Source organism: Petaurus breviceps, unplaced genomic scaffold, assembly GCF_028583685.1.
Source record: "Petaurus breviceps papuanus isolate PSGF00001 unplaced genomic scaffold, PetGlider_PUasm1.0 140, whole genome shotgun sequence".
Taxonomy (NCBI): Eukaryota; Metazoa; Chordata; class Mammalia; order Diprotodontia; family Petauridae; genus Petaurus; species Petaurus breviceps.
In genome coordinates, this window is record NW_027185698.1 from 48,900,023 (window position 1) to 48,971,137 (window position 71,115).

A 71,115-nucleotide genomic window follows, 5' to 3' on the forward strand; every position below is an offset into this window, starting at 1 on the left:
AACTTCCTCTCATAAAATCTGTGTCTTCATCTTGTCTATAAGGGTAGTATGGGAGATGTTGTCAAATGATTTGTTGAAATCCACATATATTAAGGTTATGACATTTCCTTCATCTACTCTTAAAAACTGACAGTTAGCTATGGGGCAGTTAGGTGGTGCTGTAAATAGAGCATGGGCCCTGGAGTCAGGAGGACCTGAGTTAAAATCCAACCCCAGACACTTGATATATTTACTAGCTGTGTGACCTTGGGCAAGTCACTTAACCCCAATTGCCTTGCCTTCCCCCTTTCAAAAAACAAATTTTAAAACTGACAACTAGAGGGACTGATTTCCTAATTGATGGATGACCTGGCTGACTCATTTCCTGGAGAACAGAGTCTCTTCTCTCTATAAAAGCTATGATCCAACCCAAGAGTTACCCCCTACTCCCAAACATGTATATATATAAACACATGGTTCATTCACCTACCTTGGTCTCTGCCTGTGTTTTTTGTCATGGAAAAGATTATACGTGAAAAATATGAGAGATTTAGGGGTAGAATATAACTTGGAGGTCATTGGGTTCAACCATTTAGTTTTACAGGCGAGGAAACTGAGACCCAGAGAGATCGTCCATCAGTAAATAAGCATTTATAACAATACTTTTGATGTCAGTGAACCATACTGACTCCATCTTGTGACTTAATTCTGGAACTAGCTCATATCCCTTTCTATTCAATTATGGATATAGTCCAATTTCTGTCTTGTGAGAAAACTTTATTCAATATAGGAATTGTGAGAAAACATTCTTGCATTGTTTGAACCTAGCCCTGTGTGTCTGGGAAACTGGACTGAATCTACCTGCTGCTTAGAGACTCCTAACTAAAGACCTAGGTTATGCTGACCTAATCATATTTGAAGATTGATGCAAGGAGTTTTCTCACAATTATACATTTCAAGCATCCTTATAGTCTTCTCTGAAAACTGGTCCTATACTGGTCAATCAGTTACTGTTTTCTTGCTCTGTTTGATTGAATACAAACATGGGGGGCGGGGTGGAGAGAGAGAGAGAGAGAGAGAAAGGATTGTTGTTGTTGAGTCATTTCAATCCTGTCTGACTCTTCTTGACCTCATTTTGATGGGGTATAGGCTCTGGGTACGGCCTTGAATCTTCCCACTAGATCTGGGGTTCCCCAGAGGCCCAAAGTCCTCCGCTGTCTGTTATCTCCAGGTAGCCTTCAGCTATCACTCACACTTGATCCTATCAAAATATGTATGACCAAATCAATTACCCTTAAAGTAGCCCAGCCCTCCAGTGCCTAATACCTCAGATTGCCTCTGGCTGTTTCCCACCCTTGATCCCAACAAAATCCCTTTCTCTTGGTTCACAGAGTCAGACCTCAATGCTATCAAGATCCTCCTTAGCCTTCTCCTCAAGACCCTCCCTAGACCCCTCCTCCCAGACTACTTAGACCACTGTCTAGATCCTTCCCACAGTCTTTCTGTATGTAACAGCCATCTTGCCTCCATAAAGGTACTCAGATTCTATCTAGCTGAGATTCAATCTGTTCCACTTCAAGCATCACAAATGCCTAGGCTCCTCAATAGTCTACCCATTATGGTGAATCTTTCATAAACTTGTTTTACTTTGGCTGAGAGAAGGCTTGAGTTAAATCATTCAGGCAGGACCCAGTCTATCTGTATTTTGGGGTCTCAAGCTCCCCTAAATCTAAACCTCAACAATTTGATATTTTCTTGGAAAAGATACTAGAGTGGTTTGCCATTTCCTTCTCTAGTTCATTTTACAGATGTGGAAACTGAGGAAACAGGATTAAATTATTGAGGTTTAGGAGTTTTGGGACTGGGAAAGTGACACATGGGGTCCTCCAGATTGAATTCTACTCAAGCCTTCTTTTAGCCAAAGGAAAACATAGTTTATTAAAGATTTGCCATATTGGGTAGAGTCTTAAGGAATCTGAGCATTTGTGATGCTTGTATTGACAAGGGGACCAGATTGAATCTGATCACCTTCTTGGAGACAAGATGGGTATTATATACAGAAAGATTGGGAGGGATCTAGGGTTGACCAAGTAGTTTTGATGAGGTATGGGCTCTGGGAGTCCCCTCGAGCTCTCCTTGAGTCCTTGAGGTTCAGGCTCTGGCAACCTCCCTTGGATTCTGATTAAATCTTCTCATTTGATGAGGCATTTGCATGAGGCAATAAGCCTTACATCTTGGCTGGGCCCAGACCTCTAGCCTAGTTACTAACTACTAACTCTAGCCTAGTTACTAGCCTAGCCCTTCATTGTTCATCTGCTTCCCTCACAAACTGGCCTAGTCTACCATTGTTTGTGGTCTCCAGGTGGCCTCCAGCGACTTCCCACCCTTAATCACTCATTGACCTCATTAACTCCTCCTGAAGACCCTCCCCAAACTCCTCCCCTAGACCACCCCTAGATTCCTCCCACAACCTTCTGTTTATAAGACCCCATCCTGTCTTCATGTTGGTGAGAACGCAATAGAATGGAGAGTCATAGAATAGTGAGAATGCCATAGAATGGCCTGGCATAGACTTACTCTGTGTCTAATACAAGCGAACTTTTAATAAACTTTTTTTTTGGCTGAAAGAAGACTTGAGTCGAATTCATTTGGCAGGACCTGGTATGTTGGTATTTTGGGGTCCCCAGAGCAACCCTAACCCTCTTAGTGGGTAACCTGTTCAGTCTGGGGTGATTAGAAGAGGGGTCTAGGGATAACCTTGATGGGAATAGCCAGTAGTCTGAGGTAACTAGAGGTCAGAGGCCTGGAACCAGGATAGCATTAAGGCTGGGAAGTAGCCTAAGGAGATCTGGAGAAAACTGACTGTGGAGGACTAGGTTAGGTTAAGGGTAACCAAGAATTGGCCATAGTGATAATGAAAGGCTTATAACCTCAAGTAAACACCAGATATAGTGGGAAGATTCAAAGAGAGTTCAAGGGGGTTCTCAGAGCCATCAAAGCGACTTGCCCAGGGTCACACAAATTTGGTCTGAGGCCAAATTTTAACTCAGGAAGATCAGTCTTCCTGTCTCCAGGCCCAACATTCTATCTACTATGCAGCCTAGTTGTCTCAGGGGAAAGTGGGACACCTCTTTTTCTGATTTCAGGGGACTGTACTGTTCACTCTCTCACTTCCAACTTGAAAAGCCCTTAGTCTTTCCTCCAATTAGAAATCAAATGACCTAATAGCGAATCCTGAATTATATCCTGTTAATTTTTTTGTGTGTATAAAAATCTTTTTCCCCCTGTATTTGGGATCCAGTGCAGATTTCACCCTTTACAGTTTTTGGTGAACCAAGCCTGGTCAAATCAGTACAGTAAAACTGCTAGACAACAGCCTTTCAGAAAAACCCCCTAGATCACTCCGGACTTTTTCTGTGAGACTTATTTATGGAAGACTGGCTCCTGGGATTGGGCTCTCCCCCGATTTCAAATTCTTCTGAGCTAAGGTAAAGTTTATCCCCACCCTGCAGGGATATCCCCACCCTTTAACTGAAGGATGGGTTAAGAGATAACTCCATTTAAGAGAATGATGAGTTCCCTTAATAGTAAAATACCTAAGGATTTCTCCTTAGATAAAATTTCTTTTAGCATGAGACCAGGGGAAGAGTGTGCTGTTAAATTGACAGACCCTTGGGGAAATTTCTGTTTGACCTAGTACTCCCCAAATAGGAATTGGAAGCAAAAATAGAGTTCTCAAAATATGCTAAAATATATAAAAACCAAATGGGTCCCAAATCTGGTGACAAATTGAAGGCTTTGAGATCAGACTTTCAGTAGGAGATAAGGAGGCTAGCAAGTATGTTTTTCTTATCATTTTGTCTGTTTTGGGTTTTTTTTTTTGTAAAATGCTCAGAAAAATCTTTGTCTTGTTTTGCATTTAGTATTGATGATTCTGCTACCTTGAAATATTTCTAAGGCAAATACAGCCAGCTACAAAGACTATTGAAAAGCTACAGTCAAGGATTTTAATATGCTGGGGAAAATTAATGAAGTTTCATACTTGAAGCAGTTCTAACTTTCTGTAATCTGATGCTAAACTCTGTCCCCACAAGCAGGACTAACTCTCATGTTATGCTTTCAGTGGGGGATTAGGTAGAAAAAAAACAAACAAGGAAAGATAGTTCCTCTGAGTCATTTTAGCCCTAGCCTTATTTGGATTACAGAGATAAAGTCAGATAATCAAAGGAAGGAAAACGATGGGCCCTATGATTTGGGGTGCTGACAGGTAATAATCCTTGGGGGAGACTGAGATTTTGAATGATATTATTCATGATTATAAATTCAGATTTGATTGGAACTTGTCCTAAAATTAAGTTATAATGTGATCTCATTTAAAGTGAGTAGTAATCTCTCATTTGGATAATTGTGATATCTGATCCTATAGGGATAAATACACTTCATATTGGGCATTAAGGCAATACGCTTAGAAATTTCATAAATAAAAATTCAAAGGGTAAGTATACTGACTTTTGTGGGGGTTTTTCTTTTTGGAGGGCATTTGGGGTTTAGTGACTTGCCCAAAGTCACACAGCTAGTAAGTGTTAAGTGTCTGAGGCTGGATTTGAGCTCAGCTCCTCCTGACAACAAGGCCGATGCTCTATTTACTGTGCCACCTAGCCACCCCAAGTATACTGACTTTTGAATGCAATTAAAATAGAATACTAAATTGATAGATAGATGAAGTGATAATTTTTGTAAGATAATTCGGAAATGCATTCAAATGAATTGATGTTATTTGACTGTCAAGAAGTTCTATGTTTTTGAAATTCCATAATATTGTCTTTGTTATTTCTTTTGTATTTCTGTTATTTCTCATATGTTGTGATTATGGGGAAATCTTTGTATAAGAAATGCTGTGAATTTGAAAACTGTTATATGGAGAGTGACTTAATTTTATCCTTAGAAAATTAACTTCTCTCTGGGGTGGAGTCAAGATGGCAGAGTAGAAACAGGACCTCCTCGAGGCTCCAGCTTCCACCTTCCCCAATCCATGTAAAAGGGGACTCTGAACAAACTTTGGAGCTGCAGAACCCACAAAATGACACGGACAAGCTAACCTACCGCTGAGGACAGCCCGGCAGGCCAGAGCTCCACTCGAGGTTTTAGCCCCAGGGTGGGCCTGACCAGCCCCCAGCTGGAGGGACTCCAGATCACCAGAAGCTGTGGCCATCTCCAGAATTATCAACACATTGATGCTAAGGACAAAGTGAGAGGTCAGTGCAGCGTGGACTTTGGGACCCAGTAGTTGGGAGAGCATTGGCTTTTGCCCTCAGGGTGAGAAGCTGCTGAGATGACTCTTTGAATCCAGGCCACTTTGCAGCTTCAGCTCCTGGCCTGCAGAGTGTAGGGGAACCAAGCGACTAGTCTGAGAGGTAATAGCTCTTGCTTTAACTTGCTTGGATCTGGATTGTGGTGTAGGGTGGAGGTCCTGGGGTGTGTGACCAGCTTGCCAGAGCATGTGGAGGTTTCAGAGAGGATACCCAACTAATGCCTCTGGCAGCTGAGAAAACCCCAGCCTTTGGGAAGGAAGCTCCCCTGTCTGGTAGCAGAGTCCTACAGTGGCAAAAAGCCCAAAAGTCAAGTAATTGAGTGGCAACATGACCAGGCAAAGGAAGTAAAACAAACAGAAGAATCCAACATTAGACTCCTATTTTGGGGAGAAAAGGAGCAAAGCATAGAACAGGAGGAAGACAGTGAAGTCGGAACTTCTGCACCAAAAGCTTCAAAGGAAAATACAAGCTGGTTACAGGCCATAGAAGACCTTAAGAAGCAGATAAGAGAAGTGGAGGAAAAATTGGGAAGAGAAATGAGTCAACAGCCTGACTGAGGGAAATCACACCTTCAAAAACAGACTAATTCAAACGGCAAAAGAGGCTCAAAAAGGCAATGAGGAGAGGAATGCCTTAAAAAGCCAAATTTGCCAGATGGAAAAAGAATCTCAAAAGCCCACTGAGGAGAATCATTCCTTCAGATTTAGAATGGAGCAAAGGGAAGCTAGTGACTTTATGAGAACTCAAGATGCTGTTAAACATATCCAAACAAATGAAAGAATTGAAAGCAATGTGAAATATCTCATGGGAAAAACCACTGACCTGGAAAATAGATCCAGGAGAGATAATTTAAAAACTATTGGACTACCTGAAAGCCATGATCAAAGAAAGAACCTAGAAATTATCCTCCAAGAAATTCTCAAAGAAAACTGCCCTGATGTTTTAGAACCAGAAGGCAAAATAGAAGTTGAAAGAATCCACCGATCACCCCATGAAAGAGATCCCAAAAAAGAAAACTCCTAGGAATATTATAGCCAGGTTCTGGAATTACCAGAACAAGGAGAAAATATTACAAGTAGCCAGGAAGAAACAATTTGAATATTGTGGAAACACAATCAGAATAACTCAGGATCTGGTAGCTTCTATACTGAGGAATCGAAGGGCCTGGAATATGATATTCTGGAGGTCAAAGGAGCTGGGATTAAAACCAAGAATCACCTACCCAGCAAAACTGAGTATCATGTTTCAGGGGAAAATATAGTCATTCATTGTAATAGAGGACTTTCAAGTATTCTTGATGAAAAAACAAGAGTTGAATAGAAAATTTGACATTCATATACAAGAAGCATGAGAAGGTAAATAGGGAAAAGTAATCATAAGGAACTTATCAAAATTGAACTATTTATATTCATACATGGAAAAAACTATAATTTTAACTGATGAAACATTTCTCAGTATGAAAATAGTTGAAGGGAATATAAATATAAATATATATATGTATATATATAGTCTTTATCGGAGGGTATATAGCCATATAAATACATATGTGAATGTATATATATGTTTACAGGTGTACATAGATAGAGGGCACAGGACCAATTTAATAGGAAGGGATGATACTTAAAAGGTAAAATTAAGAGGTGAGAGGAATATAATGAGAGGAGATGGGGAGAGACAGAATGGGGCAAATTATTTCATATAGAAGAGGCAAGGGAAAATGGGTACAATGGAGGGGAAGAATAGGAAGGCATAAGGGAATGGGTCAACCTTATACTCATTAAATTTGCCTCAGGGAGGGAATGACATACACACTAAATAGGGTATCTCACCCTCCAGGAGAGTAGGGGGGAAGGGGGTGAGAGGGGGGATGATGGAAGGGAGGGCAGACTGGGGGGAGGGAAGTTGAAAGCACACACTTTTGAAAAGGGACAGGACCAAAGTAGAGAATAGATCAAGCGGCAGATGGGATAAGAGGGAAGGAAATATAATCAGTCTTCTATAATATATCTACTATGGTAATATTTTGCATTAGCTACACATGTACAAACTATATTGAATTACTTATCTTCCCAGTAAGGGTGGGTGACAAGGGAGGAAGGGAATGAATCTGGAATTCAAAGTTTTTAAAACCAAATATTTAAATATATATATATATATATATATATATAGTATTATTAATACTATTTTACATGTAATTGGGAAATAAGAGAAGGGGATATCCTGGGGGACCTCTATTTTGGGGAGGTGGGTAGGGGAAAAAGGGAAAGAAAATTTGTAACCTAAAATCTGGCAGAAATGAATGAGGTAAACCAGAAGTTAATAAAGCATTTGGAAAAAAAAAAATAAACATTCAACTAAAAAAAAAAAGAAAATTCTCTTTCAATCCTGGTACTGTTAAATTATGAATTGAACTGTTAGAGAATGGAGTCACAATGTTTTAAAATGGTTAAGTATTGGATTGAGTGAATTTTGCCTTAATATATATGTTATTAAATATATAATAATATCTTATTGATTGGAAAAAGTGATGAGGTACAGGCTCTGGGAACCCCCTTGAATTCTCCTGGAATCTTCCCATTTGATGAGGCATTTGCCTGAGGCCATAAGCCTTGCTATGTAGCTAGGCCCAAATCTCAGTTACTAGCCTAGTGATCCTTTGTGGAGCTAGTCCCCACCCTTGATCCTCCCAAAATATCTATATACCTTTAAACTAGCCTAGCCCTCCTTTGTCTGTCCTCTCCAGCTATTTCCTACCCTTAATCTCTAATTAATGGAGTCTTACCTCATTTTACTCCTCCTGAAGACCTTCCCCAAACTTCTCCTCTAGACCATCCCTAAAATCCTCCTACAATCTTTCTGTATATAAAACCCATCTTGCCTCCATGAAAAAGCCAGAGAGTTATCTAACACAGACTCACTCTGTGTCAGATGATTCTGGCCCACTTGTCTATTGCAAGCTTCACAGATAACTGAGGCTTCTTAAGAGTCTACTCATTATGGCGAACCTTTAATAAATTTTGTTTTTCTTTGGCTGAGAAAAGACTTGAGTTGAATTCATTTGGCAGGACCCAGTGCATTGGTATTTTGGGATCTCAAGCACCCCTAAACCTTAAACCTCAACATTTTATGGCTCCCTGACCTCTATATTTTATGGTTCCCTGACCTCAACAAAAGGACTTTGGATTTTTTTTTTTACTCTTATTTGTAAAGTTCTTTGGGGATTTACCAGGTTCTTTGGGACTTTCTATTTGGAATGGATCATAAGATCTTATCAGCCTTGTTTTGCTGGCAGCATGTTGTAAAATCCTAACATTAAATGAAGTGGTTTAGCAAGAAACTAGGACCTCTCACAAATGAAGTAAAGGGGTTTACAAGTTTGATTTATAAGCAAGGATTTTTATTTGATAGATTATTTGGTCATTGTTTCATTGTGAGTAGAATCGGGTCTTCACAGTCACCTCTTCTCTAGATGATATGAAGATAGATAAATGATTAGATATAGTATGGAGATACATATATTTTTTTTTCAAAGGGAGAACAGTTTTAAATAGGTACAGTAATAAAGACAAAGGTTTTGCTTCAAATTTTATGTAAAAGTTTTAAATTTTAATGGAGTAATAAGCTTCATTTTGAGACAAGATTAGAATGCTTTCTCTAAGAACTAGAGAATATATACATAATCATACGTGTATACATATATACATGTATATGATTTGCTTCTAAGTACTATTTTTTTTAATTTTTTTATTTTTAAAGCAATCGGGGTTAAGTAACTAGCTCAAGGTTACACGGCCAGGTGTTTCTGGGTGGGTGCTAAGTGTCTGAGCCTTGGATTGGATCCCCAGGTCATCCCTACACTGGAGCCGTGCTCTTACTCACTGTGCTACCTGGACGCCCCCCCAAGTACTATTTCCTAATATTTCCATATTTCTATTAAAAGCAACAACAAAAGCACAATTAAATGTGATATTCCTGGAACATATATACATACATATATACACACACATTTATATTTCTTTTGATCCTGATCCTGGAGGGCAATTAAGAATAAGATTGAAAAAGTAGAACAAAGTACTAAACATCCTTCCAAGTTCAATAGAATATACATAGATGCCTTTTCTCTCTTTTTTTTTTTTCTGCAATATAAGCTTTGGTTCTATTTTATTAAGTTCCCAAAATTAGATGAAAAATTTTACATATAAAACTGCCTTAATTATAAAGAAATTTTAAAATAATCTTTCTTTTCTTGTTTTAAAGAGGGCCATCTCCATGCATCCTGATTTATATCTTGCCACTGGACCCAGATGTCTTCAGAGGAGAAAGTGAGGCTGGTGACCTTGCACAGCCCTCTCTCACTTAAATCCAATTCACTTGCAGGTCTTGGCATCACTTCCCTGACATCAAGGTCCTCTTTGAGAATGAAGGACAAAACAGCAACAACAAAATCTCTTTCTGATAATATTAGGAAACAGAAGGGTTCATTTTCCAAGTCAGGTCTCCATGGATCCTTTTTAAGATTCTAACTTTAGCCTGTAGTCGAAAAGGAGTGTAGCGTACATTGTAAAGTGAGTAAGGTATAAAAAATGAAATTCTCTGAACTTTCAGGTGAATTTTGGGTTCCTAATTTGATTTTCTTATAGCTCTTGTTTTTTGCTTTTTGGATTGGGGGAAGTTAGGACAATTGGAGTTAAGTAACTTGCCCAAGGTCACATAGCTAGGTTTTGTGTGTGTGTGTGTGTGTGTTAAGTGTCTGAGGCTGGATTTGAACTCAGGTCCTACTGACTCTAGGGCCAGCACTCTATTCACTGCACCACTGAGCCACTGTTCTTATAGCTCTTGTTAACCTGAAATAAAGAAAACTGCTAAAACAGCAAAAACTAGGGTCTTTTAAACGAAGGGTCACCACACAGCACCAGGGTGCAAGAGTGTCCAAAAGGGGCTGGGATGGGGGGCAACAATGAGGGCATCTCTTAGGAGGCACAGCCTCCAGAAACTGTTATATAAGTTGTTTTGCATAACACCTGAAAGTCTGGAGGGAAGGCTAGGTTGGCTCTGGGAGTGGTAACCACTAGCCAGGCTTCTTTTTTTCTCTTTTTTAAACTGGTTTCCATAGTTCTCTTTTAGCTGGTTTTGATTGTCCTCAGGCAATATCAACTCAAAGTGAGCTGCATTCAACTCTGTTGTTAATAAGATTCTGTAATATTTGAACTGTTGTTTTTTTTAACCACATGAGGACTTTCTGCAAATGACTTAAAACCAGGCAATTAGTTTATTAGGAGGAACACCTCTCCAGAACCATCTTGGGGATGAGATCTGTTCCAGAATTTCCAAGGGAAAATGTTTCCAACGAACAAACTGCTACATGGGACAGCTAAGGCCCAAGATGAAATAAACTGATTATGTGGACATTTGAAATGGGTTACCAGGAACAAGCAAGCTGGATCAAGGAGACTTTGTTTTATTCAATATTGATGATCATAGTTATATTACTCTTGGCTTATTATTATATCCATTGTTGTCTGATGTTCATGTTTGCCCGTATGAATGTATGCATAAGTCTGTTACTGGACAGTTGAAAATATGCCCAGGGCAGAATTTATGAGGGATCCAAGAGACATATTAGAGACCTATCTGTGATCAAAACTGAAAATGTTTTATTTCCTTTTATTATTCAGAACTCAGGGTCATACCTCCTACAAATTTTGATTAAGTAAAAGTCTCTTAATGTTAACCTTACTTGACCAAAATCTATTCCATGAGACATGAAATTTTACTTAGAGACTTTAACATTCCTTAGATAAGAAGCTAGAAGAAGAATCTTAACTATCCCTGACTCCTTGGAGACATGTAAATCCTCCTCCCCAATTAACCTATTTGTGAACCCTCTAAATATAGTTTAATCTGTTACTTGACTTAGTTTACCAATAGAGTTTGAAATTTGCTTCCTTCCAGGATGTAGGAGATTATGACTCTGTTTTGTTTTTTTTTAAAGCAATTGGGTTTAAGTAACTTGCTCAAGGTTACACGGCCAGGTGTTTCTGGGTGGGTGCTAAGTGTCTGAGCCCAGATTCGATCCCCAGGTCATCCTGACACTGTGGCTGGTGCTCTTACTCGATGTGCTACCTGGCTGCCCCTGATTATGACTCTGTTTAACCAAATTTACTCAATTTTTATGACATTGAAGGAAGTACAGAGTTATGAATCTATCTTCTCTTTATTATGGCCCAAGAGAAATGTACAAGATTGTAATATGTAAAAGAATTTATTTGTTATGCTAATGTACTTTTGCCTATAAGAAACCTTGACAGAATCCTTATTATTGTTCAGGTTTTCTGAGGCCTAAACCTATGCTTGAGCATAATAATAATAATAACATCTAGGCTTTTGCCTCTATGCTTTCAGCATTGTGATACACACACACATCTGGAAGCAGTTGTCTACCACATGAACTTAGAGAGGAGATATTTCTCCCACAATAGCTTTAAATGCCAAATAAAGGAGTAAATCAATAACTGTATAGCTAGCCTTTTTGGTATTGAGGAGTTTTCATTTCAAAGAGGTCAATCATTTAGTATTAATATTGAGTGCTTTCTATGTGCTTTGATGCTGGGGATAGAGACAAAAATGACAGTTTCTGCTCTCAAGCATGCATTCTATCCAGAAAATGACATACATTTAGAAATGTATATAATAAATTGGAAAAATATACAGTCCATGTGGTGCTGGAGGGGGAGAAATACTGTTCATGTAGTTTTCTAATCAGGTAGTGTCTCTAAACTTTGCTGATGGTTTTTCCTTCTTTCTCATTTCTTTTTTTTTTTCCTTTGGGGGGCGGGGGAAGGCAGGGCAATTGGGGTTAAATGACTTGCCCAAAGTCACACCGCTAGTAGGTGTTGTGTCTGAGGCCAGATTTGAACTCAGGTCCTCCTGACTCCAGGGCTGGTGCTCTATTCACTGTGCCACCTAGCCGCCCCCTCTCTCTCATTTCTGCTTAGTTAAGAATCGCTGCATATCCCTTTGAAACGATGGCTCCTGTCTATCTGCCTTCTCTGTGGTGGCACAGTAAGTTTCCCAACCACAGGGATGTCTGATCAGTCATCATAGACTATTGAACACCAACTTAACAACGAAACCAGGTCAGTATGGTCCTGAATTCTGTAGTTCTCTTTATGTCAGCGACAACGCTACATTGCAGTTCACCCATAGTTTGACTTAGTTTGGCCATCTACCGTGTTTCCCCAATAATAAGACACTGTCTTATTATTTTTTTTTGGACAGAAAAACACCAGACGGCTTATTTTCAGGGGAGGGCTTATTTTAATGAACATTGACAGCAATTTTAATAAACAGGTAAATGTGAACAAAAAATGTACCTTTATTCAATAAGCAAATCACTGGGGAAGAACAGGATGACGTGCTCACTGCTGCAGCTCTGATTGGATGCAGCTCAGATCGAGGTGTGCGTTTCCGGGGGAGGGGGGGTGAACGGACGGTGCATACAGAGGGTACCGTAATGTAGCGTGTAGCGCAGGGGATCACCTTCACTACAGTAGCAATCTCAATAGGGCTTATTTTCGGGGGAGGGCTTATTTTAGAGGAATCTTACACAGTAAGGGGAGGGCTTATTTTCGGGATAGGTCTTATTATCGGGGAAACACAGTAGAAGAACTTTACTGAGTCCAAGGAGTAAACTCTAGGTGATCATTCTAGGTAGTGGGAAGGGAAAAGATTCTCTAGGCCTCTAGGTGAGGGAGAGGAATAATGGAGTTCAGGGTGGATTTCCCCATTTGACAAATTAGACATTCAGTGGTTGTGGGCAGGGCAGCGATAAAATGTACAAGCCTTGTGGTCATTGATTACTTATAAGTGCCTAATAAAGGTGGGGGAGCCAGAATTCTAACTAACTTCTAATATCCAAGTGTTTTCACTATGACTTTCAAAGATGACAACAAGAATAATTTGGAGGAGGGCTAGCTCTTGGGGTAGAAGATGATGAGCTCATTTTGGGACATGCTGAATTTGAGGTGCTCACTGTGGTTCTCTTGGTACTTTGGAGTCTTTGACATTCTGCCTTGAGGACTGTCTCCTCTGGGGCTCCAAGGGGAGGGCAGGAACCAGTAGTGTGCCCACAGCTGATTCATTTATGACTGTATGCTAAAATCTTCCCTTTGAGATTACCTCCGATTTACCCAATATATATCTAGTATATAATATCAATGTGGAAATGAAGGGCTTCAACTCTCACTCACAGCAAACCAGGAAAACATTTGTTGATAGTCAAGAGGATATAAGAGAGATGGAGACCCAGACATGGCACATAGTTCACACCTTCGTACTCTGGGAGTTAGTACTTAAGAATTCCAATACTACTCCAGGTGAGGTCTCGAGCCAGGGCATTTTACACCCACTGAAATAGTGGTGTGAGTCTTATCATAGCTTGGCAGCTTAGGGTTCACTCCTTTTCGTATCACTCAAACTAACACAGTGCACATTTTAGGATTGGCTAATCTGCATACCAGCTGGGAGGTACAACATCAGTTGCTGGAAAGTACAGGGTGTCACCATGGACTGGTTTAATCAACTTCTCCATCCAATGGAGTCTGGAAACCTAATGTTAGTTACTTTGAATAGAGGGGTCATGTTTTGTTCTGTAATACACTGATCACAACCACATTCAAGGTTATGGCATTCTAAACATTCACAATAGTTATTTGCTTGTTGTCATGCCCCTCTCCCCCTTTAGATTGTTAGTTCCTTGAGGGCAGGGACGATTTTTACTGTTTTGGACCTCCCTCCCACCCTTAGCTCAGTGCTTGGCACATAGTAGGTAGACTAAATGGTAGATTGACCCCAATGCTTGGGGATGTTGCTTCAATCATGGTAGCTAACGCAGAAAGTTAGAGATCATTTCATCAACTTTCATCCTTTTGTCCCTTAAAAGGTGTGTCAGTAGACTGCCCAGAGGTTCCATTCTTAGTTCCGGAGACTTCCCAGGTCAAAATGTGGACCTTCAGGCTACAATTCCCCAACTGAGTAGTAAACTCCTGGAGGGCAGGAATCATCCCTTTTTTTGTCCCCAGTGTTTAGCACTTAAGTACTTAGTAAATGCTTTTTCATTTATCTCTTTTGTGGAGGTCCCCAGAAAAGAGATCCGCCCCTAGTCACTCAGGTACTGGGTAGCAGAGCTGACTTTAGAACCCAAGTCCCACAGTAGCTATTGTCTGAAATACAATGATGCAAGACACTTCCCAAGGACTTTGGATGAGAAATGCTATCCATCTCCAGAGAAAGAACTGGTGGAGTTTGAATGCAGACCCAAGCATACTTTTTCTTTATTTTCATTGGTTTTGGGGAGAGGGGGAGGGGAAGTCTGTTTTCAAATTTCATAACGTGACTAACAGAAGTGTTTTGTATGACTGCACATGTATAATCTATATCAAATTCCTTGCCTTCTCAATATGGAGGAAGGGGAGGGGAAGAGAGAATTTGGAATTCAAAAAAATTTTTTTAAAGAATGTTAAATTGTTTTTACATGTAATTGGGGGGAAAATAAAATATTAAATCATTCTGGAGCAGAAAAAAGAAACCAAGTCCTCCAACTCCATATCCATTGGACTTAGCTACCAGTTGAAAACACTGAGTAATGGAGGGAAAAGGACTCAGCCCAGACCAAACATTCCCAAAAATGGCCCCATAGAATTCCTGACCCAAGAGGAAGGGAACCAGTGGAGGATCCCTCTGTTACTTTACCATGCTATAACTCTGGGTAGGCATATTAGAGGGATCCTGTAGGCCCAAAAATGTCCGATCTGCAAGAAAAAATTCTGAGGCAGAGCTCTGAGCCAATAACCATTTATTAAAGGGACTTGGCCCTCTTTAATGAATAGGCCTTCAGTCTTCCTCATGATTGGAATGAAATGCCCCCTTTCTCCAAGGTCTTGGTTTGATAAGGTGTTTGATAAGATGTTACAGAAACATTCTAAATGATGCAAAGTAAAATACAGGATTTCATTGGTTGACAAACCTTTACATTGACTCTCCAGATATATACCTTAACTTTTCAAGAGAACACTTCAAGGCTGATAACAGCCTTGGACAAAAAATGGTCATGGGATTGGCAAGGCTGATGGCCATAAGGACAAATTTATATGAGCAAAAAAATGAACAGGGCAAGAATCACCTGTGGGCCAAGCATTTGCAGCCATTTCCCCACAATGGACAATAGAGAGGGATAATGAAGGATAGAAGGACAACAAAAATAGGGGATTTTCCATATTATTAGCTTGTCTCCTTTACTGTGGGCTTGGTCATTTATCAGGCTAAAAGGGTGGAGATCTTCTAGCTAGCTTCCTGTGGTTAAGCAGGTGAACTCAGTTTAAAGTTCTGAGGCCTAGAGGCCTAATATAAGAAAGAATCTATCTAACCTTATCTAATTAGCTGTAAATAGAAGACATATAAAATATGTATTGTTATTAGTTGATTAAACTCACTAAATGTGTATTAATTAGACAAGTGTAACAGAAATAATCATATCTCTATGGAATCACACTAAACTGAATAATGCAGATTGGAATAAAATAGGAGTTAAGTTAATCATTTGACACAATCCCCAGCTTGGGCAGGTCTTTTGGTTGTTCCTCTCAGGAAACTCAAAGGTCTGCTCCTCCCAAAATTGCTCAGGGAGCAGATGATTAGATGGAAAAGGATTGTGGAGTGGGGGGAGGGAGAAGGAAGGCCTTACCCAATGGGTCAGAGGAGATTGAATCACAGATTATTAGAGCTACAAGGGTTCTTGGTGACTGTCTCATTCAGGGGTCAGCAAACTATGGTCCTTGGGGTTCCGTTTTTTATGACCAGTAAGAAAGGTTTTTACATTTTAAAAGTTTTGCTGTATTTAAAACTGTAAAAACCATTCTTAGCTCATGGGTCCCCAAACTATTACTTGATGTTCCTTGGGCTGGACTTGGCCAGCCACTTTGTTTTCATTGTTCAGTCCTGTTGAAATCACCCTCTGTGTGTGTGTGTGTGTGTGTGTATATCAGGTATATAGTTATTTGCATGTTGTCAGTCCCCTTCCCCCCTCCCCCATTCATACTGTGGCCGTCTATGGAGTTTTCTGGACAAAATGATTTGCCATTTCAGTGGATTAAGGTAAAAAGAGGCTATATTTGAACTGAAGTCTTCCTGACTGCAGGTCCAGCACTCTATCCAGTCGTCTAGCTGCTCTGTCAGTTCACTTTACCAATAGAGAAACTGAGGCCCTAAAAGGGAGTCTCACAGTTATACCATGTGTATGGCATATTTGGAAATTGCATAGAAAGGTCCCCCCAACTCTTTCCATACCATCTGCATAACCCTGGTCAAGAATGAGAATCTATTTAATGTTGTGGGAGGGGGTCAGGCCTCCTCCAGCAGGCATAGACTATTTGACAATAGTCAAAACTCAAAGAATCCAAAGGCCAGCCAACCCAGTGGCTAGGGCCATCAGGAAGAGCTGAAGTACAAGGGCCAGGTTGGCCTGGGTACCAAGCAAAGTGGGGGCTATCTTCTCAAGTTCCTGCTAAACCATTCATTAGGGGGTAGTCTTAGTCACCAAATCTTAAATCACTTATCCCATTATCAGGGGCCTCCAACTCAACTAATTCATCTTTGTTTTTTTCAGTCATTTCTGACCCTGCATGGACCTGTTTGGGGTTTTCTTGGCAAAGATAACTGCAATGATTTGTCACTTCCTTCTCTAGCTCATTTTTTGGATAAGGAACTGAGGCAAACAGTGTTAAGTGATTTGGCCAGGGTCACACAGCTATTAAGTATCTGAGGTTACATTTGAACTCAGGTCTTGACCCCTGAACCAGCACTCTATCCACCTTGCTACTTAGCTGCCCCATACCAATTCATCTATTACTCCTCAAATAAGATCTGCTGAGAAGATTAAGAGATCTAATCAGAAATTGCAAGCAGAGACCTGGAAAAGACCTTAACTTAGAAAGGCCAAGGTCACCCACTGCATCCTGGTCTATCACCATTGGTCTTGACCTTTGTCTTGCCACTGGACTTGGCTGATGACATTGGGCAGCTCTACCCCACTCATATCCAATTCACTCAAAAGTCTTCACCCTTGTAACATCATTGGTCCTCTTCAAAAACGAAGGATAAACAACAATCAGAAGTTGCCTTTGATTTGACTAGGCACTATTAGGCACATCTGCACCCTCAATGCTGGGCTTTCAAAAATCAGATGGCAAAGAGAAGGTTCAACACCCCATAAATGAAATTGATTGGGGAATTCCCCTTATACAATTATTATAGGATTCGTGCATTAGAGAGGTTCAAAGAGCTCTCCTCTTGGGTGGGGGGAGAAGACTGTTGATATTCCCTGTTCTAATCTCCCCCCAGCTCCAACATTTTATGAATGTGCTCCTCAAAATCATAATAAAGGCTCTTAAACAGGATAGGGACTTAATTAACATTTGTTGCAATTGAATATTTCAGAGATCTGTGATTTTGTTCATGCATGTACTCCTTCTGTGAACAGATTATTACTCCTCTACAATTTGTTATAAACACTTCTCCAGAATATTTGTCTATCCAGCTGTGCCAATTACCATTGCTATCAGTCTTTCCAGTTATGTCCATGAAAGGATATATGCTATGTTCGAAGCAAGGGTCAGTCTGTGTCTTAGACCCATTCCACTTCCCTGGACCAGAGAAGGTGAAAGGAAAGAGGAAGATGGAAAGAAATAAGCATTTATATAGTACCTACTATGTGTCACACACTGTGCTGAGTGTTTTACAAGTATCTCATTTGATTCTTGCAATAACACTTTGAGGTAAGTCTAAAAACACATTTTATAGTTGAGGAAACCAAAGCAAACAGAGGTTAAGTGACTTGTCCAGTATTGCACAGCTAGTATGCCTTTGAGGCTGAATCAGAACTTCTGGATTCCTGGCCCTGCCTCTATCCACTGTGGCATCTAGCTGCTTCTAGCTGTAAAAGTTATTTGGCACAGTATACTAGAAACACTGGACAATGGAGGCCACAGTAGTGGGAAATGAGGGCCACATGCCAGAAATAGATTCTTCTGCCCCAGCAGGAGGGCGTATCTTTATTGGTAAAAAACAAATACACTTGTGAAAATCAATCCTTCTGGTTATGTCCATAGGAAGGGCAATCTGCCTATGGCTATGAAGTCAGTATGTCCAGCCACATCCTTGGGCAAGAAGGAGGTTGTTCATTGTGTTTGGCCAGGTCTGGACCACTGTCTACTGAGGCCTCCCTCCCTTGAGTGGCCATAGGGGCCATTAGGCACATGGCGATGGACACGTCGCATTACCAAATTGTGGCGCTGTCCATAGTGAGGAAGAGATTGGGGAAGAGGAGGCCGGGGAGGAGGTGTGGAATCCAACACTATTAAAAAGAAAAAAAGGCATGAGGAGTCACAAATGATTGACTTGGTCACTTACCTCCATTTTGGGACCTTGGACAAGAAGTAAGAAGTCTCTTTGCCCTACAGGGCCTCAGTTTCCTTATCTATAAAAAAATGGATTGATCTGAGGCACCCAGCTGCCCTAGCCCCCTCCCAATGGTGTTAGGTGGGTCAGAAAAGTAAGAATAAGGTTGTTACTCTTTCAGAGCCCAGTTCTAGATGGAAGAAAAGGAAGTCACTCTCCTACCTTCCAGGGGCTGGATGGGAACCTTAATACCTGTTCCCCCCACTCACTATGTTCCCGGGGGCTTGGAAAAGGGGGAAAAAGAAATCACACTTACCAGGAGGAGGAGGAGGAGGAGGAGGAGGTAAGGGATCACCGAAGGGCATATAGTTAAGGGGTAAGTATCCAGGCAGGACAGGATTATCTGAGAAGAAGCAGCTGTCTTGAGGGAGGACTTGAGGTGAAGGGTGGGGTAAATGTCCAGGAAAGGGCAGGAGTTGTGATGGAGGCAGGAACTGGGGCTGGAACTGCCTATCCATCCAGTTCAGAGGACGATCAGTCTCTTGGGCTACTGGCTCAAAGGAAAGAGACCTCATAGTCCTCTGAGATGAACATCTCTGGGATGCAGGCTCCCTAGCCCCTTGTACTGGCTGTTCCGAGAGGGACCAGTCCTGGGCTGCAAGTGACGACTGATTCCCTGAATGAGGTTCCTCAGCTGCCTGGGCTAGATGTCTCCAGGGTGGCAAAGTCCCCTCAGATGGCTGGGCTGGATGCCTCCAGGATGAAGCCCCGTTGGACCTTTGGCCTGGATATTCTAGGGATGACTGCTCCTCACTCCACTCCCCTGAAATGGGGGTATCAGTTCAGACAGGGTTAGAGTAGCCCTGGAATCCCCCCACAACATCTCTGTTCCAAGCTTCCTTCACTTGGCTCAAGTCCCCTAGCTCTCCACATTGACTTGCCTTTCTCTCCCCCCACCTACATCTTCCCTAATGAGGAGGTTACCTCCTCATTTTAATTCTCAAATTCAATGGCCTTTATTTTGGTCCTTTCTGACCTGTGTGCTTTTGATCCTGTTGATCACTCCTTCTGGGTAGTCCTAAATCTATATTATATTCCACTTTAATCTCTCTCCAAATTCCAGCACTACATTTTCAACTTCTTGGTAGGAATCTCTGTCCTGATAGTCTACCACTGCTCCTAAAATTCAATGTGTCTAAAACTGAACAGTCTTTCCCCTAAAAATCTTATTCCTAATTTTCTGGGTTTCTCAGTCTAGCCTCAGAGCCACCTCTCACTCTACCCTTTCCTTCACAACCAATAAGCTGTCAAATCCTGTAAATTCAAGCTCTGTAACTTTTCTCCCATCTCTCCTCTCCTCTTCATTTAACAATTACCATCCTACTTCAGGCCCTCATCACCTCTCACCTGGATAATATTATAATTGACACTCTTGACTGTAAGAATTTTTCTTTCCAATAAGCATTAACACAGCTGATTATTATCACAATCTATATCTAGGTCTTCCATCCCCACTAGACTGGAAACTGCCAGAGGGCAGAGTTTGACTCTTTCCGTGGCAGGGGTCTTCTCAATGGCCAGCCCAAACTACAGTTATCTCTTCCACATCACAGCTTTGCCTGTTGAAGTTTTGATATATTGTGGGTTGACATAAGAAATGAAATGGGAATTGCTGGGGGAGTTTTGTGGAAGCCTCAGATGACACACGAAGGCCAGCAGATGACACAGATTCAATGACCAAATACTTAATGCAAATTTTATAATAATGTACTGTAAACACTCCATACAAGAAAAAGGGAAAAAAAAGCAGTCTTCTCTGGAGGACCAAAACATTTTACTCAGATTTTCCAGATCACGGGGACACTGAATCCCTGACCCCCTCAATATGGAAGGGATAACTGTACTATTAGGGACCCAGTAGAGACATGGTATGTGGTGTAATGTGCTGGAAAGACTGAATCCTGCTTCTGCCATTTGTTAACCTTTGAGAAAAATCCCATCCCTTCTATAAATCTTTGGATCTCAAATATCAAGCTATGATACACTGTCTCATGATCTGGTTTGTGATGAAGAAATGCACCCATCCCTTCTCCTCTGGATCTTCTCCCCCTCACCCCCCCCACCCCATTCTGAGAAGGTAGCTCACCAAGAGGAGTGCTCCGGTGGGGAACCTCCACCCCCCAGGCCTCAGCCACATGGGCCAGCAGTAGCTGTGAGAGGTGTCGGTGGGCATGCTGGTCCCAGTGTATGCCATCCAAACGCCGATGCCGAACTGCGTGTCGGAAGTGGAAATGCAGGTCGAGCACATCAAAGTGGTGCCCATCTGCCAGCATTGAACAGTAGAAGTTGGCTTCCAACACATCGGCGCGTAGAGAGCCTGGCGCTGGCTGCCTCTGAGGAATGCACAACAGACTCAGGTCCCTCTTGCCCCCAAAGGCAGGGCTGGCGTGGCATAGACACAGATATAGAGGGGTGAGGAGAATCTCAGGCTTCTCACCTCGGGCAGCAGAAAGCCTCCTGTAAGGCGCTCACCCAGTGGCATGGCCAGTGTCCAGACCAGAAGGCAGGAGGCGGGCAGCACTTGCTCCATTCTTTCAAATAAACATTCCAAGTTCTCCTGGTAACTTTTAATGGCATCACCACCATACCTAGAGGTCAAGATACACATGTGTGGAAAGATTTAGAGCCTTAGGAAGGATCAGGGCATATATGGGAGGGCACTAGGGAAAACTTAAATATACAAATCTCATCACACCTGGATGTCACAGAAACAAAAGGACAACAGATAAAGAGGTTTGTGTTCTAATAATCCCAGAGAGGAGGGGATGGGAAAGGGAAAGGAGGCAGCCTCAGTGTCTGCATACATCTCTCTCTTCTTACCTGGAGAGGTCCCAGAGGCAGGAATTTATAATGACGAGGTCAGGCGGTGGTCCATGCTCTAACTCAGCCAAGACATCCTCCACATAGGCCGAATAGACTCGGGTGAGAAAATAGAATCGTAGGAGGTGGTGACCTGAACTGGACAGGAACTGGCGGACCTCCCGATAATGAGTCCCATTGTGTAGCTCCCCCAGCTTTCCTCCTGCCACCAGACGGTCCTGCTCGAAGCTCAGTTCCCCCTAATCCAGACATAGGCCTTACGGTAGCAATAGATCCATCAGCCATACCACAGCTTGGTCACCCTCTCTCCCCCTATCTCTCAAACTGAAGATCCACCAGTGATGCCAGCCAGCTCCAAGTGGCATACTTCCTTGAGATATGAGACACACTGGTCAACATCCCTACAAACAAGGCCAATTATTCCCTTGAAAAGACTTCAAACCCCCCCTCCCCCCACCACACAGAATTTCCCTCTCCCCAGGCTGTTCCCACCAAATCCAGGAGCCTTGAGTTAAGCCCTCCCTTCTCCCAGGAGAACCCTTCACCTTGGCTTTGAGCTGGGCTTCCGTCAGGAGGGAGTCTTTCTGCAACAGAAGTACCAGGTCCTTGTACACGGCCCTCTGGACTGGGGAAAGAGGAGATGGTGGGGGAGCTGAGCTGAGGCAGAGCCCCACACACTGGAGCCCTCCTCCCCCAGCCCCTCTCCTTGGAGGAGTTAAGGCCACAGATAAGGACGGATACACTGAGAAAAGCAGAGGCCCAGAAGTATGGGGACAAGCTGGCAAATAGACTTAGGAGTATGGGGGATGCAGCCAAAGGCAGATGGGGGTGGAGGGAAGGTGGAGAGGCAGAGGAAGGTCTTCAAACTCACTGGAGTCTCCCAGGACAACCACAAACTTGTTGTGCAGCAGCTGCCGGACCTCGGACGACAAGAAATGAACCATGGTGCCTGAGGGTGACAGATAACCAAGCTGGCAGGGGCTGGGGGCACTTGGCTGAGCTCAGCTGGTTTGAAGGTGACGAAGGAGTGGCCGAGCAGATCTAGAAAAGGAAGGGGGCCTGGTACCGGTGGGGCGGAAGGGTAGAGTCTTAGCTCCTGCCCCTCCCAGGGGAGAAGGGGGGATGGGGAGTTGCTTCAGGACCCAAGGGGAATGGGGGTGGGGTGGGGTAGGGGGTGTGCCACAGAGAATCAGACATCGAGCCTAGGTTCGGCTTTGAGCTCCCCAGCCTTATGGGATGGGTTAAGGTAGAAGGGTCTTTACCATGGTAATACTTGGAAGATCTCAGTTTCGATTCTCTGACCTCCCCTGGCACTTACCGAATTGGAGCTCCAGCTTCGATCGGTCCGTAGCCCTCGGAAGAGTCCCGTCCCCCACGTGCTTGGGATGCCCCAGTCCGCTGCTCACCCCTACTTATCTAGCATCAGAGCGAAAAAGAAGGGAGATCCAGGAGGACCGCCTGGAGGTGGAGGAGATGAAGGAAGCTGTGAGTGAAGGGGGCAGAGGGAGGGGGAGGGGGGAGAAAAGGGAGGGGAGGAGAGTTCTGGACCGCCCGGAAAGGAAGGGGAGGGGAGGGGAGGGGCTTTTCTGTTGCCCCTAGTTCCCCTCCCGCTCTCCACCCATTTTACTTTCATCAAAATCTGCTTATTCAATTCATCTCTAACCATTCTCGGGGCAGATTATTTGCTTTGTGAGATTATTCGTGGAGAAGCGTGGCTACCTAGTGCCATGGAGACAGTCCAGGTTTTGCAATCAGAGGACTTGGATTCGAATCCAGCCTTAATCCCCGGTAGTTAGTAAAAGGCAGCATTTTCTGACAGCGCGTCTTCACTTCGTCCTCCCAGATCGGGGGAATCTTGGAGGGTCAATCCATCCTAGATCCCGGGGGCTGAATGCAATCCTCTCCCCTCCCCCCACCTCGCCCTCATCCAGCTCTTTACCCCTCCCCTCCTAGGTTTCCCACCTGCTCCCTGCCTTCCTCCTTACGGTAAATCTCCTTTCCAAGATTCCCTTCACTTGTCTTCCCGCCCCCCATAGCCGTGCGCAGCACATTTCATTACGGTGTGCGCTCAGGGAATTCTATTTAAGACGAACATTTTTGGATGCTAGATCATAAAGGACATTATTTTTATTCATCACACCAAAGAACCGAAAACGAAACTTAATTAAAAAAAAAAACGAAACAATATAAACGACTATTTTTTTTTCTTACATTAGCAGTTCCCATGACCGCCTTCCCCCTTTGGCCTTACTCACCCACAACCCCAGGAATCCCGACTCCAAACTTGGGGCCCTGAGCTACTGGGGGGGGGAGGGGAAGCTGATGCACGCCCAGGGATCTGACACCTCTGATTCCCCCAAGGGAGGGCAGGGCATCATCTACTGTCTTCCAGGAGCAGCTAGGGGGTCACCTCTTCCACGAAGCCTTCCTGATTTTTCCCTCAAATTCCTCACAGCATTCCCTGGAGGGGCTCATAGCTCTTTTCTCATTCTCCCTTATATCGATCATAGCCATTTGTGTACTAGTCCCCCGCTATCCGCAGGCAGAGTCTAGGGTCAGAGGTAGCAGTATTGTCTCCCTCCCCGTTACCTTGGGGGCCAGCACTCAGCAGGTGCTGAATTGAATTGAATGGAGGGCGGGTCTGGGGCTGGGTGTGCAGTGGTAGGCGGGCTTGGCGGGGAGGGGGTAGGTGCTGGGGGGGGGCGTAGCTGAGACCGGGAGGAGGCGGGACCATTAAGAAGGCGGGGCCAAGGCTGTGCCCACAGAGGTGATGGCGTCCTCGGCGTCGTCACGTGACAGCTGCGGGCGGAAGCGGAAGTTTAGCGGTAGGGAAAAGAGGAAGGGTCGGCCGTTCGGAGCTAAGTGGACCCCCTCCCCCCCCCCAGGTGTGGGGCGATCCGGGCGCAGCCATGGACTGTTATACTGCGGACTGGAACCCCCTCGGGGAAGCGGCCTTCTATCGGTGAGCTCGAGTCCCCGGGCCGACTTAGGACTCGCTTCCTCATCCCTTGTGCGACTCTCGAGCGACCCCTCCCATCCGCGTGCAGGGGCCCCTGGTCCCCCTCCCGCCCTGGTCCTCCAAGAGCCCCGCCTTCGTCTGTCCCCATGCACCGCTCACTCCATCACCCCATCTCTTACCCTCCCCCCACGCCCACCCACCTCTCGGCACCTTCCCCACCCCGATCTGTCCTCTTCTTTCTAAACCCTCCGGTTAACGCCCCTCCCCCCTTCCTCACGCCCACAGATCACGCAGTTATCCAGAAAGCATCAAAGAAAGCGGAGACTCCCACCCCGGGTGGGAAAGGGTCCGGGGTTCTTAATGGACCCCTTCTCCAGAACCGTGTTTTCCTATGCGTAAATCTTTTTAAAGATAAGAATGCAAAGAAAAGCAATTATATTGAAATGCAAATTATTTGAAAAATGAAAACCCGTTAATTCGACCCCTGAATTAAAGGCTGTCTAGTCCAACCAGTACCCGAACACCAATTCCTTTTACACTATAACCCAGAAAGTCCTATTGCATGAATACCTTATTGCTTCTAACTCCAAATACAGTCTCTTCTTGGCTTTTAAAACCTTTCACGACCTGGCCTCAAACCTTCCTTTCCACCTTATCTATTACTCCCTTTCCTACTATCTGTGTTGCAAGCAAACTGACCTGCTTGCTGTTTCTCACACAGGACACTTCATTCATCTCCTGCCTTTGCCTCTTGTCTCCCTTGCCTGGAATGCACTCTTGCCGGATTTCTTGTTTCCTTCAAAATTTTGCTCAGGCACCACCTTCTTTGTGAGGCCTTTCCTGATCTCCACCCCCCTCCCCTCCCCATACACCAATTTATCTTTATATGTTTTGTAGATACTTATTTACATGTTGTCTTCGTCTATAAAATATAACTTCCTCAAAGACAAGGACTATTTCGTTTTCGTCTTTATCTAATCTGACATAGTAGCCATCTATCAAATGCTTGTTGATTGGTATCTGGAGAGTGGTTGGTTCAATAATTTTTGCTTATGTATTTCCCGTAAGGGGACAGCAACCTTCAGAAGCATTCCACTTTAAAGGATTGCCATAGCCTCAGCTGGCTACAGATAAAATGGCTGTGCTGGAGCCAAATAGAAAGGGAATTTAAAAAAAACAACACAACACCTCATAACAGTGGGTAGGGAAGAGAAGAATACGTATTTTAAATGAATGTGATAGAAAAACAAAAGACATCAATAAAAAATTATTATTTTATTAGTTTGAGCCCAAAGTTCAAATGATTTGCCAAAATCTAGGGAAACTACATAAAACTTCCTTGATCTGTAATTATTGTCAATTTGAGTACCCCTTTCAACAGGTGCCCCATCCATGCTTTCTCATCCTATATGACTCTTAGGCATTGCTTGCTATTTATTAATCCCTGAATCCATATTCTTGAAATTTCATGGATAAGTGTCTGTCCTTTTGCTCTTTCTCACCATATGGCAGCCCTCCTTTTCAGATGATATATTTCTCTGTTGACATCCTTTTATTGCTCTTTGTGCTATTGTTGGTTATATGTTGCAATCTATTGAGTTCCGCTATGTACCCTTTAGGTGCCCTGTGGATCCTTTTCCACTTGAAGAGTTCTTTGGACACTGTGGCATTCCATAACTCATAGCCACAAGATTATAGATTTAGAGTTGCAAGGAATACCAAAGATAAATTTTAGAAATGAGGAAACTGAGGCCCAAAGAGGTCAAGGTTACATAGGTGATTAGTGGCAGAGCCCACATTCTAAACCGGTCCTCTATTCCAAATATACCACTTTTTCCATTCCACAAAATCTCTCATTAAAATATGAAAGAATATTAATGTTAAAGAGATGGGTCTTGGGGCAGCTAGGTGGCCCAGTGAATAAAGCACCAGCCTTGGAGCTAGGAGGACCTGAGTTCAAATCCAGCCTCAGACACTTAACACCCACAAAAAACTAGCCATGTGACCTTGGGCAAGTCACTTAAGCCCAATTGCCCTGCCTTCCCTCCAAAAGAAAAAAAAAAAGATGGGCCTTATTGAGGAAGAGAATTAGCATCATTATAAATTCTGCAAAATTGCCTAATTTTCAGTTTCAGGCCTAACACACTGTGAATGTGCAGTGACTATCCAAAGTGTACCATATTGCTGTCTGATCAATTTTGTGACAGTCTGGAAAATCTCATTCTTGATACACCTATTTTTTCCTGTGAGGATAGGTGGACTAAATCATATTGAAGGATTATGGAACTCCCTAAATCATTCTTCATTATTTCCTGCAAGTCTTTCCATGTTTTTCTAAAATCAACCAGTTCATCATTTCTTATATGGTATTCTATCACAATATTATAGCACAACTTGTTTAGCCATTGCTCAGTTAATGGGCATCCCCACCATTTCCAGTTCTTTGCCATTATGAAGAGAGCTCCTGTAAATATTTTAGAACATAGAAGTTCTTTTCCTTTTTTTCTAATCATCTTGGAAAACAGACCTGGTAGTGGTGTTGTTGGGTCAAAAGGTATAGGCAGTTTAATAACTCTTTAGGCATATCCTGGTTGTTCTCCAAAATGGTTGGACGGGTTCACAGTTCCTCCAACATCGAATTGGTGTCCTAATTTTTCCACATTCCCTCTAACGTTTATTGCTTTCCCCTTCAGTCATTTTAGCCAATCTGAAAGGTGTAAAATTATGTCTCAAGGTAGTTTTAATTATTTGGAGCGTTTTTTCATATGACTATAAATTGTTTTGATTTTTTCATTGGAAAATTGCCTGTTCATATCCTTTGACCATTTATCAATTAGGGAACGACTCATTCTTATAGATTTGATAAAGTTCTTTATATATTTGAGATATGAGACTTATCTGAGAATCTGTCTATAAATCCCTCCCTCCCCCAGTTTTCTGCTTTCCTTCTGATCTTGACTACATTTGTTTTATTTGTACAAACCCTTTTTAATTTGATGTAATCAAAATTATCCATTTTATGTTATATAAAAAATAACATTTTATACATTACACTGATACTTCTTATTTATTCACAGATTGTTCAACTGTCCATATATCTGATAAGTAATATATTCCATGTTCTTCAAATTTTCTTATTGTATCTCTCTTTACATTTAGGTCATGTATCCATTTTGATCTTATCTTGGTAAATAGTGTAGGATATTGTTGTATGCTCAATTTCTGCCATTCTGCTTTCTAGTTTTCACAGCCATTTTTTACTGAATAATGAATTCTCATCCCCAAAACAGAAGTTTTTATAGTTGTCAAAGACAAGATTACTATATTTATTTTTTGCTATAAATTATGTGTCTACTCTGTTCCACTGATCTACCTTTTTATTTCTTAACCAGTACCAGATAATTTTGATAATTTCTGCCTTATAATGTAATTTAAGATCTGGCACTGCTAAACCTTTCTTTATATTTTTTTCTCTAGTAGTTCCTTTGATACTCTAGACATTTTGTTCTTCCAAATGAATTTTCTTTTTTTTTTTTCTAATACAGTAAAATAATTTTTTTGCAATTTAATTGAGATGGCATTGAATATATAGTTTGGATAAAATGAGTATCCCTTACTATCTCTTCTTGCAGACTTCTGTATGTATATATATATTCTTTATATAAGAATGCTGATGATTTGTATGGATTTACTTTATATTCTGTTACTTTGCTGAAATTATTAATTGTTTCAACTAACCTCTTAGTTGAGTCTTTGGGATTTTCCAAGTATATCATCTGCAAAAAAGAGATTGTTTTATTATCATTCACTATTCTGATTCCTTCTATTTCTTTTTCTTCTCTAATTGCTATCGCTAGAATTTCCAATACAATATTAAATGATATTGTGACAGTGGGCATCCTTCTTTCACACCTGTTCTTACTGGGAAGGCTTCTAGCTTATCCAAATTACAAATAATGCTTGCTGATGGTTTTAGATAAATACTTTTTATCAATTTAAGGAAGAATACATGTGTACCTATATTTTCAAGTGTTTTTTAATAGAAATGAGTGTTGTACATTATCAGAACCTTTTTCTGCATCTGTTGATATAATTATGATTAAAAAAACCTTATTATTGATATCAATTATGTTAATAATTTTCTTAATGTTAAAAATTAAACTATCCCTACATTCCTGATGTAAATGCTATTTGGTCATAATGTATAATCCTTGTAATATATTGTTGTAATCTTTTTATTAATATTTTATTTAAGATTTTTGCATTCATATTCATTAATGAAATTGATCTATAATTTTCTTTCTCTGTTTTTACTTTTGTTGGTTTATATATCACTTTCATAAAAGGAGATTGTTTCAGATGTTTCATAAAAGGAGATTGGTAGAATCCCTTTTAACTACTATCCCAAATAATTTATTTAATATTGGAATTAGTTGATCTTTAAATTTTAATATAATTTACTTGTCAATTCCATTTGGGCCCAGCACTTTTTTCTTAGGAAGTTCATTTGTGATCTGTTGATTTCTTTTTCTAAAATATATCTACTTAAATTTTTTTTAGTCTCCTACTAATCTAGGCAATCAATATTTTTGTAAATATTCTTCCATTTCACTTAAATTGTTAAATTTATTGGCATATACATGGGCAAAATAACTCCAATTGCTTTGATTTCATCTTTGTTAGTGGTATACTCACCCTTTTTATTTTTAACAGCAATTATTTGGTTTTCTCTTTTAAAAAAAATCAAATTAACCAATAATTTATCTGTTTTATTGTTTGGTGCCTGTTATTGTTTTTCATAAAACCAACTCCTAGTATTATTAGTTCAATGGTGGTTTTTTTTTTTTTAAAGATTTTTCTTTTTGCTTTTTTGGAGGGGGGAAGGTAGGGCAATTGGAGTTAAGTGATTTGCCCAAGGTCACATGATTAGTTTTCTGTTAAATGTCTTAGGCTGGATTTGAACTCAGGTTCTCCTGACTCCAAGGCTGGTCCTCTATTCACTGTGCCACCAAGCCACCCCTCAATGTTTTTTTTCTTATCTTCAGTTTCATTAATCTCACCTTTATATTTTAGGATTTCCAATTTAGTGTTTAGTTGGGGATTTTAGTTTGTTAATTTTCTAGGATTTTTTCTTTATTGCATAGCCAATTCACTAGTCTCTTCTTTCTCTGTTTTATTGAGGTAAGCATTTGGCGATATAAAGTTTTCTGTTTACTGCTTTTGCTATATATTCCATAGGTTTTGATATGTTGTCTCATATTTGTCCTTTGATTTAAGAAATTGTGTCTATGATTTGTTCTTTAACCCACTCATTCTTTAAGATTAATTTATTTAATCTTCAATTAGTTTTTAATCTGGGTTTCTATGATTCCTGATTAAATATAACTTTTATTCCATTGTGATATGAAAAAAGGATACTTTTCCTAATTTCTGCTTTTAACTGAAAAATTTTATCTCCTAATACATGGTCAGTCTCTGTAAAGGTACCATGGATCATTGAGAAAAAAGTACTCCTTTCTACTTAAGTTCTTTCCTGATAGTGGTCTTATCTAGCTTTTCTAAAATTCTATTCACTTTCTGGATTTCTGTCTTATTTATTTTTTGGTTAGATTTACTTCATTCTGAGAGGAGAAGATTCAAGTCTCCTACTATTTCAGTACTACTATCTATCTCCACCTATAATTCATTTTAACTTTTCTTTTAGAAATTTAAATGCTCTAGTATTTGGTGCATAATTGCTGCAGTATTGATATTGTTTCATTGTCTATGGTACCTTTTATCAAAATGTAGTTACCCTGTGTATCTCTTCTAATTAAATCTATTTTAGCCTTAACTTTGTCCAAAATCATGATTGGTAACTCAAATTTTACTGCAGCCCTCCATTTTAACTCTATCTCTCATTCTTAAAATTGTTTCTTATAAACAACATATCGTTGGATTCTGATTTCTGATCCATTCTGCTGTTTCCATTTTATGGATAAGTTCATCCCATTCACATTCAAAGTTACAGTTATTATTTGTTAATTTCCCTCCCTCTTATTTTTACTCATTCTTTTCTTCTCAATATTTTTTTACCCTATAGCTGTTACCTTATTCTCTCCCCTTACCTTCTTATTCCTTGTTCTACCACCCCTCTAAGAGTTCCTCCCTTATGCTTCCTGCCACCTTCCTAAATCTTAATCTGCACACCCTTGTAAAAGTCCCTCACTTATCCTGTCCCCCAGCCCTCTTATTTCTTTAGAAGTTTAGGAGACTAGGACAGAGGCATCAGTGGTAGCAGCTGCGGCAGTGGCAGAGCGGTCCGCGGTGGCGCGGCAAAGCCCGTGGCTGCGGCAGAGCGCTCGGTGGCCGCAGAGCCCTGGGCGCGGCGCAGCAAAGCCGGTGGCGGCGGGGGCAGAGCGGTCGGTAGCAGCAGAGCCGGCCGGTGTGGCACGGCAGAGCCCTCGGCTTGGCGCGGCAAAGCCGGCGGCAGAGCGGTTAGTTGCGGCAGAGCCGTCGGCTTGGCGCAGCAGAGCGGTCGGTGGCGCCTGCCGGCGTGGCGCGGCACGGCAAAGCCGGCGGCAGAGCCCTCATCTTGGCGTGGCAAAGTCTGCGTCAGCGGCAGCAGAGGAGTCGGTGGTGGCAAAGCCAGCGGCAGCAGAGCAGTCGGTGGTGGCAGAGCCGGTGGCGGCAGAGCCCGCCGGCGCCGCACGGCAAAGACGCTGGCAGAGCGGTCGGTGGCAGCAGAGCAGTCCTGGTGATGGAGAACTTCACAGCGCTTTTTAGTGTTCAGACTGAGCCGCCGCAGCCGCCAACAGCCGCACTGGGCTTTGGGCCGGGGAAGCCTCCCCCTCCGCTGCCTCCTCCCCCGGGTGGTGGCCCCGGAACAGTCCCGCCTTCCGCTGGGGCCGCAGCTTCAGCTGGTTGTGGGCCCTTCTACCTGATGCGGGAGCTCCCAGGCAGCACAGAACTGACAGGTAGCACCAATCTGATCACACACTACAACCTGGAGCATGCCTACAATAAATTCTGTGGGAAGAAGGTGAAGGAGAAGCTGAGTAATTTTCTGCCAGACCTTCCAGGGATGATCGACCTCCCTGGCTCCCACGACAACAGTGGCCTCCGTCCTCTCATCGAGAAGCCCCCCATCCTTGGGGGCTCTTTTCACCCCATCACCGGCACCATGTTGGCTGGCTTCCGCCTGCATGCCGGCCCACTGCCAGAGCAGTGTCGACTGATGCACATTCAGCCCCCCAAGAAGAAGAATAAGCACAAGCACAAACAGAGTCGTACCCAGGACCCTGTCCCCCCAGAAACTCCATCGGATTCGGATCACAAGAAAAAGAAAAAGGAAGAAGATCCTGAGTGGAAAAGGAAGAAGAAAGAAAAGAAGAAGAAGAACCAACACAGTCCCGAGCACCCCAGCATGGGAAGCTCCCAGGCCAGCAGCAGCAATAGCCTGCGTTAACAAGACCATTGGACGACACACAGGTCAAGGGAGCTCTTTTCTCCTACACTGAACTTGCCAACAGAAGCTGCCTTGGAGTCTAGAGGACATACTGCCCTTGGAGCATTTCCCTGTGATTGGGGGAAAATGCAGGCCAGGCCAGCTCTGGCTGGGGGCGAGGGAAGTGAATTCAGTAGGAGTGAGAAGGGCAGTGCCTTTGTAAGACACAGCCCAATCAGCTGTCCCAATGGAGCCACTTTTCCCTTGCCGAGGAGCCTTCTCTCCATGTCTTTTTGTACAGTTTGTCTGCTTTGAGATTTGGACTGGTTTATTAGGGCTTGGTTTCTTTTTTAAAGATTCATATTGAACAACAACAAAAAAGACGTTTAGGAGACTTTTGTATTCTTTTAGATGTGTATGTTCCCTCTTTAATCCAAATCCAGTGACAATAGGGTTCCAGCACTACCAGCCCACCACCCCCACCTGTTTTCTTCTGAATCAGTTCTTACTTTCACACCCCATTTTATGAGATAATTGCTTTTATTTACCTTTTCCTACCCAATTTTGTTTTTTAAACTCACCCCATCTTGCACAACTTGGCCTCAGCCTTTCTTTTAAACTTTAGACAAATCCCTTCCTTTCCCCAGGTCTCAATTTTTTTCATCTATAAAATAAGGAGATTGGACTAGATGGGATTTTGGGTTCCCTTCAATTCTTAAAATCCTGTGATCCCTGCCTGCCCCAGAGGAATGTTGAGAGAACTGGCAAGATAATGGGCAAGAACACCCACACTAAATTATCCTGTACTCTGCACATGTGAGGCAAGTTTCATGTCCCTGCCATGCCATCCTCTAGGTAGGCTCCTCCTAGAAAACACTTGGACTGGTGGTGCTACTGCTCCTCTGTGTGTGAAGAAAGAAACAAAGGAGGTTTTTTGAGTTTAGGCTAGTAGTTTAAAAGAAAGGTAGTTTCTTTTTTTTGGTATTTATTAATTTGTTTACTTTTAGTTAACAAGATTCATTACCACAATTCCTTTGAGTTTCAAATTTTCTCTCCCTCCCCCCTTCCTCCCACCCCCATGGCGGCATCCAATCAAGTATAGTATCTGCAAATACTTTTACATTTGGCATTAGTCAGGTTATAGAGAAGGATTGTAACAGATGGAATGAAGAATCTGAAAGAGGAAATGAAACCAAACAAGAAAACGAAAAGGGGCAGGTAGTTTGCTTCAATCTGGGTTCAATCTCAGTTCTGTCTCTGGATGTAAACATCTCTCTCCATCATGAGTCAAATTTTGGGTTTGACTTATGTCTCTGGATTGCTGAGAAGAGTCCAGTTTATCAAAGTTGGTCGTCACACATATGTTGTGTCTGTAATTGTGTACAAATCCCTCCTGGCTCTACTCTTCACACTCAGCATCAGTTCGTATAAGCCTCTCCAGGTAAATATGAAGTCCATCTGCTCCTCATTTCTTATTTCACAGTAGTATTCCATAACACGCATATACCACAACTTGTTCAGCCATTCCCCAGTTGATGGGCACCCCCTTAATTTCTAATTCTTTGCTGCCACAAAAAGAGCTGCTATAAATATTTTTGTACATATGGGTCTTTTCCCCACTTCTATGATTTCTTTGGGATACAACCCTAGAAGTGGTATTGCTGGGTCAAAGGGTATGAAATTATTTATATCCCTTTGGGCATAATTCCAGATCACTTTCCAGGATGGTTGGAACTCACAACTCCACCAGCAATGCATTAGTGTTCCAATTTGCCCACATCCTCTCCAGCATTTGAATTTTCCTGTTTTGTCATCTTAGCCACTCTGACTGGTGAGATGTGGTACCTCAGAGTTGTTTTGATTTGCATTTCTCTAATTGATAGTGATTTAGAGCATTTTTTTATATGCTTATAAATATCTTTAATTTCTTCCTCTGTAAAATGCCTGTTCATATCCTTTGACCATTTATCAATTGGGGAATGACTTGTATTCTTATAGATTTGACTCAATTCTCTGTATATTTTAGAAATGAGTCCTTTATCAGTGACATAGGTTGTAAAAATTCTTTCCCAATTTTCCACTTCCCTCTTAATCCTGGTTGTTACATTGGCTTTGTTTGTACAGAAGCTTTTCAATTTAATGTAATCAAAATTATCCATATTGCATTTTATAATGCCCTCCAATTCTTGTTTGGTCATAAAGTCTTCCCCTCTCCACAAATCTGACAGGTAAACTATTTCTTGCTTTCCCAGATTGCTTAGAGTATTAGCCTTTATACCTAGATCATACACCCATTTAGACTTGATAATATGGTGTTATATAATGGTCTATGCCCAGTTTCTGCCATACTATATTCCAGTTTTTCCAGCAGTTTTTGTCAAATAGTGAGTTCTTATCCCCAAAACTGGGGTCTTTGGGTTTATCAAACAGTTAGATTACTATAGTCATTGACTGCTGAGTCTCATGTACCCAATCTATTCCATTGATCTACTACTCTATTCCTCAGCCAGTACCAAGTAGTTTTGAGGACTGCTGCTTTATAGTACAGATTAAAATCTGATATAGCTAGTCCCCCATCCCTAGCATTTCTTTTCATTAATTCCCTTGATGTTCTGGACCTTTTGTTCTTCCAAATGAATTTTGTTAATATTTTTTCTAGCTCTATAAGATACTTTTTTTGTAAACTGATTGGTATGGCACTAAATATATAATTTAATTTAGGTAAAATTGTCATTTTTATTATATTATCTCGACCCAGCCACGAGCAATTGATGTCTTTCCAATTAGTTAGATTTGACTTTTATTTGTGTGAAGTGTTTTGTAGTTGTGTTCATATACGTCTTGGGTTTGTTTTGGCAGGTAGATGCCCAAATATTTTATAATGTCTACAGTAACTTTAAATGGGTTTTCTCTTTCTATCTCTTGCTGTTGAATTTCATTAGAAATATACAGGAATGCTGAGGATTTATGTGGGTTTATTTTATATCCTGCAACTTTGCCAAATTTATTTATTGTCTCTAGTAGTTTTTTACTGGATTCTCTAGGATTCTCTAAGTATATCATCATATCATCTGCAAAGAGTGATAGCTTGGTCTCTTCTTTGACTAATTTGATTCCTTTTTCTTCTCTAATTGCTACTGCTAACATTTCTAGTACCAGATTGAATAAGAGGGGTGATAGTGGACATCCTTGTTTCACCTCTGATCTTATTGGAAATGCTTCTAGCTTCTCCCCGTTACATATAATACTTGCTGATGGCTTTAAATAGATGCTACCTATTATTTTAAGGAAGGCTCCATTCATTCCTATTCTTCTAGTGTTTTTAATAGGAATGGATGCTGTATTTTGTCAAAAGCCTTTTCTGTATCTATTGAGATAATCATGTGGTTTTTGCTAGTTTTATTGTTGATGTGATCAATTATACTGATGCTTTTCCTAATATTAAACCATCCTTACATTCCTGGAATAAATCCTACCTGATCAAAGTGTATTATTCTTGTGATAAGTTGCTGTAGTCTTTTTGCTAATATTTTATTTAAAATTTTTGCATCTATATTCATGAGGGAGATTGTTCTATAATTTTCTTTCTCTGTTTTATCTCTTCTTGATTTAGGTATCAATACCATATTTGTAATTTTCCCAAATAGTTTGTAGAGTATTGGGATCAATTGTTCTTTAAATGTTTGATAGAATTCACTAGTAAATCTGTCTGGCCCTGGAGATTTTTTTCCTAGGGAGTTCACTGATGACTTATTCAATTGATTTCTTTTTCTGAGATGGGGTTATTTAAGTAATTTACTTTCTCTTCAGTTAATTTGGGCAACCTATATTTTTGTAAATATTCATCCATTTCACTAAGATTGTCAAATTTATGTTCATACAACTGGGCAAAATAATTCCTAATTATTGTTTTAATTTCCTCTTCATTGGTGGTAGGTTCACCCTTTTCATTTTTGATACTCATATCAAATTTTTTTAAATCATACTCATTTTTTTATCATATTGACTAAAGATCTATCAATTTTTTTTTTCATAAAACCAGCTCTTAGTTTTATTTATTAATTCAATAGTTTTCTTAATTTCAATTTTATTAATCTCTCCTTTGGTTTTCATTATTTCTAATTTAGTATTTAATTGGGGATTTTCAATTTGTTTTTTTCCAGCTTTTTCAATTAATTGCATGCCCAATTCATTTACCTCTCTTTTCTCTAATTTATTCATGTATGCACTCAGGGATATAAAACTTCCCCTAAGAGCTTCCTTTGCTGCATCCCACAAATTTTGGTATGTCGTCTCATTATCATCATTATCTTGAATGAAGTTACTGATTGTTCCTATGATTTTTTGTTTGACCCACTCATTCTTTAGGATTAAATTGTTTAGTTTCCAATTAGTTTTTAGTCTGTCTTTCCTTGGCCCTTTATTGCATATGATTTTTATTGCATCATGATCTGAGAATGATGCATTTATTATTTCTGCCTTTCTGCACTGAATTGTGAGGTTTTTATGTCCTAGTACATGTCAATACATGTGCCATGTACCGCTGAGAAGAAGGTATATTCTTTTTTATCCCCATTCAGTTTTCTCCAGAGATCTGTCATACCTACCCTCTCTAAAATTCTATTCACCTCCTTAATTTCTTTCTTGTTTATTTTGAGGTTGGATTTATCAAGCTCAGAGAGGGGGAGATTAAGGTCTCCCACTAGTATAGTTTTGCTATCTAGTTCTTCCTCTAATTCCCTTACCTTCTCCTCTAGGAATTTGGATGCTATACCACTTGGTGCATATATGTTAAGTAATGATATCACTTCATTCTTGATGGTGCCTTTTAGCAGGATATAGTTTCCTTCCTTATCTCTTTTAATTAGATCAATTTTTGCTTTTGCTTTATCTGAGATAAGGATTGTTACCCCTGCTTTTTTTACTTTAGCTGAGGCATGATATATTTTACTCCAGCCTTTTACCTTTACCCTGTGTGTATCCCTCTGTTTCAGATGGGTTTCTTGTAAACAGCATATTGTAAGATTATGATTTTTAATCCATTCTGCTATCCACCTGCGTTTTATGGGAGAGTTCATTCCATTCACATTCACAGTTATGATTATTATCTGTTTCTTTCCCTCCATCCTATTCCCTCCCCTGTTAATGCTTATATTTTTTCTCCCCTTCTCCCTTCCCCTCCTTAATAATTTTCCTTTTGACCACTGCCTCCCTCAGTATTCCCTCATCAGCTCCCCTCCCTTTTCCTCCCCTTCCCACTTACTTCTTCCTTCCCTTCTAACCACCCCCCCCCCCTTTCATAGGCCTTTCCCCTCCTACTGCCTGTAGGATATTTTTATACTTAATGAAGTATATTACTTCTTCTTCGCACCAAAAGTGACAGGAACAGATCTCACAAGAAGCTCCTCTCCCTCCCCTCTTTCCCTCTAATATGATACATTTTGCGTCTCTTCTCCATAGAGTCCTATGCTTAACTGGTTGTTATTACCTCCTTGCACCAGACCCAATGAGGGAAAAGCTAATAATATTCATCTCCCTCCCTTCTTTTCCTCTGCTATATTGTTTTTATGCTTCTTTGTGTGGCATAATTTACCCTTTTTCACTTCATTCATTCCTCTTCTTCCATTGCAGACCCTTTGTAGTCCTTAATAAGATTTTTTTTAATCATCATTTTGTGTAATTTATACTCATACCCTCTACTTGTCTATAAACAATTTGCTCTTATTAAATAACAGGGTGTGTGTGTGTGTGTGTATGTGTTTTCCTTGTTTATGTTTCTATGTCACTCTTGCATCTTGTGATTGGAGGTCGAATTTTCCACTGAGTTCTGGCTTTTTCATCAGAAAGGTCTGGTAATCTGTTATATCATTGAATGACCCTCTCTTTGCCTGGAAGAATATGCTCAGTCTCAATGGATAGGTGATCCTTGGTTGTAACCCGAGCTCTTTTGCCTTGCGGAAAATTGAATTCTACTGCCTCTGATCTTTCAGTGTAGAGGCTGCCAGATCCTGTGCAGTCCTCACTGTGGTTCCTTGATATTTGAATTGGTTTTTTTTTTTTCTGGCCACCTGAAGTATTTTCTCTTTTACCTAGTAGTTTTTGAGTTTGGCCACAACATTTCTAGAACTTTTCAATTTGGGATCTCTTTCAGCAGGTATCTAGTGGATTCTCTTGATTTCTATTTTACCCTCAGGTTCTAGTATCTCAGGGCAATTTTCCTTAATGAGCTTTTAGAGAATGTTGTCGAGGCTCATTTTTTTCATCATGATTTTCTGGTAAGCCTATGATTCTCAGATTATCTCTCCTGGATCTGTTTTCCAGGTCAGTTATTTTTCCATTGAGATAGTTTACCTCTTTTTCTAATTTTTCATTCTTGTTGTTTTGTTTGACTAATTCTTGGTTCCTCATAGAGTTATTTGTTTCCATTTGGTTGATTCTGGTTTTTAGCAAATCGTTTTCCTTGGTTAGTTTTTGGAGCTCCTTTTCCATATCATACACTTTTCCTTTTATGGAGCTGTTTTCTTCATTATAATGTTTTTCTAATTATGCAATTTTGATTTTAAAATAATTATTAATTTTGTCTTCTCTCTCATTTGGTTTTCAGAGTTCCTTTTGAGCTCATCTAAGAATGCTTTCTGTGCTTGGGACCCATTCCCTGTTGATGTTTCAGCTGTGGGTGTGGAGTCCACATTGTCTCCCTCTGAGTTTGGTTCCTCCCTCTGAGGATAGTAGGACTCCAGAGTCTTTGTCTTTGCAGTCTGCTTTCTACCCATTTTGAGGCAGGGCCCTAGCCACACCCTTCCTCTAGGGTTCCCAAGCCTTTACTGTTGAGAGTTTTGCCCTGGGGCAATAGTTATGTTTGGGGGGGGGGGGGTTGGGGCGGGGGGGGTTCGCTCTGCCATCCTGGTCCTGGGAGGTCCTGATAGGGGCTTTTTTTTTTTTCCTGGGCTATGGAGTGGTAGTCCCAGGAGTATTTGCTGTCCTGGACAGGGGCCCCTGCATTTGGTTCTTACCTTGCTCTTTCCAGTCCCAGCCCTTTGGTGAAAGGCCTGGTAGTGGCCCTTGTGGTTGGTGGGACGACTTGCCCCCCTCGTTGGTCAGGCTTCCTTCAGGCCTACCCTGCGCCCTAGCTTCCCGGCCTGCCCCTGAGAAAGGTGGTTTCTTATGTACTATAACATACACATATATAATATGTACATAATATACATACATGTATGTATATAATGCATATGTTATATATAAATATACATATGTAATATATTCTTACATATAACAAAAACAAAACACTCCCTGCCCTCAAGGAACTTGTGTTCTACCCAGAGAAACAACATGTACTCAAATAAGTCAGTGCAGTTTTTTTTTTAGTGCAGCTGTGATTTCATTGGTACTTCCAGTATGGAAACTGCCTTTACCATGTAGACAGCAGACTGGCACCTACTCTGCAACTTAGTTTTAGAATTATGTGGACCTGCAAAAATATTTATAGCAACTCTTTTTATGGTGGCAAAGAATTGGAAATTGAGGGGATGCCCATCAGTTGGGGAATGACTGAACAAGTTGTGGTATGTGAATGTAATGGAATACTATTGTGCCATAAGAAGTGATGAGCAGGTAGACTTTAAAAAATCTTGGAAAGACTTATATGAACTGATACTGCATGAAGTGCACAGAACCAAGAGCACATCATACACAGTAACAGTCACAGTATGCAAAAACTGATTTTGATAGACTTATCCTTAGCAATGCAAGTATCTAAAACAACTCCAAAAGACTCATGATAGAAAATGCTATTCAGGGGGCAGCTAGGTGGCACAGTGAATAGAGCACCAGCCCTGGAGTCAGGAGGACCTGAGTTCAAATCTGGCCTCAGACACTTAACACAAAAACTAGCTGTGTGGTCTTGGGCAAGTCACTTAATCCCAATTGCCCCACCAAAAAAAAAAAAAACAGGAAGGGAGGGAGAGAGAAAGAAAAGAAAGGAAAGGAAATGAAAAGAAGAAAAGAAAAGCTGTTTACATCCAGAAAAAAAACTATGGAGTCTGAATCGAAGATTCAGATTGAAGCATATTATTTGTGCGCTCTCTTTTTCTTTGTCATGATTCCTATCTTTGCTTTTAATTCTTCTTTACAACATGAGTAATGTGAAAATTGGTTTAATATTAATGTGTATGTTGAGCCTATATCAAATTATATGCTGTCTTGGGCGGGGGGAGAAAATTTGGAACTCAAAATCATATGGAAGTGAATATTAAAAGCTAAAAATAATTTTTTTTTTGAAAAGTAGAGAGTTTGAGTGATTTGTCCAGGGTCACACAGCTAGAATGTATCAGAGGTAGGCTTCAAACCCAAGTCTTCTGGCCCTAAAACCATTTCTCTATCCTTTATTCTACACTACCTTTCAAATACAAAGTGTGTCCAAAGTATTGGGGGTGGGGAGTGGGAACAAAAAGCCTCAAGGAACTAAGAGAGGCCCTTTTTTGGAGTTGGCACTTGAGCTCAACTTTCAAGAATGAGAGGTGTTCCCAGAGGCAGAAAGGAGGAGGGAAAACATTCTTGGCATGGGGACCTGCTCATACAGAGATGGGAGAATGTTGGCAGTTCTGGGCAATGGCTAATAGACTAGTTTGGCCAGAATGAAGACTATGGGAAAGGAACTGATGTGAAATCAGTATAGAAAAGTAGGTTGGAGGCATGTTGGGAAGGATTTCAGATGCCAGAGAGAATTTTGCGTTTCATTTTTTATTTGAGAGGCAATAGGGAGACACTGAAACCTTTTGAGTCAGTGTGCTGCAGTTAGTGCCTTAGAGAGCACTGGCTGTAGGGAGACCAGCTGAGTGGTGGTGCAGTCATTCAGGTGAGAAGGCTTAAACTGCAGGAGTGTCTCTGGGGGGGAGAGAAAAGGAGGAGAGGTATAATCAAGATTTGGTAGTTGACTTCATGTAAGGGGTGAGGGAGAAGGAATAGTCAAGTCATTCCCAGATTGAAAACCAAAGTGACCGGTAGGACAGTAGTGTCCTCAACCAAAATAAGGGAGTTTGATAAGTCTGAGATACCTCTGGGGCACCCAGGTGGAAAGATCAAACTGGCAGGTAGAGATGTGGGCCTGGAACTCAGGAGAGAGATGAGAGATGATTGTATAGGTTCAGGAATGAGCTACATGGAGGTGATGGTTGGGAGTTGAGAATACCAAGGGAAAAGATACAGAGAAGAGACCAGGGTCTAAGACAGAGCCCTAGGATAGACCTTCACATGGAAGGGCAGGAAATATGACCAGCAGTCTTGCAAAGGAGGCTGAGCACAAGCAGTATGACAGAAAGGAAGAGAAGCAGGGGTGAGCATTGCCCTGAACATGAGAAACTAACCCAAAGTACCCAGTACCATGAAGATGTCGAGGAGGCTGGAAATGTCTGCTGGCCGGTTCAGAGCTCATCAAGCCCCTTCCTGCAGGGAAGTGTGGAAGTGTAGACAGATTTTTCTAGGAATCTGTCTGTGAAAGGGTGGAGACCCAGAGAGGTCACATGACTGAGCTACCTCACACAGATCTTATAGCAATTTGAGGTTTGCACTTTCTGTCGTTTCATTCGCTTCTCACAACAGTCCTGTGAAGTGGGTGACTATGATTATCCCCATTTTACAGCTGAGGCAAACAGAGGTAAAGTGACTTGCCCAGGGTCACAGGGCTAGGAAACATCTGAGGCAAGGTTTGAACTCTGATCTTCTGACTCCAGGTGTGGCACTTTATCTACAACACCATGGTACTTCCTAAAATAAGTCTTTACATTTATAGTGCTTTTTTTTTTTTTTCCAGCTTTAAAGAGCTTCTTTTGAAGTCCTGAGGTATAGCCCTGGAGTCAGGACGACCTGAGTTCAAATCCGGCCTCAGACACTTAACACACACACAAAAAACCACCTAGCCGTGTGACCTTGGGCAAGTCACTTAACCCCAATTGCCCTATCTTCCCCTTCCAAAAAGCAAAAAAAAAGTGAATTCCTGAGGTATGCTGGTCTTGTTTGAACGAGGCAGAGCATAATGCAGAGAGCTTCTGAGAACCTCACTATTACTGCCAGTAGTAATAGTTGGTACAGTAGTTAGAGCACTGGGCCAGGAGTCAGGAAGACCTGAGTTCAAAACCAGGTGCAGACATTTTCTAGCTCTATGATTCTGGGCAAGTCACCGAACCTTTGTCTGCCTCAGTTTCTTCAACTGTGAACTGGGATAGTAATAGCACCTAGCTCCCAGGGTTCTTGTGAAGCTCGTGTGAGATAATAATTGTGAAGCATTTGGAATAGTGCTTGGCATATAGTAGATACCATAGAAATGCTTATTCCCTTCTTTTCCTCCCCTTGCCCCACTTCTAGGGGTAGCTTTTTCTCCTCTCTTCAGTTGCTTTCTTCCGTATTTGAAGGGCTCTTCTGTCCCAGCAGATTCTTCCCCCTGAGAGTAGGAACTCCCCTTGGAGGGCAGGTCTGAGTCAACATTTCTGCCTTTCTCCTTAGGGGGTATCTGTTCTGTCACCTAGGTCTCTCAGCCTTCTGTCATCCAGGCTTACCCAGGCTTCTCCTTCCAAACCTTGGAGTCTCTTTTGTGAACTCTTTTGAGCTTAGTAGACCCAGGGAGTCTTCTCCGCAGGCTTCCTACCCTGACACTGATTTTGGCTCTTTTCTGTGTATGGCAGGAAGTTTGAGCTCTACAGCATGGACTGGGACCTGAAAGAACCCCTCAGAGACTGCCTGGTAGCTGCAGCTCCTTATGGGGGCCCCATCGGTATGGGCCATTCTGTCGCAGAGCCTCTCTTTCCTCCCTTGTCCCATTGGGTTCTGTTGGTCCTTTTTTCCTCCCTCCTGAACCCCATAAAGCCCTTCTGACTTTCCAGCCTAGGGGAGATTGTGTCTTGGGAGGAGGTAGGTCCAAGGGCAAGGGTGTGGAGTTGCATCTGGGTAATACCTCCCTTTCCCCAGCTCTGCTGAGAAACCTTTGGAAGAAAGAGAAGTCACCCAGTGTTCGACCATTACTTCAGATTTATTCATCCTCTGGAGTGGCTTTAGCCAGCTTGTTGGTATGCTCCCCGGCCCCAGGGTGGTCCTTGTTCTCCAGCTCCAGCATATGGGGCCCCCTCTACCCTATGTCACTCCCTACTGCATATGTATCTCTTTGGTTCCACCCCTTGCCTGCCAACCCCAGGCTAGAATATGGCCCTCCCCTCCCACCTCCTTTTGGGGCCCCAGAATTCCTCCCCCTCCTGTACCCTTTCCCAGGGAGCTTCCCATCAGCCTTGTTAACATTCTCTCTGGCCCCCCAATCCAGTGGAAGAGTGGGCCGGTGGTGTTACTGGGCTGGTCAGCAGAAGAGGAGCTGCTGTGTGTGCAGGAAGACGGCTCTGTGCTGGTCTATGGTCTGCATGGTGACTTCCGGAGACACTTCAGCATGGGCAATGTAGGTGTGAAGCAGACTGAGAATTGTGATGGGGGCTGGTGGTGGCTGGGGTGGGCGGGGCGTGGGGGGTGTTGGCTAGGGCTGGGGTTGGGACAGGGGTGTGGGTAGCAGGGTGGCTGGGGCAGAGACAGGCTTGAGTCCTAGTGACCATGAGGACTAGATTGGATGAGTAGTCAGGACATCTGGGAGAGATCAGTAGGCAAGTAACTGCTCCTCCCTGTCTCCCTGCCCTTGGCCTATCCAGGAGGTGCTCCAGAACCGGGTTCTGGATGCCCGGGTATTCCACACAGAGTTTGGGTCAGGGATCGCCATCCTCACCGGTGCCTATCGTTTTACACTCACTGCCAATGTGGGTGACCTCAAGCTTCGCAGGATGCCCGAGGTGCCAGGTACCTCCTCTTCAGGTGTTGGGTACTGTCCACTGTGTCCAGCCTTGAGGTGTGGGCAGTGCCTGGGACAAGGGGGAGGTGGACGTGTCTGCTCCCGACATGCCAGTGATAAGAAATTTATAGGAATGGACGCTAGGGAGCAAGGCCCTGCTCCTCTACCCTGGCCTTGGCTTCTGGAACCCCAGTCTCCCCAATGCTAATTTCTCTTTCCAGGGCTCCAGGCTCTGCCTTCATGCTGGACAGTTTTCTTCCAAGACCGAGTGACCCTTGTGCTTTTAGCCATAGGTCCTGACCTCTACTTGTTAGACAATACAGCCTGCTCGGGGGTGGTGAGTAAATAGAATGTACTTTATGACCCCTTCCAGGGCTGCAGGTGTATGGTGGGGAGGGCCAGAGCGAATGACTGCACACAAGCACATTCGCACACTGTCTTCTCATGAGATCAGGAGGATCTGTGGCATTCAAGGGATGGCACCTCTTCACTGGGGCTGGGGCCTTTGTGCTCTGCTTCCAGGTACCCCCTGGTTTGGCTCCGGGAGTGGGCAGCTTCCTCCACATGGCTGTGTCCTTCAATCATCGATACCTGGCGTTATTCTCCGACACCGGCTACATTTGGATGGGCCTGGCTTCACTTAAGGTGAGCCACAGAGACACCTTAATTTCTGGTCATCCGTACCTACCCCAGGACTCTCTAGACCATTCTTTAGGAATCATCTATGGGACACTGAGGGGGAGGGATCTGTAGGAGGCGAGGAACATTAATGTCATCTGTGACCTGCCTACCCCAGGAGAAGCTGTACGAGTTCAACTGCAGCATCCGAGCCCCGCCCAAGCAGATGGCCTGGTACGGAGGAAGGAGGGGAGGGTGCTGGTATGGCACTCAGAGGGAGACTGGTTGTTTACCTTGAGTCCTAGGGCAGGGGTAGTGTGAATTGTGTGACCTCTGACAAGATGTGTCCGACTGTGTCCCCCATGGCAGGTGCAGTCGTCCAAAGGGCAAGCAGAAGGCTGTCGTGGTGGCCTGGGAGCGACGGCTGCTGGTGGCTGGTGATGCACCTGAAAGCATCCAGTATCCTTGGGGCTCCCCTTTGTTTGGGGTATTTATTACAGGAGGATCCTGGAAGGTTGAGGGTGGTTGAGAACACGTTTCCCTTCCTTGATCCCCTGCCCTTCCTCTCCTGTCCTGTTTCCCTTTTGAGCCTTCCTTGACAGGCTACAGGTTTGTACTAGAAGAGGATTCATACCTCGTGCCTGAGCTGGATGGAGTCCGCATCTTCTCACGAAATGTCCATGAGTTTTTGCATGAAGTTCCAGGTGAGGGCTATGACTAGTGGGGAGGCGCCTCATGGGGAGAAAGCCCCAGACTATAGAGAAAGAGTGTCCTGGGGCTTCTGTGAGAAGCTGGGCCTAGACTATAGACCAAGAACACCAGGAGGAAAGACCTCCTCCAGAGGGCAGACACAAAATTGTGCTGGGCATGTGGTACTTAATAAATGCTTACTGACTTGACAGGGCTAGGGGAAGGTAGCCTCTGGTTATACCGTGTTTCCCCGATAATAAGACCTATTCCGAAAATAAGCCCTATTGAGATTGCTACTGTAGTGAAGGTGATCCCCTGTGCTACATGCTACATTACGGTACCCTCTGTATGCACCGTCGCCCCCCCCACCCCCCTCCCGGTGAAATGCACGCTGCGCTCCGAACTGCATCCAATCAGAGCTGCAGCAATGAGCGCATCATCCTGTTCTTCCCCAGTGATTTGCTTATTGAATAAAGGTACATTTTTTTTGTTCACATTTACCTGTTTATTAAAATTGCTGTCAATGTTCATTAAAATAAGCCCTCCCCTGAAAATAAGCCCTCTGGTGATTTTCTGTCCAAAAAATTAATAAGACAGTGTCTTATTATCGGGGAAACACGGTAGGGGGAAAGGCACTATCTGCTTTGGGGGGACTTGCTGTGTACTGAAGAGAGAAGAGCGCTGGGCCTCCATCCTCGGCTTCCAGGCACTGCACACTCACCATTCCTTCCCACATCCACAGTGGCCAGTGAAGAGATCTTCAGGATTGCTTCTATGGCCCCAGGAGCCCTTCTTCTAGAAGCCCAGAAGGAATATGAGGTGAAACCCTGAGCCCCTGTAACCTCCCCCAACCTCCCATCGAGCACTGGGGCTTGTCCGGCTTCCTTACTACCTTGTCCTTACTGTACAATAGCCAGGCTGGGCAGCTTTCTCCTTATCCATGTCGTGTGCTTGGAGGCTCCTGGGGACAAGGACTTATACTCAAAGTGACGAGGGGAAGCAGGGGTGGAAGGCAGTGGAGGTCATGAGGATGAGGCCTCTCCCATCTAACAAGATGAAGGCTGAGAAGACCCAAGACGGAGATGGAGTCACAGAAATTGCCTCATGTGCTAGACTTTCCTCTGGGTCCCTCTGGAAGCTGGATGGGAAAAGTCTTAGGCTAAAGTCCAGGCCATCCCACCTCCCTTCCCTCCCCTCTATCCCAAGGATGTGGGAGAGTTGTGGCCCTGGAGAGACTCAAGGTACAAGAGTTCTTGAGTTTGGAAATGTTTGGGCAGATCCTTTTTAGGGGACTCAGGACCTTCACTTCATCCCTAACACATTAGGATGGCTGCCTGGTCCCTCTGTTCTCTCACTGGCTCCCACCACTAGAGAGGGAGGTGGAAAGTGCACTGGGGGTCGTGACCAGTGACACTCACCTGCTTCCTCTCCACCTTTAGAAGGAAAGCCAGAAGGCAGATGAGTACCTCCGGGAGATCCAGGAGCGGGAGCAGCTGCCCCAGGCCGTCCGGCAGTGTATCGAGGCTGCAGGCCATGAGCACCAGCCTGAGATGCAGAAGAGCCTGCTCAGGGTGGGTAGGAAGGGGGAGGGGGCAGCAGGAGGTGGTGCTGGCTCCCTCTGGCAGCCTGGCCGCCCTCACAGACCTCCTGTCCATTCCAGGCAGCCTCCTTTGGAAAGTGCTTTATTGACAAGTTTCCACCAGACACCTTTGTGCGCATGTGTCAGGACTTGAGAGTGCTCAATGCCGTGCGGGATTATCCCATTGGAATCCCCCTCACCTACACCCAGTATCCTCCTCCCCTGGCTGAGGGGTGCTGACATTGCCCCGTGGGGATCCCTTTCCATCAGAGGGGAGGTGATGGTGGAGGGGTAATCTCTTGTTTGGCTCCTTACCTGTTATTCAGATACAAGCAGCTCACTATTGAAGTCTTGCTGGACAGGTGCGTGACGGGGCAGGGTTCTGAGGGACATTTGCCACTGTTGGGGAAGTCTTTTCCCCATTTCTTTCCTCACCCCTAGGCTGGTGTTGCGGCAACTCTATCCTCTGGCCATCCAGATCTGCGAGTACCTTCGACTTCCTGAGGTTCAGGGCGTCAGTCGCATCCTGGCGCACTGGGCCTGTTACAAGGTAGAAGTCAGGGTGTTTTCAGAGAGCCTGAAGCACTTTGGCAGTAGGTAGAAGGGAGGCCCTGGGAAGTTAGATGGAAAGCAGTCCCAGGGTTTGTTGGGGTGAGGGCCTTGATGCCTCCCCTACATGCCCTCCCCTTGTCTCCAGGTGCAGCAGAAGGATGTGTCTGATGAAGATGTTGCTCGTGCCATCAACCAGAAGCTTGGGGATACACCAGGGGTCTCCTACTCAGACATTGCTGCCCGCGCCTATGGCTGTGGCCGGACTGAGCTTGCCATCAAGGTCTGAGGGCTTTTCCTCTTCATCTCTCACTCCCCCATATACCCACACACCCACCCCCCAAACCCCAAACACACACACTCTCACACACTGACATTCACTCGTTTCCCCTTCATGCTTTACTCCTTCTTATGCTTCCTTTGTGGGGCTTGCTGTAGAGCCCTGCTCTGCCCTGCATGACTCTGGGGCTCTATTTCCTTTTCTGTAAAGAGAGAGGATGATGTTAGCTGACATCTGTTTCCCTTGTCACTGGGGGAAGCCCTTCACGACTGCTGTCTTTGTGCTGTTCCTCAGCTTTGAATCTGCTGTCTTGTGACCTCTCCCCCTTCCTTCTCTGTCTCCCCAGCTCTTGGAGTATGAGCCTCGATCTGGGGAGCAGGTGCCGCTTCTGCTGAAGATGAAGAGAAGCAAATTGGCCCTGAGTAAAGCCATCGAGAGTGGGGACACAGACCTAGGTGAGACCCCTGGGGGGAATCATGGGGGAGAAGGCCAGGCGTGTGAGTTAGTCAGAGAACCAAGCTGCAACCTAGTTCCTTCAGGGTTTGCAGCTGGTGACTTGGACAGGAGAAGCTGGAAGTAGTTATGGCCAGGTCTTTCTCTGCCTCTAAAGACTTCTCTAATTGCACTCTTGGTTCTGGCCTCCACATCTAGTGTACCCTAAACTCTTATTCCCAGGGCCCTTGGGGTCTTTATCTTTTAGATGTTTATTCATGTCCTTTCCCAAGTTACCAGGGCCCCACATTAGGCATTTGCCTCAGTTCTTCTGCTGTCCACAGGAGAGGCAAAGGTCAGTCTGTCCCCCAACCCCTGGGCTTCTCTTGTAGTGGTGGCAGGTTGGGAAGAAGCATTTAGTGACTCCTTTCTGGCCCCACAGTGTTTACAGTTGTCTTGCACCTAAAGAATGAACTGAATCGTGGAGATTTCTTCATGACCCTCAGGAACCAGCCTGTGGCCCTGAGTCTGTATCGACAGGTATGTGAGAGGAGGAAGGGGCACGTTGGAGGGTGAGGCTCACGGCAAGCCTTGCCTGGTTCTGACTGACAAGCCTCATCCTGACTGGTTCCCCAGTTCTGTAAGCACCAGGAGCTGGAGACACTGAAGGACCTATACAACCAGGATGATAATCACCAAGAGCTTGGCAGCTTCCACATCCGGGCCAGCTATGCTGCTGAGGAGGTCAGGGGCCTGGGCCACTTTGTGGGAAAGGGCCCAGAGTGCTGGCCAGGGGCACTGGGCGGCGGTCCTTGGTTCCCAGAGATGAGGATCCGTTGAGATATCCCCTCCTCCCGCATGTGACCCAGAGAAGAATTGAGGCACGGTTGCTAGGGGCTAGAGAAAGTGAAGAGGGCAGTGAGGGTCGGGCTTCAGAGTCAGAGGAGGTAGGCCATTTGGAGGAGAAGGAATTGCTCTGAGATCACCAGGCTCTGCCCCTTTTTTCTATAGCGGATCGAGGGCAGAGTGGCAGCCCTCCAGACTGCAGCTGATGAGTACTACAAGGCCAAGAATGAGTTTGCTGCTAAGGTTGGCGGTCTCACCCTCCTTCCACCCCACCCTCCACCCTCACTCCTTCTCTAACCCAAAGCCCTTTTGTCAGGAAGTGGAGTTCCAGTCCTGGCTGTGTCACTGACTTCCTGTGTGAACTGGGGCAAGTCTCCCTCTCAGCCTAGTTTCCTCCTCTGTGAAATGAGGGGGGTGGACTTTGTGTTGATATCCTGTGACCCACAGAGTGGTCCCTGCCCTGGGAGGCATCCGGTCTTCTCTGCTTGTTAGTTTTTCCCTCTATCCTACACACAGACACACACACATCTACTTCTCCTCCTTCCTTCAGAGGTCTAACTGTCCTCTACCCCTCCAGGCCACAGAAGAGCAGATGCGACTCTTGCGGCTCCAGCGGCGCCTGGAGGACGAGCTGGGTGGGCACTTCCTGGACCTGTCCTTGCACGACACGGTGACTTCACTGCTCCTCAGTGGGAACAACAAGCGTGCCGAGCAGCTGGCCCGGGATTTCCGAATCCCTGACAAAAGGTACGGCTGGATCCTGGGGCCAGGCTGGGCATTGAGCACGCCTCCAAATCCTAGCTCTTACTCTCACCTCCTTTGGGCTGCCAGTGATCTTGTCTGTCTGTTTCCTTTCCCTATTACCACAGGTTCTGGTGGTTAAAACTGACTGCCCTGGCTGATCGAGAGGACTGGGAAGAACTAGAAAAGTTTTCCAAGAGCAAGAAATCACCCATTGGGTATTTGGTGAGGAGGGGCCTCCCAGTCCTTACCCCTATGCTCCCCACTCCAGAAGAAACTTATCCTTTCTTTATCCACCACAAGAAGCTTCTGGGGCCAGGGTTGGGGGAGGTGGGGGTGGCCGAAAGGGCCCTCTCCTGGAGAAAGGGGTTTGGAGCAGGGCAGGACCAGGCTGGACCTTGAAGCTCAGTTCTGGGGTAGTCACGCTCCTGCCCTTTCATTCTCCCTGAGCCCTTTGTGGAAGTGTGCATGAAGCGTCGCAACAAATTCGAGGCCAAGAAGTTTGCTGCCCGCGTGAGCCCTGAGCAGAAAGTCAAGGCTTTCCTCCTCATTGGGTATGCTTTGTGAGGGGAAGGCTTTGGCAGGTCTGTGCAGAGGGAGAGGCCTCAGGGGGAGCCCTGGCCTGACTCCCTCCCACCCCTTCTGTCCTGCAGGGATGTGGCGCAGGCTGCAGATGTGGCCATTGAGCATCGCAACGAGGCAGAGCTGAGCCTGGTCCTGTCACACTGCACCGGGGCCTCCGATGGAGCCACAGCTGACAAAATCCAGCGTGCCCGGACCCTGGTACAGAGGAAGTGAGGAGCACTGTGCCACGCTCCTCCCCACTGCAGGCTTCTCCGAAGTGGCTGTGAAGGGTTTCAAAGGGTCGTGGGAGCCTGCTTTGGCTAGAGCTGTAAATAAAGTCTAAACACTTCACAGGCCTCGCTTTGTGTCTATCCTGACTGCTTGGCTCCTTCGGCAGCCCCTCAAGACTAGAATTGCTGACTTCTTTCTGGATCAGGGAGCTGGTTCAATGCTCCCAGATTGTCTGGAGTTCCTATGGCCTCTTCTTCGACCCCATTGACTTTGGGTCATTTGCTTCTCAACTTGTTTCCTGATCTGTAAAAAGGTAGCAATACCTGTGGTGCCAACATGGTAATTATACAACTAAATGGGGTCATACATGTAAAGCATAAAGTCCTGCGTGAAAGTGAGCTAATTTCCTGGAGTCCCACTAGGGTTTGTCCCTGAGCTAGTCTGGTTTCCAGGAGTTCCTGTCTGAAGCAGGGACAAGAATGTAGGCCCAGGCTGGCCAGGGCACTTCCTTAACTGTCACAGGGCAAAGCTCCTGACTGACGGCCCCTTGTCACTTTTACCTCCTTTACTATTGTCCTGGTCCTATCCATTATAACCTGATTTCCCTTGTGGGTAGAGTGGGATTGATGACCTTTCCAAGGAGAAGGACTTTAGGCCAGAATCCTTGGAAACAGTGAGAGCCTGTGAAGGGATGTCCCCAGCTGTAACCTTGGGTAGGACTGATGGGTGAGGGATGGAGGAGACCCCTATCCACACCAGGAGCCAAGGTCCCTAGGATCCCTCTACATAAGAGTTTCACCAGAGTGAATGTCAATCCCTGATGCTCCCAGCAGATGGCGCTGCTGTCCTGAGGTCTTCACTCACTTCCATTTGCAGGGATGAGTCTACCTATCACTTGAGCTTTGCCCCTAGGAATTCTGCCCCTCCCGCTCCAAGAACTGGAAACCTTTCTGGAGAAACTCTGCTCCCTAAGTGCAACACTCCTATTCCCCTAGATCTCCCTGACTTCAAGAGCCAGTCCTTTTGGGAGAGACTCATCTGTCCTTACTCTTCCCTCTTGACCTGGAAGGCTGTGTGTTTTAGTGAAAGAAAGACTAAAGGGAAGAATAAAGATAAGGTCAATTGAACCATGGGATGGAGGTCAAATTAAATAAGGTCTTTGAATGTGAGAGATAACAGGAAACCACTGTTGATTCTTAGTGGCTAGGAGTGAATTGGTGAAAATGGCATTCCAGGAAGTCTGTGGGGCAGGGTGAACAGGGCTTACGGCAAGATGGCATTCCTGTCCAAGTGGGGAGGAAAGAGCCCCAGAGACCTCCTTTAAGGGGCCCTTAGACTTAGGCCTCCAAGTCTTTGTCCATAGGCTCTCCTCTCAGGGATAGCTATACATGCATGTCTGTGCAAGACTGTATTGGCAAGTACACATGTACCCATTTGTGCTTGAAAGTGCCTAGGAGTGAGTTCATGCATGTTTTTCTGTATGTATCTGTCTTTGTTCATGCATATATGTGCTGTGTCTAGATGTCTGTACATTTGTCTCTGTGTGATGGTTCTGAAGTGCTACTGAGCGCATGTTTGAGTGACTTAAAAACAGCGTGACAGTGGAGAATGGGTACTTTGTTCCTCATGATCTGTGTGACCTTGGTTAAGTTGAGTTGTCCCCTCTGTGCTTTGGTTTCCCTATTGTAAAATGAGGGGATTAGGCTCTATGACCTGATAGAAATCTTCTATTTATATCTGTATAATTCTGTATGATATATCTGTATGATTCTACAATTAAGTAATTAGGTAGAACAGGGATTTGAACCCAAGATACTCTACATCAACCATCAGCCCTGCCTTCCACAACACCCTGGAATTCCTCAGCATTAGCCTCCCTTCCCCTAGGCCACAGCCAGTGCTGGGTAACTCCCACCATTTGAATTCTCTGCTACCAAAACATGGAGAGGGGAGATGGGATTTAATGTATAGGGAACATCAAGGAGATCCATTTGGCTGAAATGTGGGGTTCAATAAAGGGGAGTAATGTGTAATCATTCTGGAAAGAGATTGGATCAAGATTGTGCAGGGCTTTAAATTGCCAGAGATGATAGGGGGAACCACTGAAGCTTCTTAAGTAGGGGAGTGACAAGGTTAGCTGTGCCGAATTGCTGCAGTCATGGATTAGAAAGATAATGGAATCTGGGAGACCAAGTAGGAAGCTGTAGGGGTAGCCTCAGGGAGAAATCATGAGGCCCTGAACTAAGTTGGTTAGCTCTATGAGGGTCTTTGACTTTGGGAGTCTACTCTGCTCTGATCCTTGGCGCATTACTTGAGACCATTCCCCTTTGCTTTCATATCTGGGGGTCAGGAAAAGGAAGAAGAGGGGATGAGAAGAGCCACACTTAATGCTTTATCTCCCACCCCACCATGATCTATAACAGAGTACTCCCAGGTGGAAGGGGACAGGGTTTAATTCCTGGCTTAGGGGGCAGGGAAAAGTCAAGGAAAGGTGACCAATCACAATCCAGAAGCTTGAAGAGACTAGGGAAAAAGAGTGGAGTCACGGTGATGCCTCATTCCTGGCAGATTGGCAGGGGACAGAGTCTGGGTTGGGCATTGGGCTGATGGTTCCAACTTTCTTCTGCAGAGAGTTAGGGAAGGGCTTTGGGGAGAATGGCCCAGTCAGCTGAGGCTCAATTCTCTTTTTGACTTCACTTAGGTTTCTATTTTGTTCCCTGGTATATATAGCTTTAGAGTTAGAAGGAACCCCTGGAGTCATTTAGCCCAATTTTCTTCTTTTCCAGATGTGGACTGACTTTCCCAAAGACACACACTTCCAAGTAATAAGTAGCAGAACTACTCCTGCTTCCATATCCAGGGGTCTTTCCTCTATACCATGCTGCCTTTCTTACCCAATGTCCACATCACACCTCTTTCTAAGTGGGCCTCTGTGTGTCCATTTATCTCAGTGTTTCTCTTTTGGTCTACCTGGGTATTGATATCTGTGTCTGTGGGTTTATCTCAGTGTGTAAGACTCTTGGTGTCTGTAATAAAATTATAAAATCTCAGAGGGTTCCTTACAGGGTGCCTATTCCAATCTATAACTGAATGGAAAACCTAGGGAATCACCAAGTGGCCTCCCAGGCTCCCTGAAGACCTTCCAAGATGAGGAATTCATGACCTCTCAAGGCAATCCAATTCTTATGCATGAAGCAAATTCAGCTGAGGATGGGGGTGGGGCTGAATAAGCATTTATAAAGTGTCTATTGTGTGCCAGGCACTGGGACTTTCCAAATATGTTTTCATTTGATCCTCACAACCCTGTGAGTTAGGTGTTATTATTATCCTTATTTTGAAGAAACTGGGTCAAACAGGGATTAAATGACTTGCCCAGGGTCACATGGCTAGGAAATATCTGAGGCTGGATTTGAACTCTGGTCTACTGACTCCAGGTCCTGCTTTCTACCCACTGTAGACAACAGTTGACCAAGGGAATCTGATCTGTACCTCTCTGTCATGGCTGCTGATTACTACTATTTCATCTTCCTTGGGAGAAGGTGGTCCCAGGGGTGTGCTGATAAATGTTTAACCGGCTCTCAAAGAAAGAAAAATGTAAACATGACACACTTTTAAATTTAGTCTGCCTCATTAAAATATTCTCCTTCACTTCCTTAAGTCTAGAGACAATCCACAAATAATAAATCAAGCTTTGATGTGTACTGTTTGCTGATGGAAGCAGCAGCTCTGGCCCTTAGGCTATGATTGGCTCTGTGGAAAAGTCCTTTAGCCTCTGTTTGCCTATTTCCTCACTGTCAGATGGGGATAATAATAGCTATCTTCTAGAGTTGTGAGGATCAACTGGGATAATATTTGTAAAGCACTTAGCACAGAGACTGGCCCATAGGAGGCACTGTACATATGTTATCTATTGTTATTATTTCCAAAGAGTAAATGCTCACATTGAAGACTTACAATGAGCTCTTGAGAGGATGTTCAAGTCACCTCCTGCATGCTTCTGTTGGAACTGAGGTGAAAGTGTCCCAATTCCTGCTGAGGAAATGGGCGCAGTGCAAGCTGGCAGAGGACCTTGTGTTTGGGAGATATTTGGGCCAGCAAAGGACCATGACGCAAAGAGATGGAGAGCTAGGGGACCACTGAAGGGAGGAAGTGATCCCCAGATTGGGGAAAGGCCATTGGGCAAGTTCCCATTCACTTTACTCTAGTTGTAGCTGTGATTGAAACCCTGCTCTGATTAATAAACTTTGGATCCTATTTCTTCCTCTTGGACCCTTCCTATCCTTTAGCATTAACTGAAATCTTGATTCTTCTAAAGATGTTACATCCTTCAACACCCTGTTCAGTGCTCACTGCTTCATCTACCATGCTCCCCCACCCCCAGCTCATAGGATCAAGAGGAATTGGTATATTTCTTTCTTTCCATTGCCACTTCCCAACTCCTACTCTGCCGCCATCACTTAGCTGCCTTTCTTCTCTGCCTTTGAAGTTCATGGCATCTAGTTATAACAGAAATGCCAATTTCAGGTTATACTTCCCCACCTTCCTCAATGCCATTAGCTCCTGGCTTGTACAGATTGATGAGAGATCTCCTTCCAAACTGACACTATTAATGACTACTCTTGGGGTCCAGTCATTCAACCAGTTTTGAATCCATCTAGCTATACTCTCATCTAGCCCACACTTCTCCATCTTTGTCACAAATATAACAAGAGATGGTATCAAATGCTTTGCTGAGATCTAGATAAGCAAAATCTTTGATCTACCAGTCTAATTGCCCAGTTCAAAGGAAAAAAAGGAAATGGCTGCTCCTGTTATTCCTTTTATTCAAATGAGGCACACCCCCTCCCCTTCAAGCTCTCAACTCTAACCATCCACAATTCATACCCTCCTCTGTCTTCCCATTCTACCCTCTGGAGTCCCTGTTGCTAAGCTACTTTTTCTCTTGGATCTCTTTCCATCCTCTTGATCTAACAGCTCTCTGACAATACCCCAAGATCCACTGTATCCCTGGCCATCTTTCTCCAGTTCTGAGTGATCCTCCTTTTTTTTTTTCCTAAGTTGTTGCCCGGCTCCTTTCCAAGAAGCACGGGGCCACATACTGTATATCCTCTCCTCCCATTCATTGTTCTTTCCCTTGCCCTCTGAATCTCAAGCTCACCACTCGATTGGAACTGCTCTAGCCAAGGTCACCAACTACTAAATCCAATGGCCTTTTCTCAGTTTCTTGAATTTTCTGAAATAGTCCTCTCTCTTATTTCTCCTACGTATCTGACAATTCTCACTCCTTCTCCTTTGCTTCATCATTATCTTACTTCCATGAAGTGGGGCAAACTCCAAGATTCTCTTTTTATCTCTGTTTTGGTTTTCCCCTGAGTTCACTTTTCTTCTCTCTCGGTATTCTCTCCCTAGGTGATCTCTAAGATCCTATGGATTCAATTAGCATCTCAATACAGATGATTCTTGCAAGAGGGTTTATTAGAGGAGTCCCTAGTAAATCTGGTGAGTTTGCCCATCAACCTCATGAGATTACTGGACATGGGTCTTTATTTGGAGGTTGGGGCCCCGTAGTAAAATAGTTCAAGTGCCAAATAGAGGTGTTAATATTTGAGCTTCAAAGTAATAGGGAGTCACTGATATTTGTTCAGTAGGGAAGTGATATGGTCAGAAACAGGCTTTAGGAAAATCACTTTGGCAGCTATGTAGAGGATGGATTGAAGAGGGGGAAGATTCAAGGCAGGGAGACTAAAAAGGAGTTTATTGCAATAAACCAAGCAAAGGACAGACTGACTGGGATTGTTGGTGTTGGGGGTGAAGATAAGGGAGCAGATGTAAGAGGCGTGTCATGATAAAAACAGTAAATTTTGATAAATGATTGGATACAAAAGACGAATGATAGTAAGTTGAGAGATGAATGAGAGAGTAAGAGTTAACCAAGCATGACCCACTTTTAAGTTTAGTCTGCCTCATTAAAATTTTCTCCATCACTTTCTTAAGTCTGGAGACAATCCACAAATAATAAATCAAGCTTTGATTTGTGAATCTGGGTGACTGGAAATATGGTGGTACCCTTGACAGAAATAGAGGTTTGGAAGAGGTGATAGGCTTTCAGGGAAAGATAGTTATAGTTATTAGTAATACTGATAATTATAATAACTAGTAATACCAATAGTAATTATAATAACATAATAATTATAATAACTATATAGTGCTTTAAGGTTTACAAAGCAGGTCATAAATATTCTCATTTTATCCTTGCAACAATCCTTGGAAGTAGATGCTATTATTATAACCTCATTTCACAGGGGAAACTGAGGTAGACAGAGATTAAGTGACTAGCTCAGGGTCACACAGCTTATAAGTATCTGAGGATGAATCCTGACACCTGACCCATTCATTTTGTATGTGTTTGGTGATTTAAAACTAAAGCTCACAAAAAAGATTAATCTATCAGTAACGAAATATTGCTGGCTCCAGGGGTCTGAGGTATTATACTCATTTCATTTTCCTAAGGGTTTTATCTCCTTTGGACCTATGCACATGGTGTGGACTGGGCTCAGTTCTTGGGGAGCCTAACCTCTCATGTGAGGTATTAAGCTGTTTTTTCCCCAACACTCTTTTTTTTTCTTTTTGGAGGGCAATTGGGGTTAAGTGACTTGCCCAAGGTCACACGGCTAGTTTTTGTGTTAAGTGTCTTTGAACTCAGGTCCTCCTGAATCCAGGGCCTGTGCTATACTCATTTCACTACCTAGCTGCCTCTTCCCCCCTCCCCACTCTTTAGTTTCTCAATCTCCCTGCCACCCCCAGTCCCTTATTTATTTATTTATTATTTAGAGCTTAGGTTGTGGCTCATGCCTGAGGTCTCCTCAAACTAAGTGATAGAAAATTATTCAGTGTGAAATATAAATCAGATACAAGGATAGGTATTTATTTTCTGCACAGAGAAGAAATGCTAAAGGTCACAAAAAACAATGTACATTGGGGTGTCTAGGTGGCACAGTGAGCAAGAGCTCAGGCCCTGGAGTTAGGAGGGCCCGAGTTCAGAGTCGGGCCTCAGACACTTAACACCCGCACAAAAAAACTAGCTGTGTAACCTTGGGCAAGTTACTTAACCCCAACTGCCCTCCAAAAAAAAAGGCAACCCCCCCCCAAAAAAAAAAAACCAAATGCACATTGCAAAACAATTTTTAAAAAGAATTCAGTAACTAAATTTATAACTACTATTATACTTCTTGGGAGGCTGATAGTTAAACCACATCCAAACCTAAAAACTTTGCCTACGGCAAACTTTGTGGCTGCTAATTAGATATTTTACAATTTATCTCTGTTTATTTAAACAACCCTTGGGCCATGTTTTTGGGCATCTTCTTGTTGGTGGTTGATCTTCTTTAGAGGGCAGGAATAATAGCCAGGTAATCTTCCTCAGGTTATAAACAGCTTTCCCCAGTGATTTTTGACCCAAAGTACCCATGACCTCCAAACCTCTTGTGTTTACAAAGTCAACTTCAAGTCTGGGCATATTCTTCTCCAGATAACAATATATTTTCAAATATATAAATATTTATAAACTGTATATTTATAAAAATAGATATAAATTTTACTTAGAAAAAAACAACAAATACAAAAGAGGCAGCCTAAACATAGGCTCAGGCTAGTGGACAGACATAAACTTTAAGTGCCATGTACTCAGGGCCACATGGCAGTCAGGGTAGGCAAAATGGCAAACTCCTCTTTCCCTACACTTCTAGGAAAGTATCTCAAAACAATCCTAACAAGAAGCAGAACTGCAAGGAAAGACAGCACTGAGATCAAGGTCACTCCCCTTTAGTTATCTAGAGTCATCAGCTTTTCCTGTTCAGCGGTCAACAAAGGGGACTGCCTCTTCAATTTAAAGTTCCCTAGGCACACAGTCAGGCACATGGACTCAGCCAGAAGCAAAAAGGCCACTTTTATACATGCCCTGCTCAATCCTAGTGACTTTGAGACTGGATGTATAGTTTTTATCTACAGAGAGATAACAAGTCAACCCATGAGAGCTGATGAGATCATGAAGTGAGAGAGCATAGAAAGAGACAAGAGAACCTAGGATACTCTTGGTGAACACTGTCAGGGGGCATGGTAACTGAGCAAAGAAGATTGGGGAGGAATGGTTAGATTGAGAGGAAGAGAACAAGACGGAGCAGTGTTATAGAAATACAAAGAATAAAAGGAGTATCTCCTTATTTATTCTGGGTATCAAGTCCGTTAGTAAATTTGTTCTGTTCTTTCAGATTTCCAGGTTATTCTCCTTTATAGAGTTTGTTGTTCATTCATTTCTAACTCTTCATGATCCCATTTGGGACTTTCTTGGTAGAGATACTTGAATGATTTGTCATTCCCTTCTCCAGTTCATTTTACAGAGGAGTAACTGAGGCAAATGGGATTAAGTGACTTGCCTAAGATCATACAACTAGTAAGTGTCCAATGATGTCAGATTTGAACTCAAAAGATGAGTTTTCCTGACTCCAGGCCCAGCACTCTATCTACTATGCCACTTAGCTGCCTAAAAATTGTTTTGTTTGTTTGTTGTTTGTTTTGCTTTTTTGAAGGAGGGAAGGTAGGGAATTGGGGTTAAGTGACTTGCCCAGGGTCACACAACTAGTGTCTGAGGCCAGATTCTCCAGGGCCTGTGCTCTATTCACTGCACCACCTAGTCACTCCTGTTTTGTTTTGTTTGTTTTTTAAGATTAGGGACCACAAAATGGAACTTCTGCTTCACCAAAGAAAAATGTATAAACAATGATTCCTAAGACCCCTTTCAGAGAGCATAATTTAGGGATGGGCTTGGCTTCAAGCCCTTTTCAGTCTCCTCCCAGAAAGCACCTATGTTTACTAAAAAAATTACTATTCCCTCTAATTCCTAGCAGTCAGAATTCTTAGGCACAAAATAAAAAGAAGCATCTAATTATTCTTGATAATTAAACTCTAAGAATAGTTTAACTAGGAAGCTATCTAATGGCCCTCTTCTACTGGGGGTGGGCAGCCTCCCCAGCAATAGCTTTGTAGTATTTTGGTGTTCTCTGTCTCTTTTCCCATAGAGTGGGGTGTTCACCCCTGCCATCACCCAAATGAAGGTGCTTTTGATGTCATGTGCCCTTGGTGTGGTTTGTGATGTTTGCCCCAGGTGCAAAAATTCCCAGTTATGGCTCTTCTTCCATCCAGGCAATGAGTTTCTTCTTATTGGCGAGAATCAGATCCAGAATAGACTTCCCACCATTGTTTCCCTGACCTTTTGAAGGAAGAAATGATTGTCAAGTCAAGAAATTACTAGCTGCTCTGCTTTTGGCAAGGAAGGGGCTCTGGCAGATTTCTGGATACCTGAAGTCTCCCATCACTTTGATATTGTGATTCTGTGTTATATTTTCATCTATTTCCTGGGGCTTCCATTTCTTGGAGGGTAACTGTTTCCTTGTCAGAAAATCAGGACCGCTCCTTTTCATAAACAATCTCGAATTTCTTTTCTTAGCTACAAATATTCAGCAGTCTTTTCCTTTAGCCTGGGTGTGATTTGATTCTACTCTCCAACCACGTGCTTCTTCAGTTTCTTTTCTTTTCTTGGTTCTCACAGTGAAGTTCTTCAGATTGTTTAAGGAAAGCTATTGTCTGACTACCTGGAGAGTGGAAAAGCATAATCCCATGGTTTTAATTAGCATCTCTGTGAAGATGAATCAAAAATTGACATCCATCCCTACTCTCTCCTATGACTTCCAGTCTTGAATTTCTTCAACCTGATCTTCAACTGGGTACCCAGTAGGCATTTAACTTTAACAAATTCAAAACTGAACTCAGCAGCTTCCTTCCCAAACCTGCCTCTATTTCCAACATTCTGAATTCTGTTGATGGTACTATTTGTCATTTATATGGGCATCTTGGCTCAAACTTTTACATGACCTTCTATTGTTTCCTTTCCCTTTGCAGATGAATATTCAATTAATTGCCAAGTATCATCAATTCTATCTCCAAAATATCTCTTTACTCTTCTCCACTTCAGCCTAGTTCAGGTCCTTATCACCTTTCACCTTTACTATTGTAATAATCTTTGAACTGATTTTCCTGCCTCTTATCCTTTCCAGTCCATCTTTTTAATAGCTGCCAAAATGATCTTTCCAATGCACAGGTCAGAACATGTCATTCCCCTGTTCAAAGACAGCACTTCAATGGCTCACTGCTATTTATAGGATAAACTACAAACCCTTAGGCTGGCACCCACAGTCCTTCCTAACCCAGCTTTAATCTACCTTGCCAACATTATTTCACACTACATTCTTTTACCCACTCTATTTTCCAGTCAAACTGGGCTGCTCTTATCCTGCATGTTCCCACCTCAATGTATGCATGTAGGCCATCCCCTCAACAATATATGGAGAGCATCCTTCATGCTATATATATTTAATCTAAAAACTGTCTTCTCCATTAAAATGTCAGCTCCTTGTGAGTAGAATTGCTTCATTCTTTGGGCTTGTATCTAGTGCTTACCACAGTTCTTGGCACCTAGGAGGTACTTAAAAATGCTTTTTGGTTGACTGGTTGATTTACTCATCTCTATCAATGAAAACCCTCCTCTTTCTTGAAGGCCTAGTTCAGTGACCAATCAACTAGCACACATTTAGGAAGTGCCTACTATTTGCTGGGCATTGTATCAAGTGCTGGGGATGAAAAAAGAGCCAAAAGATAGTCCCTGCCCTCAAGGAGTTTACAATCTAATGGGGGAGACAACATGCAAAAAATATATATACAAAGCCAACTATGTACAGGATAAATAGGAGATGATTAACAGAGGGAAAGCAATAGAATTTAGAGAAGCTGGAGGAGGCTTTCTATGGAAGGTGGGTTTTAGTTGGGACTTTAAGGAAGTTAGTGAGGTCAGCAGTCAGAGTAGAAGAGGGAAAATGTTCCAGGCATGGGGAGCAGCCTAAGAAAATGCCATGGAGCCAAGAAATGGAGGGTCTTGTTCTTGAGACAGCCAGGAAGCCAGAGTCACTGGATGGAAGAATATTTTTAGGAAATAAGGTGTAAGAAGGCTGGAAAAGTAGGAAGGCAATCCCTTCCCCCAAATCTTTTCTTCCTTTTTTTTTTTTTTTTTTGGAGAGGGGAAGGCAGGGAAATTGAGGTTAAGTAACTTGCCCAAGATCACATGGCTAGTGAGTGTTAAGTGTTCAAGGTCAAATTTGAACTCAGGTCCTCCTTACTCCAGGGCCAGTGCTCTATTCACTTTGTCACCTAGCCACCCCTCCCCCCCAATCTTTTCTAATTACCAGCAAGGGGTAAGTGATCACTTTTTAAATTTCCTTTGGAGCCCTTGGTCTTTGTATCCTCTTTGCCTAGATTTTTTCCTTTTGTCCTGATTTCTCACATTCTACATCATATCATATTTATTTACATACACATTGTATCTTCTCTATTTAATTTTAAACAATTTTCTAAGACAACACAATTCTTTGAACCATCAGCTGATTGAGAATATAAAATTAATATACTAGATGTAGCACACACACATATCACATGTTCTATGTACAACTCAAATCCACTCACTCATTCATTCAGTAGACATTGTGCACTTTGGTACATGCCAAGAAGAATAATGACAATAGTGCAATTATGTGGAATTTGAAGGGTTATAAAGCAGTTTTCTAAAACACATTATAATTTCTCAACTGAGGAAATTCACAATTTAGTAAGGGGATAAGACTATTATCTATCATCCCCTGGTGGTTTTTTCCTCCTCAAAGAATTTAGTACCCGACCCACTGTCTTCCTCTTCACTTCAGACCCTGCCCTTATACTTGGGAAACTAAATTTACACATTGAAGTTCTCTCAAAGACCCTTGCTTCCTAGCTTAATCACCTTCTTAACTCCTTCATTTTGCACCTTCACTCCAAATGGGCCACACATAAGGACGGTCATATGTTTCCAGCTCCAGAATCCATAATTCTTATGTCTGATCATAACTTTGTGACCTTCCTGCTCTCCCCGTACTTCACTCCTCCTAAACCCATTCTTTAATTTCACTTCAATTTCTAGACACTCCTTCCTTCCCTACATTCCCCAGGTATCACTTCTGCTCTGACATTACCTTCCTCCCTTGAAGATCTCAACCCTTTAGTTAGTTAACCAGTTCAACTTAAAACCAGTTATGATCTTTGATTTTTTTGCCCCATTGTTCTTATCCCTTTCTAGACTTCAACCCTGGCTTATTCACTTTTACCATCTGCTTTCTTAAGGAATCTCACAATCTGGTTCTGGCCTAGCTTTCCAGACCAGTTGCATATTTATTTCCCATCATGTAGTCTGTGCTATAGAAAAACTCACTTACTTAATTTTCTCTGTACACTACATTACATCTTTTACCTTGAGGCTTTTACATAGGTTGCCTGGAATGCTCTCCCTCCTCACCTTTGTCTTTTGGAATTCCTAACACCTTTCAGATATCTTATCTAGATCTGGATACCCAGTAGACATCTTAAACTCAATATGTTCAAAACAGAATTCATTATCTTTCCCCCTAAACCTTTGAAAAGGTTTATGATGAATCTTCTACTTCCCCATTACTGTAGAGGGCAACTCCATCCTCCCATTGCCCCAGACTTGAAATCTATGGGTCATCCTAGACTCCTCACTATCTCTCATCCACACACATACTCTCCCACCCCCATATCCAAATTGTTGTCAAAACCTGTCAATTTCACCTTTGCAACATCTCCAATACAGCCCCTTCTCTCTTCTGACAGTGCCACCATCTTGGTGCAGGTCCTTATCACCTCCCACCTGGATTATTGCTACAGCCTGCTAGTTGGTATGCCTTTCCACAAGCTTTTCTCCCCACTCCAATCCATTTTCCATTAAATCACTAAAGTGAAATTCCTAAAATGAAGGTCCTAGTTAATATACTCCAATGTTTATTGCCTCTAGGAACACACACACACATATATGTATGCATGTACACATATACAAAATGTTGTGTTTGGCATTCAAAACCTTTCATATCCTAGGTCCCTCCTACCTTTTCAGTATTCTTACATTTTACTCCTTGGCAAACACTCTTTCATTCAGTGACACTGGCCTCCTGCCTGTTTCATAAACCAGACACTCCATCTTTTGGCTGCAGTCATTTTCTCTGTCCTCCATGCCTGGAACATTCTCCCTCTGACTACTGATGTCACTGGCTTCCTTTAAGTCTCAATTAAAATCCCACCTTCTAAAGGAAGTCTTCCCTAATCCCTCTTAACTCTAATGGTTTTCCCTTTCAAATTATTTCTTATTTATCCTTGTTTTGTACATATTTGTATGTTGTTTCCCCCCTTAGATTGCAAGCTTCTTGAGGGCAGGGACTGTGTTTTGCTTTTTTTTTTTTTTTTAAGCAATCTGGGTTAAGTAACTTGCTCAAGGTTACACGGCCAGGTGTTTCTGGGTGGGTGCTAAGTGTCTAATCCTGGGATTCGATCTCCAGGTCATCCTGACACTGGAGCCGGTACTCTTACTTGCTGTGCTACCTGGCTGCCCCTGTGTTTTGCTTCTTTTTGTAACCTCAGCACTTAACACAGTGCCTGGTACATAGTAGACACTTAATAAATGTTTATTGCTTGATCGAACCTAAAGTGATACTTCCTTTTAGAGTACTTTATTGATTCCCCCAGTTGTTAGTGTTCTCTTCCAACTCTCATTATATTTTGTATATAATCTATAGTTACCTGTGAACATGTAGTAGCCCCTTGGTATAATATAAGCTCTTCAAGGACAAGGACTATTTCAATTTTGTTTTTTGGGATTTTTTTTTGTTTCAAAACCTAGTACTTTGAGCAGGGGAATGACATCAATCAATAAATCGTTCAAGAAAGCAAGCATTTATTAAATACCTACTATGTGCCAGACACTGCAGATACAAATACAAAAGCAAGATCTTTCCTATCCTTAAGGAGCTCACATCCTACTAGTTCACAGAGGAATAAAATAGCACAGGTCCTTGTATAATAGGCTTGTTGAAATGGATTGAATTGAATAAGGGATTAATACATGCTTTATTGTATTAGATTATAGAATAATGCTGGAAAATCTTGTAATAGATTATAGAAATAATGCTAGAGTCTAGAGCATAGATAGGGTTTAGTTAGTTCCAGGAAGTGGGTGGAGTATAGGAAGAAAAGATCAAAGATGAAGAGGAGTTTGTTAACGGAAATGACTCAGCTAAGGTTGAGGGAATAGGGATTGATAAAGAGTAGGGGCTGAGGTGAAAAGGAGATCCAAGTATGGTGGGAAAGAGTTGGAAGGAGTTTGTGTCTAAGGTAGGCATGGAATTTAGTGGACTGAATGCTGAACTTCAAATTAGGAAGATCTGGGTTTAAATCTTCCCCCCAGATACCCACTAACTGTGTGATCTTGGGCAAGTAACTCAGTTTCAGTTTCCTCATCTGTAAAATAGGGATAACTGTTGCTTTTACCTCAAAGAGTTGTCTGGAGGATCAAGGGAAACTATTTACATAATGTGCTTTGTCAGCCTTAAAACATTTTATAAATGTCAGTTCTTATTTTATTTATTTTGTATATTCTTACACATTTGCATATTGTCTCCTCCAAGTGAATACTCTTGAGGGCAGCAATTGTTTTATTTTTGTATTTGCATTCTCAGAACATAGTAGCTCTTAATAAATACTGGTGGATGCAGTGGAATAGGAAGCTGGGAGGTATTGTAGAGGGTGTGTTAGCCAGAGGGGAAGAGAAGTGTTGATTAGGCAGAGAAGGTTAATGGAAAAGCTCCCAGTTCCCTCTAAAATGTGGGTGTGACAGCTTTTCTCAGAGAGCACACACTCACTCATGGCACATGCCACTAGTTAGAAAGTAACACACACTTGCAACCTATAATCTTGGAGAGTAGGTGCCTAGATCTTGGAGAGAAAGAGTGGTTCCACGGTCAGTTTGTCAGAGGTGGGATTTGTAGATCTTTCTGACTTTCAGGATGGCTTCCACTCAATTAGGTAACACTTCCTCTGGGACAGAGGACATCCTGCATTCACAGCATATATCAGGCACTGTTCAGAATATAAATACTACTCGTACAATAAACACACATCACACACATTACTGCGTAACACATCTACAATACCATCTTCTATAATGAGTAGAGATTTTTTTGTTTGGGCTTTTTATTTTTTGTTCCCATTTGTCTTATCTAGTATATTTGAGTCTAATAGCATGGGAACCACAGATGTTACACATAGGAGCCTGTGGGGCTGGTGTCAGTCCTCCCCCACTGTCTGTTCTGAAACCTGGGAACTATTTACCTGATTATTACCTAGCCCTTCATTTAGCAGTTATCAGACTCCCCTCAGGTCCCCTGGCCTCCAGCACTGAAACACCAGTTCTTGTTTCAGTAAGTCTGGCACAGAGCGAGATCCTGATCCTTGCTTGTTTTTACACCTTCTGTTGCTGGGAGTTTGAGCTCTGGTACTGGCTCTGAGCCTGGGTTCTGCAGCCAACTCCAGATACACAGATCCTGCCCAATCTAATTGGGGAACTTTCTTCCTCATAAGGTCAGGGATGTTGGCCCTTTTGGGGATAGTATAAGTAATCGACCTCCCATCAGCCTACCATCTCACCCAGGGTGACTTTGGCCAGCTGATTTGATCAGCAATCTGGGGAGGAGAGGAGGTTGTGGTGGCGGTGGTACCACAGAGTTATTATTTGTCATTTCTCGGGGTCACAACTTCCTCCCCCTTGCCTCCCCACTGTGAAAAAGAGGTTGCTGTCACTGACCACTTCCCTCCTGGCCCCTAGCTCAGTGGTGTGTGGTGAAACTCAGGGAGTGTCAGAGGAGAGGTACCATTCAGCTGCCAGGAGTGTGGTTTGCTGGAACACTCATTCCATCTGTCAATAATGGGCTGGAACAGAATAGCAGGCATCGACCAGCAATGGAAGTTCCCCCAAAGGTTTTTTTTGGGTTTTCTATTTTTTTTGGCCATCAATTGATTTCTTATTTCTTCAGAATCTGCAAGATCCCTAACACTTTTGGAGGATTTAGAAATCATTTAGATTTACTATTCATTACCGAGTATGATGGGCATTGAGTATTCAAAGGCGAAATAAGACACAATGCCTGCTCCCAAGGACTTTCTGATTTAATACCACACTACTAAGAGACGCAGGCTAGGTGTAATGAAGAGAAAGCCAGCTTTAAGTCAGGAAGACCAGGGTTCGAATTCTGTCTCTGACACATGCAGACTGTAACCTCGAGCAAGTCACTTAACCCCTTAAATATCTCTTAAAAAGCTCTGCCAGACTACGAGTTGTGAAGTAAAGCAGGTGCCAGTCTACATTAGCAGAGGAATTTTCCTAATTGGGAGCTCTTTAGACCACTGAAATCACAGGCTGTTTAAAAAAAAAAAAACGAAAAGAAAAAAGCTGATCGTCCGTAATAACAATAGGATAGATGTTTTCCTGTTAAGGGCTGCAAAGCTCTGGGGAGGCAGAGGAATGGACAAGATGCCCTCCAGAAAGCCCTGGCAGCCCCCCTTCCCCCCATCCCAGGTAATAATTGCAGCCCCCTGCAGAGCCCCAGCAGGTTTACAGAGTGCTTTCAGGTTTGATCCTTACAACAATCACCCGAGGTATTTTTATCCTCATTTTACAAATGCTGGGACAGAGGCTCAGAGAGATTAAGTGATTTCCCCGGGGTCACACAGCTAGAATGTGCCAGAGATGAGATTAGAAGCAGATCTTTCTTTTTGGACTCTAAAGCCAGAGTTCCAGCCCCTCCTCCGAGGGACAGCCGCGGCCCCAGCGCCTGCGCCCACGCCCAAACCCCTCCCATCAGTGTCTGTGGCTTCGAGCGCCCCCCGGCGACGGGGCCTGGGCTCTCGGGCGATCCCCCCCAGGAACCTGGCGGGCGCCCCGGCCAACCAGCGTCGGGCTCTCAGTGGGCCAATGAGGAGGCTCCTTACAGCTCGGGCGGCTGACGGGAGCTAGGCGGCTCTGGCGGCGAGCGCCGCTGACTGACAGCCCAGTGCCCCGAGCAGGGAAGCCCGAGTCGTGGCCGTGGCCGCCGCCGCTTGCTTTCCCTTCTCTCCCTCCGATTCCCGGTCCCGGCCCCTTCCTCGGTCCCTTCCTGTCAGGGCCATGGCTGCGAGGCCGCTTCGGCGGGGCCGGGTGCCGCGGGTGGGGCGGCGGCACTGAGTGGCGGCCGGGCGGGCGGAGGGGAGGGAAGCCGCCCCCGGGAGCCCCGCCGAGCCACGCCGCCTCCCTCCGGGCCGGTCCGGAGCAGGAGTCGGAGCAGGAGTGGCCGCCCCCGCCGTCCGACCCGGTGAGTTTCGCCGCGAGTGCGCGGCGCCCCTTTCCCCCACGCGGGATTGCCCCGCGCGCGGAGGTCACTGGTCGCTGGGGGGCGGGGGCGGGAGGGGGCAGCGGCCCAGGTGCGCGCGGGCCCATCCGGGGGCGTGGCCTCAGCTTGGGCCGCCCGCCCCCGGGGTGTCGGGGTCTTGGGGGCCGCGCGCTGGCTGGGCGGGGGGCTTGGCCACTTCACCCTTTTCTCCCGTGCTGGTGGGAGGAAGGCCTTCTCCAAGCCCCCTTAAGAAGAGGGGGCTCTAGCTGGGGGCGTAGCCTCGGGGCTCCTGTCCCCGCCCCCTCCTCCTCCCCCTGGTGGCCCCTGGCTGGGGGCCCTGGTCTGGCGGATGTGTCCTAGGGTGAGGGTCTTCCCCTCCCCCTGAAGACCCCTGCTGGGGTGAGAGTGCGGGCCAGGAAGGCCCAACCCGGAGCCCGGGGACGTTTCCCCTGAGGCTCCGCTGGATTTGGGATCCTCCGATGGATTGTGTGATCACATCGGTGCCTGGGCGGGGGCTGCAGCAGCTGGATCCCTGAGGAAGTGGGAAGAGCCGCCCTCTCTCCATCCTCCCAGCTCCCACCCCACCCCCACGCCAGCCGCGGGTGAAGCCCGGTCCCTGCGCCCGGGAAGCCCGCGGGTGAGACTCGCGTCCCGGAGCCCTGTCTCCCCGAGGCCGGGCCGGGCCAGCCTCCCCTGCCCTGCCGGCTTCCCCCTGGGGAGCCCAGCGGTGAAATGCCCGGACCCTTTTGGCAGGGCTTCTTTTCCCCGAGCTGGGAGTGAGCTTGTGCCGGGGGAAATGATCCGTCATCATCCAAAGCCGGAATGGGAGGGAGCCTCTGTGTAGGCAGGGAAAGAGTTGCGAACTGTGCTGAGCTTGGCGCTTGGGGGGAAAAAGGGCCCCGAAGCCCAGACCATTCTCTTTTCTGCGAAAAAACAATCGGCTTACTTCAGCGAGAGCCTCAACCATTTTGTCTCTGTTTTAAGTTGTGCGCAAATAGGCGAAGAGGACAAACCCGGGGCCCTTTCTTGGGGAAAACTCTGGTGTCTCCTTTGGAAGATTGTCTTAGGGCAGTGTCACTTCCTAGCTGACTTGCCTGCTTGAGTGTTCTCTCTGAAAGGTGAAACTAGGTTATAGTAGGAGGATTTCCTAACTGGACTGTTGAAGGAAGAGAAGAAAGCCAAGTTTCCTTCTTTGAAGAAAGCAAATTTGAGAAAAGAAAGACAATTTGAGGAAAAAAAACAAATGATGTTTCTGGGGTAGGTGGATTAGAACTTTGTAGTGATCATTGTAACTACTACTTTAAATTCTTCCTGCTTTTTCTCGCTAAGTTGCTTCCAGTTCTTTTTCCTTACTAAACTGTAAGACTATTAGCCAGAAGCAACATCTTTCAAATAGGAGTTCTGTGAACCCTACTGTGAAACCCACTGTATAGGGTTTGGTGGGGAAAGAGCCAAACACTTGAGAACGTAGACCAGGTCTCTTTTTGTTCATCTTTATTTAGAAGTCATTTAATTTTCATTTGTTTCTAAGTAAGCATCCCGCGGTGGGAGTTGATCCTTCCTGATCTGAGATTCTGAACTCAAAATTTTCGTTTTAATAGATGCTAACCATAGAGATCCTAATCTCCTACTTGATACAGAAATTCCCTTTATAAGACCATCCTCTGGCCATTGTTCATCTCACTTCTGCTCTAGTGACTTCACCTGTTGTTAGGTCACTTTGGTTGGGAAGTTCCTATGATGAGCTGAAATCTACACGCCTGTAACATCTCCATTTTAATCCTTGTTCTGCAGAATAATGTAAACTCTTAATCACAAAAATGGTGGTTGTTTTTTATCATAGCTTTAGCATACATGTTGAGATGATATATTTAGGATGTCCTTATGTGTAGGTAGGGTGATTAAACTGCACTGTTTTTTTTTCAACATTCTATAAAGCACTCTGCCATTTTTAAAGTGCTACATAATGCCAGCTATTGGTAGCATTAGCAATGTGTCCCTTTGAATACCCTGGTTTCCCCCCTTATCAAAGTCTTCAGTTCCCTTAGCATATCTTCACTGTATCTCAGCCAAAGTGGTGGTCATATCTTAGATCTCATCATCACCTGTATTTAAGATCTAAAACTTTGAAATAACTTCTCTCTGATGATAACGAATTGTCCTTAAATTTCTCCCTTTCTCACTCTGGTACTCACTCACACTTCTTTGACTTCATCATGACCTCTAGAAAGGCCCTCCACTCCTCCCTATTCTCAGAATCTTTCACTCATGTTCTGACTTCACTTCCTTTATTGCTTTAACTCTATTGTTAATCAGTTAAATTATATACTGACTTCTATCCTGAATTTCTTGGTCTCTTGTCCTAATCCCATCCAACCCTGCCAGTTATCAACCTAGATCATTTTCCTGTCAACTTTTTCCACTCCCCAATCTACTACCATCTGCTACCTGACTGACTGTGTGCACTATATATTACCTAATCAAAACTTGTTCCTCATTTGCTACTTTATCAGTTTTCTAAGTGCCTATTCTAAACCTTTTCTCTCCTCAGGTTCCCTCCAGGTTCCCTCTTCATCCCTAGGAGATGATCTTATCTCCTAAGGTATTGAGAAAAATCATGATCATCTGTTATGAGTGACCTCTTCTCCATATCCTCCACCTCACCCATTCTCTTTTTCTTTTCTCCAGTCTCTGATGAAGATGTGGCCTTTCTTGACAAGGTCAAGTCCCTCAGCTGGTATCTTTAATCTATGCTCTCCAGGAGCTTGCTTCATTGTTAATTCTTTTTCATCTTTATTTTCCCCTATCATCTTCATTGTCCGTCAACTCTTATCCCTTTCATTGTCAGCAGCCACTAGAAAGAAAGTTATGGGGGGGGGGGGAGACAGGTAGGTGGCTCAGTGAAAAAAAAGTGCTGGCCCCAGAGTCAGGAGGACCCGAGTTCTGGCCTCAGACACTTGACACCCACACAAAAAAAAACTAGCTGTGTAACCTTGGGCAAGTTACTTAACCCCAATTGCCCTCCAAAAGGCCCCCAAAAAAAAGTAAGTTATCTGCTGTCACTCAGTATCTCTGCTTCCTCACCATCCACATATTTCAACTCCTTTGCAGTTAGCATCTATTAAATACCCATTATGTGAAAGGCACTGGTGATAAAAAGACCAAATTGAAGGTTTCTGTTGTTAAGAAATTTCTTTTACTTTCAGTTTGACTTCTGATGCTGTCATCAGTCTACTAACAGCTTTTCTTTCCAAGATTATTGGATCCAAGATTTCTTAATGTTGGAAGGTGACCTTGCCTTTTCTTCTTTTTCATTCTCTTTGATTTTTCTGCTGCTTGTAGCACTATTGACCATCTTCTCTTGGATACCCTGTCTTCTCTTGACTTCTTTGATATGGCTCTATTTTGGTTCTCCTT

At 43.6% G+C, this 71,115-nt stretch overlaps 3 protein-coding genes and 2 pseudogenes across 4 annotated transcripts in view; 4 read left to right on the forward strand and 1 right to left on the reverse strand.

The window, feature by feature from the left end:
• Window positions 1-18,374: 18,374 nt before the first annotated feature.
• On the reverse strand, window positions 18,375-24,298 carry PCED1A (PC-esterase domain containing 1A). The gene is given in 10 exon segments (XM_069072285.1): window positions 18,375-18,665; window positions 18,668-18,699; window positions 19,060-19,566; window positions 20,890-21,136; window positions 21,241-21,391; window positions 21,624-21,862; window positions 22,169-22,248; window positions 22,495-22,664; window positions 22,942-23,081; window positions 24,213-24,298. Coding segments are annotated over 8 exon segments (1,401 nt in total). The 5' UTR covers window positions 22,568-22,664; window positions 22,942-23,081; window positions 24,213-24,298; the 3' UTR covers window positions 18,375-18,593.
• Window positions 24,299-24,391: 93 nt separating this feature from the next.
• On the forward strand, window positions 24,392-50,478 carry VPS16 (VPS16 core subunit of CORVET and HOPS complexes). Its single transcript, XM_069072278.1, has 24 exons — window positions 24,392-24,585; window positions 42,685-42,773; window positions 42,968-43,065; window positions 43,314-43,442; window positions 43,687-43,831; window positions 44,045-44,160; window positions 44,346-44,468; window positions 44,620-44,675; window positions 44,811-44,900; window positions 45,051-45,145; window positions 45,874-45,950; window positions 46,571-46,702; window positions 46,792-46,919; window positions 47,037-47,072; window positions 47,152-47,260; window positions 47,408-47,542; window positions 47,886-47,994; window positions 48,414-48,511; window positions 48,608-48,715; window positions 48,983-49,060; window positions 49,395-49,564; window positions 49,687-49,783; window positions 50,009-50,112; window positions 50,212-50,478. The coding sequence occupies exons 1-24, from the start codon at window positions 24,533-24,535 to the stop codon at window positions 50,354-50,356; spliced, it is 2,520 nt and encodes an 839-aa protein (XP_068928379.1). The 5' UTR covers window positions 24,392-24,532; the 3' UTR covers window positions 50,357-50,478.
• On the forward strand, window positions 31,159-32,941 carry LOC138150921 (mediator of RNA polymerase II transcription subunit 19 pseudogene; annotated as a pseudogene).
• A 17,065-nt stretch (window positions 50,479-67,543) lies between the features above and the next one.
• Window positions 67,544-71,115, forward strand: part of PTPRA (protein tyrosine phosphatase receptor type A) — a 185,026-nt gene continuing 181,454 nt past the window's right edge. For both annotated transcript variants that reach the window (XM_069072293.1, XM_069072296.1), the window contains exon 1: window positions 67,544-67,680. The gene's annotated coding sequence lies outside the window, so the exon portion shown is untranslated. The remainder of the gene's footprint in view (window positions 67,681-71,115) is intronic.
• LOC138149306 (keratin, type I cytoskeletal 23-like) overlaps window positions 68,354-71,115 on the forward strand; it is a 22,789-nt pseudogene continuing 20,027 nt past the window's right edge.

Excerpts from the sequence above, each read along its gene's own strand:
- VPS16 (XM_069072278.1), top strand. The coding sequence starts at position 24,533 with ATGGACTGTTATACTGCGGACTGGAACCCCCTCGGGGAAGCGGCCTTC. Across the intron at positions 47,261-47,407 it reads CGCACTGGGCCTGTTACAAG|GTGCAGCAGAAGGATGTGTC; the intron begins GTAGAAGTCAGG and ends CCTTGTCTCCAG. Across the intron at positions 49,784-50,008 it reads AATCACCCATTGGGTATTTG|CCCTTTGTGGAAGTGTGCAT; the intron begins GTGAGGAGGGGC and ends ATTCTCCCTGAG.